At 43.5% G+C, this 63,598-nt stretch overlaps 3 protein-coding genes and 1 long non-coding RNA gene across 6 annotated transcripts in view; all 4 read right to left on the bottom strand.

The window, feature by feature from the left end:
- Positions 1-5,191: 5,191 nt before the first annotated feature.
- Positions 5,192-15,456, bottom strand: LOC310861471 (interleukin-17 receptor E). Its single transcript, XM_083768922.1, has 14 exons — positions 15,392-15,456; positions 14,190-14,295; positions 12,387-12,497; positions 11,658-11,818; positions 10,564-10,632; positions 10,408-10,477; positions 9,724-9,908; positions 9,311-9,358; positions 9,107-9,152; positions 8,623-8,774; positions 8,188-8,259; positions 7,756-7,807; positions 7,019-7,126; positions 5,192-6,599 (listed from the first exon to the last, which is right to left on the bottom strand). The coding sequence occupies exons 1-14, from the start codon at positions 15,452-15,454 to the stop codon at positions 5,710-5,712; spliced, it is 2,133 nt and encodes a 710-aa protein (XP_083625048.1). The 5' UTR covers positions 15,455-15,456; the 3' UTR covers positions 5,192-5,709.
- Positions 15,457-15,552: 96 nt separating this feature from the next.
- Positions 15,553-17,276, bottom strand: LOC310861502. Its single transcript, XR_014569490.1, has 4 exons — positions 17,082-17,276; positions 16,923-16,938; positions 16,638-16,727; positions 15,553-15,651 (listed from the first exon to the last, which is right to left on the bottom strand). It is a non-coding gene; the product is annotated as an uncharacterized lncRNA (long non-coding RNA).
- Positions 17,277-21,097: 3,821 nt separating this feature from the next.
- On the bottom strand, positions 21,098-44,496 carry brpf1 (bromodomain and PHD finger containing, 1). 3 transcript variants are annotated; one of them, XM_083768903.1, is made up of 16 exons: positions 44,265-44,496; positions 42,445-43,229; positions 41,586-41,775; positions 40,780-41,067; positions 39,774-40,291; positions 37,768-38,062; positions 36,524-36,676; positions 35,787-35,915; positions 33,462-33,903; positions 32,538-32,849; positions 32,047-32,325; positions 31,413-31,560; positions 31,155-31,285; positions 30,825-30,940; positions 29,023-29,177; positions 21,098-22,654 (listed from the first exon to the last, which is right to left on the bottom strand). In XM_083768903.1, the coding sequence occupies exons 2-16, from the start codon at positions 43,182-43,184 to the stop codon at positions 22,471-22,473; spliced, it is 4,080 nt and encodes a 1,359-aa protein (XP_083625029.1). In that variant the 5' UTR covers positions 43,185-43,229; positions 44,265-44,496; the 3' UTR covers positions 21,098-22,470. The 3 variants fall into 3 exon arrangements, with proteins under 3 accessions (XP_083625029.1, XP_083625030.1, XP_083625031.1); XM_083768904.1 differs by having other exon boundaries at positions 36,524-36,658; XM_083768905.1 differs by lacking the exons at positions 21,098-22,654; positions 30,825-30,940 and having other exon boundaries at positions 29,040-29,177.
- A 3,132-nt stretch (positions 44,497-47,628) lies between these two features.
- LOC310861501 (serine/threonine-protein kinase WNK2) overlaps positions 47,629-63,598 on the bottom strand; it is a 50,652-nt gene continuing 34,682 nt past the window's right edge. The window contains exons 14-30 of the mRNA XM_083768963.1: positions 63,395-63,598; positions 63,069-63,112; positions 61,767-61,926; positions 61,081-61,197; positions 60,484-60,660; positions 60,151-60,202; positions 59,384-59,482; positions 56,791-57,431; positions 56,305-56,353; positions 56,134-56,228; positions 55,078-55,694; positions 54,551-54,780; positions 53,921-54,148; positions 52,624-52,719; positions 50,168-50,212; positions 49,340-49,650; positions 47,629-48,964 (exon numbers count right to left, since the gene is read on the bottom strand). The exon at positions 63,395-63,598 is cut by the window's right edge and continues 114 nt beyond it. Of these exons, the coding sequence (XP_083625089.1) occupies positions 48,620-48,964; positions 49,340-49,650; positions 50,168-50,212; positions 52,624-52,719; positions 53,921-54,148; positions 54,551-54,780; positions 55,078-55,694; positions 56,134-56,228; positions 56,305-56,353; positions 56,791-57,431; positions 59,384-59,482; positions 60,151-60,202; positions 60,484-60,660; positions 61,081-61,197; positions 61,767-61,926; positions 63,069-63,112; positions 63,395-63,598 (3,510 nt within the window). The 3' untranslated portion in view covers positions 47,629-48,619. The remainder of the gene's footprint in view (positions 48,965-49,339; positions 49,651-50,167; positions 50,213-52,623; positions 52,720-53,920; positions 54,149-54,550; positions 54,781-55,077; positions 55,695-56,133; positions 56,229-56,304; positions 56,354-56,790; positions 57,432-59,383; positions 59,483-60,150; positions 60,203-60,483; positions 60,661-61,080; positions 61,198-61,766; positions 61,927-63,068; positions 63,113-63,394) is intronic.

The following is a 63,598-nucleotide window of genomic DNA, read 5'->3' as shown; positions in this document are numbered from 1 at the left end:
ACCTGTAGAGTTAGTTCAGTCAGACATACTCGAGGGGGTTCATGCCATGGTCAAAGGCGCATACTATACTAAAGGGGTTAACATGCTGCATTACTATGTGGTTGTGTAAGTGTGTGCAAGTCCCACATGTCATTCGCTGATGTGGCAGTCAGCTGACCAATTGGGTGGGCTACTTAAGCTCACCAGTCTGCATACTCTTCCTGCCTTCCTCTGCATATGGTTCTTGCCTAGTTGTTATGTGATGTTTGCTCCCACCATCACCCCAGCACCACCGGTGGGCTCTGTATTTATGTTCCCCATGGGGGTTTATTGTATATCTATCTCCCTTAATATTTCAGAATGGTGTTTAATTGTGCCGAGCAGGGAGAAAATGCAGCAGAGCCGAACGCCAAGTTTAATATCACATGTACATGTATTCTCATGTATTCAATACATAGTAAATCTATTCGTGAGTTGTCTGACTGAAATCATGCAAACCCATTTTTCACTTCCCACAGATTATTCCAGTCTACTGTCTACTATTCTCCTCGGTCTGTTAATTTCTTGTGTATACTTTGCGATGCAATTGTCGATATGCACAGGTGAGTGACTTTATCTCCAGCCTGCAGTGCAGCATGAGAAAATCATCCTGTCTGTGTGGTCCTAATCACTTCATCTTCAACGTCTTGTCAATGTACTAAACCTCACAGTAATTTGTCTTGGACACAAGGACTTACTCCACTACAAAACATAAAACACAATGAAAGAACATGAAAATCAAAACAAATTTGAACACAATATAGACATTTCATGGGCATATCTGAGCCAACAACAAGGCATCAAACATTTAAACACTCTTGTACATGGTTGCGATTGTATTTAACACACAATCAGGAAATTCTGCAGACATTTTAAGCCTTTGGAGATCACACGGATAACACTGAAGCATCCGGTTTTCACTGCCAGAGGTACATGGATCTTTGCTCTGGTCAGTGGTCGAAAGTAACCAAGTACATTTACTGTACTTAAGTCTAATTTTAAGGTATTTCCAATTTTCAGTGCTTTTACTTCTACTCCAAATACATCTCAGAGGTAAATATTATACTTTTACTCTGCTACAATTATTTGAAAACTTTATAGTTATACTTTGTAGATTTTGATCATTAGCCTATAACAAAACATATCACATTTATATACCTTTTGTATTTGTACTCATCTGGAGTACCGCTATGTCGGTAGCACTATATCGCCTCACAGTTAGAAGGCCCTGGGTTCGATTCCCACTGGGGACGCTGTGGGCGCTGGGAGCATGTTCTCTCCTCCGTGTCATCAGTGCCCATACCCGAGGCGGGGTTGGCGAAAGGGCCTTTCTGTGTCCCCCTAGCCTAGTATAGGGTATAGGTACCCTCACAAAAATATGGTCTCTAAACCACCTCCCCCTGGCCAGCCTGATGGAGGGGAAAGGAACTGGGACTACATTAGATAATTGACACATGGGTGAAAAAATGTGTTTCAAAATCGTGGGATAAAAATGTAGGGCAAAAAAACTGTATTATTACAAAACATATACATTTCCCACTTCAGCCCTATATACATTTCGGCCATTCGAAAATATAGCCGATCTACAAGCTCACAATGCGATCTGCTACTCTAAAAATAAAAAAGGGAAAAAGAACGTTTTATACATTTGAAAACTTCTGAAATGAGACATATTCTGACTGTCTCAAGTACATTTTGAATTCCGGGCTTTAACTTGTAACAGAGTATTTCTACATTGCATTATTAATTAATACTTTTACTTAGGTAGGCCTAATTGAGCTGGGACCTGGCAGGGCTGGGTTTGAGTTATGCCCTGGTGTGGCTAGGATGGAGCCATGGCAGTGACATTATTCTCTAACCTTTATGCCTGTAAAATACAGCAAATGTTCTCACCTCACCTAACCTCACAACAGTTTATTTTAGATGATGCCCTCTGGTTTATATAGCCTGTGGGAAAATGCACCCATGTTGACAACTAGCCCTGATCTTCCCTATCATTATATCACAAGAAACCGTTTCCCAGAAAATGCATGCATGCATGTATGCATGTATGTATGCATTTCCAAAAACAGTGCACATCTTCCATCTTTGGTGCTGAGCCAAACTGCAAAATCAGCAAAAGGAAGGGCTTTTTTCAATGATCCAAAACTTTAATAAACAACGTTTTGAACTTAATTTGGCTCAAAGACTAAATTGGGGAGAAAAGGGGTAAAAGAAGAAAATAAAATTATAAATAAATATAATAATGATAGATACCGGTAAACTCACTTGAGCTCACTAGAGTTCAAGCAGAATGTGTCACTCAATGGAGGAGAAGAGGTGAGGAAAAACATTTCTGATATTCTTCTGTGGATATTGTCTAAGGTTAACATTATCTGAGACCACAATACATAACCAGCAACAGAGCACCCCCTGCTTGGAAGCTTAAATCCAAGAGTGAAGGTGTATGTACTGTGCAGTCATCACCTGGCAGGATAAGACAACTATAGCTCCTATGGCAAATCAAGTATGTCAATATCAATTGTATTATATGTAATGTAATACAGATCATGTGTTTTGTTGAGGCAAATCAAATCTGTATTGAAGCTCATTAATATAAAAAGTCTTCATTTCATAGTTCATATACTGTGTAAATCAATTTATATTCCAGTGCACAATAGCATAATATTGCTCAGGATTTAAGAAATGTACAGATTCAGCAAGGTGTTTATTAACAAATGCCTGCGTTAGATATGGTGGTGGCCTGCCATCAAAACCAGACTGACCGGGCCTGGGCCGTGGCTCAGCGGTCCAGGCACCTTGGCCGGTAGTCCGAGTCTGGCAGTGTGCCGCGGGCTCGACTCCTGATCCTGACGGCCTTTACTGCATGTCACTCCCCCATCTCTCTCCCACATTTCCTGTCAGCCTACTGTCTGTCCCTCTATAAAAATATATATAAAATAAACAAACGCAAAAAAAAACAAGAGAGGCCACGAGAAAGGCCCTAGACAGTATGTCCTAAACGGGGTAAAGAGGATTAAGCCAATAAGTGGGTGGGGGGTGGCTGAGGAGTAGAGACTGAGGCTGGATGGTAACCCTGAAAGGTTGCCAGTTCGAATCCGGGCTCCCCCAGAGTTAGTGTCGAAGTGTCCTTGAGCAAGACACTGACTGAACCCCTAATTGCTCCCAATGTGCTGGTTGGTGCCTTGCATGGTTTCCTCTGTCATCGGTGTATGAATGTGTGTGTGTGTGTGTGTTTGTGTGAATGGGTGAATGTAATGCACAATCTATGTAAAGCGCCTTGGATAAAGGTGCTGTATATATGCACCATTTACCATTTTAAGTGATTTAAGTCAAGAGAGGGCACTTGGCTGTGTTAATAGGTATTCTAATTAAATAAACATTGTACATTGTCTGTGTATTAACAACTGCATGCCATGGGCTCTGAATCAGGTTCCACTATGACTATGAAAATTGTTGTGGTGTTGACATGCAGCTAGCTATTTGGTTCTGGCTCAGCCAGTTGCACCGTCACTTGCTCAACTGCTCAACTGTAAGTTCGAAGTGAATGTTGAAAAGCCAGATTTAAGGAATGTATCATAGAAATTATACCTAAAGTACAGAACAAAAAGTTGAACCTGAAGTTGAAGTTTGGCCTCAAAGTTAGCCTAAAATAAGGATCATGTTTTTTATTACTTACTTACGCCTATCGCCCAACCTTGGGCATAGGCCACGAACAAGAGCTCTCCAGGCATCCCGGTCCTGGGCCATTTTCTCCAGCTGTCCCCATGTATGGCCAGATCTCTTCACATCTGCATCTAGGTCATGCCGCCAAGGGTTTCTTGGTCTGGCTTGGTTGGTTGAAAAGCAGCACCTGGCCCTCCAGGTTGGGGGTTGGGCGTGGGGCTAACTACTCCACCCCATAAAAGAAAACATGTTACAGGAATGCGAACATGTTTTTTATGCACAACAGTTAATCATGGGAAGAAGGTGCAGCACTGCAGGTAATATTTGAAAGTACAGTAGATTAAAAGGAGGAAATGTCTGTTAACATTATGAAGACATTTTGAGCACTGTACATATCTTGACGTGGTGGGTGGGTGACAAACCACAATATCTGACTTTTGGGGAACAAACTATCTCTTCAAGTAGAAAAACTCCCAGATCACTATCTGTTATGTGGCTCAAGTAGCAAAGTAAAAGTTGTTCTGACTGTGTAATTACTACTTAAGAATGTGATATTTGAATAATACTGGGTGAGCAGACCAACACTGAGATATGAATAAATCTGAGCACAAAGAAAAAGGGTTAATTCATACATCCATTCATACATCTGTTTCACTTGTTGCACACAGGTGGTGAAAAACAACCATGCTGTTTTTGTGCTCAGACACACCCAGCCACACACATCCGTAAGGGAGTGGTTGCACCACTCAAAAATAAAAGATCTTCATCTGGAAAACATGACGTTGGTCAAGTTGCATCATGTTTTCCAGTAGAAACATCAGTTAATAGTCAAGCAACATGTTCTTGTTTGTACTTTGTTGAATAGTGTTGCTTGACAATGAGTCATTTTTGTTAGGCTTTTTAATAGTTATATTTATTAGTTGTTTTGTTCATTATGGTGCTAATGGCCATAACCATGGCAAGCACAACCAAATATATAAGTCCAATAAAGAGGAAGACTGATAATGTGTTCAAAACCTGCATTTTGTTTTAAAACATATTCATGACTTGTCACAGAGGATTACAATTGAGGCCTTTAGCAGACACTCATCCAGAGTGACGTACAAGTGCAGGGTCATAGTAAAAGGCATGAACCCTAGTCAACAAACGACAGGGTATAATTGGTCACATAAATATAGTGCAAAGAAAAGTAATCCAACAAAGTAACTGGGAGGCAGGTAAACATTAATCCTAGTTGTTCTTTTTATGCACATTTGATAGGTTTTGTTAACTAACAGAACTGTCACAACACTGTACCACACTTCCCCTGAGCTGCATGATGTTGCATACATTACATAGCCTACAATACAAATATACAAATACATTTAGATATGAAAGATTTGGACATTTCTTCAAAACCATCATCATCACCACACCATGACATTTACTTACATTTTACTTGATGATTAATTGTCATACAAATAATGTGAATTATTTTAATGGAAATAATCAATGTCTTGTTTGTTTGTTTTTAGATGCAGCAGCAAAAATATTAGATCTACCAGCATCTTTCTGAGCTTGTAAATCTGCTATTTTCACAATTCTGCATGATAACCTTGTATGGCTAATCAGACTAATCGATTCGATTATAGATTATTATTGTTCTTCACTGATTCATTTATTTATATAAATTAACATGATTATTCGATTTGTTACATTTTGTTTTGGATATCAATAATTGCAGCCATAGTTTCTTTATAGAGGTGAGTGATAAGACAGGTGTTGCAGTGTTGCTTCAGTGGAAAGCACATCACATAAAGAGACTCTGTTGGTGGCCATAAACTACAAGCATCACAGGTAAATATTACATTTACATATACATCAATACGCAAAACAAGTGGATGGACTGGGTGAAGCTCGACTGAGACAGTGTTTCTGAGTTGCTTACGGTGCAACATGACCCTTTCCTCATGTTCCATCCTGGACAAAAGTGTGTCCTGACCAGTTAGGTGAAATCTGAGACTCGAGCTCCACCACTCTGCACGGTTACACGTGAAGAGGTTCCTGCTCTGGTGTTGTCATATCGGCTAACAGTGGCGACTCGAGTCTCTGCCTTTGCACTTTCATTCTTTGAGCCTGTGTCTGACGCAGCAAATTCTGTAGCCTGTGGGCCAGTCGTCGGGCCAACCATAGTGACAATATTTTGGAGAGGAGTTGGGGCCAGCAGTGCCATCCCAATTTTCCACTTTGAGGTTCTCTCACTGTACCACCTAACTCCTGTATCAGACCCCTAAAGTCCTGTGGTAAGCAATATCGAGGGACATGTCTGAGGTCCTTAGGGATGTCCCTACTGTGACCAAGGCCCTGGAAGTACACAAAGGCAACTCCGTGGTCCTTGCCTTGCTCTTGAAGTGCCCCCTGTAGGCTGGCCATGGCGGCTTTGAACACTGGCTCTGTCACTGAAGACGGCTCACTCAGTGGGATCTCCATCCCATCAGAACCTTGCTGCCCATTGCCTTTCTGTTTTCTTCCCTTTCCTATCCTCTTCCCTTTAAGTTTCCAATCCTCCTGCGACTCCTCATTCATATTCTCCCATTCTTTTCCTCTCTCATTTCTATCCACTTTACTACTCTCCCCTCTCCACCTTTCATAGTACTCCTTGGCTTCAGGACTCCAGACAATCAGCACCTTCCCCTCTGATTTGCGTACTGCTTCCCACTGTCCATACAGCCAAGGGAGCGGGCCCAGGTCTGCCACTGCTGCAGCCCCAGCAGCACTCCTAGCTCCTCTGTCGGAGCTGTGGGCCCACTGGGCCATGCGTACCGTGCTGCACACCTCCCCTTGCAGGATGGAGGCTAACACACACACAGCAGACACGTGGGAAGTCTGGTCGGAGGAGGATACCAACAACACTGGCCTGTGGGCAGACAGCCAACCTAGAGGTTGAAAGGCAGGCATGTAGAATAGATGGGAGAATGGTAGGAAAGAAAGAAAGAAAGAAAGAAAGAAAGAAAGACATTTTGCTTAATTTTTTATTTTACTTAAAAGTACTTACTTTTCTCATTCATTACAGCTATTGCAATATATCCCTGTATAACATGTTACTGTATTAAAGTTTTCCCTTTTATTTAGATGGTTGGATGAAGAGTTGTAACCAAGCTGACATGGTAACAGGTTGACAATCAACCAGTAATACGAGACCTCCTCTTAAATGGAAGGTAGTTGATGTTGGAACCAAGGCACCAAGCCAGGGTCAACAAACAACTTGATTTATGTATGTAATAAGAGGCTTAAAGTTGTCAAAGAGTGTTAATGCTACAATGAACTATTTATCAAGGAAGCAACTGGACCTGACCTGAAACTCCTTTCCTCGTCACGTGGCATACAATGATTCCCGACAGTGCCAGAGTAACTGCAAACGCCAAGGCTGCCACTCCAAACATACCACATCTTCTGTGTGTGGCTACAGGTAAACAGAAAGAATGCAATATTACTGTATGCTTTTGGCAGCATGTATATATACACGACTACAGTATTTATGTATTTATGCAGTTTATTTATTTATTGAATATTTTATTATTGCAAACACAATAATAAATGTTAAAAGGATAACACAAAAATCCCTGAGGGCTTGTTTCCAATGTGGCCCTGTATTCAATTCATCAAGACATACAGTATAAGACATAATATTATTATTTTATTATTATTATTATTTTAATACATCTTTCATTGAACTAAATTTCAAAGACAAATATTGTACTTGGAACTCTTAAGCCTTTTTTTTTACTACGGTATATAATACTGAAAATAGATCTACAAGCTCACAACATGTCACAAACGATGCACATTGTGAGCTTGCTGTAGTCGAGTAAGGAAAAAATAAACTCCAATGCAAAGTTGAACCAAAACATTCCCATTTTATTTGCATTTGAAAACAGTGTGCTGGAGTTTCTGTAATATTTTCCCCCCACACCATGCCCATATCCCCACCCAACACTACAGGTTCAGTGGTCCCCAGGTTAATTCTTAGTCAGGGTGGTGGTCTCTGGTTCACCGTCAGTTGAAAACCCCTGATCTAGTAGATAAACTCACTGTCAAGGCACAGTATTCTTCTCCCATGCATAGCCGGATCCGACTGCCACACCTGCAAATTCACAGCATCAAGAAAATGTTAAAACTAGAAAGGGGCAATTCTGGGAAATTGCAAGTGTGGTTGCACTGAAGTAAGCCGCAAATTCTGTCTTGAATTTTTCATGTTTTCGTTTTCATGTATTCGTACTTCTTCAAATGGCTTCTGTGGGAAGCCATTTGCACACTTGTAATTCATTTATGGGTTTATACTAGAAAATTCTGTTCTTGATTAATTACGTCTTGTTGTGATGGGATTACAGAAAAGGTTACAAAAAGCATCCATTGAAGTTCTCAAACCTAGAACAGTAGTGTGTTGCCTACAGCAAACACACTAATGAAAAGAAAAGGCACGAAAAGCCCTGACCTGCACGGCTTTATGACATGACTCTATACCTGCACACACGTCTTCTCAAGAGGCAGTCCTTCAATAGGCACATTGAACTGTGTCTCGGCTGCACCCCCTTCCTGTAAAACACACCAAAGGAGCTGTCACTCATTTGCCTGTTTGGAGAAATATACCGTAATATAACAGGAATTTAGCCTGTCTACTGTATCTGCACATGAATCTTTTCTCACAATGCTCTCTCTCTCTCTCTCTCTCTCTCTGAGAGAGGGAGGGAGGGACTAGAGAGCGTTGTGAGATTGTATTTTTCCTATTATTTAAAAATGTTTGCCAACTTAGCCAGCCCACAGGCATGCATTGCACGCACACGCACACACACACACACACACACACACACACACACACACACACACACACACACACACACACACACACACACACACACACACACACACACACACACACACACACACACACAGATGTACCATTTTCACTGAGTAAACATGTCCTCTTGGATTGCACCCCAGCTCACTCAGGACACAGAGCTGGGCAGAGTACTTGGCTGCCACGGAGGAGGTGAGATACACAAGCACCCTCTGCCTACCAGGTCCAATATGTGTGTCCCACTGAGGCGCATCTATAGGACAGCGAACAGAGAGAGAGAGAGAGTATAGCTCACCGTTTCCCACAGAAATATTTATTTATATAAATACATTTTAAAACAATATATAAATAAATAAATACATAGTACATACATATCCAATTCCAATCTACAAGCATACAACGCGGCGCAAGTTCGATATGCTATTTTCATTAGTCTGGGTCTTGGGCAAACGTCTAATCTCTCTTCTAGGTCCCGACTTGAAAAGTTTGGGAACTTCTGGCATCGCTGGTTGTTTGTTAGGGGATGACTTATAGGGCCAAATGTGAGAGTTAACAAAAACAAAAAGATTGCATCGTTGAACTCACCATACTGGAAAAGGCATTGAGTGTTATAGCTTCCCTGGAGAGAGAACTACAAAAATGGAGGACAGAGTTAAGCGTCATCATGAGTGATAAGAAGAAATAAAATAGCCCATTCATACACATTCACTCCTATACCAAGGTACTACCCCCCCCCCACACACACACACACACACACACACACACACACACACACACAAAGGTCCTCACCTGCACACATATCTGAGGGTGCTTGTCTACAGCAGATATGTTATATTTCTGGAGGAGACAAGGAGATTTAATTTTTTTTAACAATTAACATTTTGGAGTTTTTTTCCCCGACAGCAGAAAAGTATAAAACATTATCTTACCAGATAATACTCGTCTCTCTCCTCCGAATTATGGCTATCACTAGTACACATGTTCGGTTGTATTAAGTGGGTGGGAACCCCTTTTGGTGTTTTAAAGCATTATGTTATACTTTAGCTATTGAAAAATAGCAGATCTACAAGCTCATAGCGCTATGAACTTGTAGGTCTGCTATTTTTGAAAAATCCTTAAAATGTGCCTCAAATCTTTCAGAAAATTGTCATGATTTAGAAAACTTTTGATGTAAATGATGAAACTTGAACCATCTCACTCACCGGGACTTTTTGGTCTTCTTGTATCACATCAAGTGTTGAGTTGAGGATGGGTGTGCAGAGGTGTGTTTCATGGTGCTTCCAGCAGAGGGCGGCAGAGGGCAGGTAGCTGGATGGACACTTGGAGATCCAGCTTACCACTGACTCATAAGGTTTGACTCTACTGGAACGCCACACATCCTTAACATCTGCAAACACAAATGTTAACACATTATCAACACATTGTATCTCCACATTCTATCTTTTCATGTTTTATTCCTATTAATGCCCTGTTTTATAATTTGCAGAATGACAGTGTCATGCAAAAGTAAATCAATGCCGGCTTATTGTATACTTCGACATAATTATGACATTATGGGCCCTATTTTGCGTTATGATTTAACTTAAGAGCTGTTTTGAGGGAGCACAATGAAGAGTGTGTCTGTCTAGCTGATCTACAAGCTCAGCTGTAGCTGTTTTGGGGGAAGATTTTATTTTTTGGGGAAATATTTAGTTTAGAGCAAGAAATACACCCTAAGAAGACCCCTAAGAAGAGCTCCCCCCGAGCTCTCATCATGAACATCTGAACCATAGATATTACATGCCATCAGTTGGACTGTGGGATTAACAAAGCTCTCCACTTCTCCAGAATTATGTGTAGGGTAGTAAACAGTCTCAGACAAAACACAAGGCATGTCTCACACTCACCTAATAGAGTGTCATTTTGAAATGGGCACCGTTGCCGTCGCTTGGCGTCTTGAATTGAAGTGAAATACGCCTGGACGCAAAGACAAGCATGTAAATGCAGGGCTGTCTCTCATTGGCAATAACACAGATATGTGGCTATAGGGGAACGGATCTCACCTCAACGCAGACACAGGGTAGGAGGTAAGTGAAGTTGAGAATGGCAGACAGAGACTTCAACGGGTCAATCTGAAAAAAGAAAGCGCCAGTGTATGTAAAACAGAAAGATCTTCCTTCCAGTAACGTTTTCCACGTGTGTGCGCGCACGCACGCACACACAAGCTACTGTATGCCAGCATACACGGAAGTGTCCTTCAGGTACTTTTATTTGTTGTAAAGGTCACTTCCGTGACAGCCTGGCCCAGCCTGTGTGGTTCCTGGTCTAGAGGGGTGGGTGCCGGTTGAAAACAGGCGGTGGATCCTATTGGTTCACTGGTACCTCAGCACCCGCCCCTGCCAGCCTCCACCCCTCCTCTCCCCGGTAGAAAACAGCGGAGAAAACTGACGTCACCAAATTTGGAGCGGCCGGCGCGCCTCTGCACTGTTGGTTAACAAGGAAGTGGGCTTCCTATGCCAAGTTGGCATAGGGGGTTTCCCCAGTCCTTCAATGCGATGGTTTCAGCAAAACATGAAAAGACTCATTAATTAATGTAGAGATCATTTTGTAAGAAATGCAGTGTCAGTGACACGGATCCCAAGGAGGCCAAAGTCCAATGCAAAAGCAATGAGAAGGAAGACCAATGCAAAAGAATAGTTTCAATGTCTTCTAACTGCCATTATTATAACTTAAAAACAAACAAACAAATAAAAACATAATACACACTACTCAGCAAAGTATTTCAAGTACAAGAACTGCTGCCTGGGGAAGTTATTATTCTCCAAACACGAAGTAGTCTGTAAGATTTTAAACTAATTGTTTGTTCGTTTGTGTACACAAAAATGCTTAAGAATGGCTGTTTGATGGCATCAACGCGATTATTTTTGCATTGTACAGTACAGTGGTCTCAGACAGTCCTCATTGTTTTTGGATAGGACAGGTGATTGTTATGCCCCGGGACTAAAGCAGGGAGTCTATGAAGGTCACACAATGATCGTGAAATTGAATCCATCTGTGCCTTTTGTACACAAACACATGTGCATATCCAAATACATTGCATGTGCTTACAGTACACATACAATTACACACACTTACTCACTTCACAATTGATACTCACTGTAATATCACTAGAAGACGACACAGACTCGCAGGCATTCTTATCCCATGCTTTGTAACACAAACGGGTCTCCACTGAGTCCACTCTGTGTCCCGGTTGAATGGTCACATTGACACATCTAGACCGCCGATCCACAGACAGATGGAATTCTGGCACTGGATCTGAAACCCATTGAGTTGTCACATGTAACTTGTTTGTTTTGCATATCCTTGTGTTGTGGTTTGTGGTTCAACAAGGAAATTATATCATAAAAGAAAAAAGGTGTGCTGAGGTGTGAGATGGATGCATGAACTGTAGCGACCCATTTGGCAAAAATAGCAGATCTGCCATAACGCGATCTGTTGATACTGTACATCGGCTATACTAGTGGACCTATAGTATAGAGCCCTGGGGCACCCCGGACCGGACCACTAAGTATAGGGTTTACGTTTACACTTACAGTAAGTGGTTAAAAATGTACAATTACAATTTAGACATTTAGCAGAAGCTCTTAATCCAGAGCAATTTACATTAAGCAACATTAAGCAAAGTATCATGAATCATACGTAAGCAAAGAATGTAACAGTGGAATATAATGAAACTAAAACTATCCATATACTATATAGTGCTGTTTACATAAAATGCTATAGGTCTACATAAACTGCTATCTAATAGGGGATTCACACTATGGTCCCGGGTGCGCACTCGGGACCACTTGGCAGATGTTGTGGTAGTGTGAATGATGCGTACCGTTCCCGGGAGCGGATCGCCCAACCGTCCCCAGGACCGCATGGGGGGTGGGTCTCTGGACCGTTGAAGTGTATTCAGATACGGATCGTTCCAATGTGAATGCATGCGTACCTAAAGAAGGAAGTGGACTGTTTTTTTTAAGAACGTGACATAATCTCTAGTCGACGAGCCAAGCGTCAACAAAAAAAACAACGCGCGTAACACCAGCTCATTTCTCAACGCCGCCCGTCTCCTGTTTAATCTGCGTACACGCGCAGCACCGCAGTGCGTGCTGATCTTATTCTGCGGACTACACGTGGTTCTTGGACTTTGCTTGGCATAGTTTCCAAAGTAAAACAAAATAATAATAATGCTAAAGTAGAATCCATAGTAGCCCTGGAACATGACTGCCATGATGATTATCATGACAGTCATGCAGAAACTTTGCCCTGTTTTTTGCGCTCGCTGCATTTACAAGATTTCCGTATATATAAACATTCAGATTTCAAATATAAAGTACTCACAAAGTGTCCCACGGGTGTTAGTTAGTAGCAGCGCCAGCGATTAGAATTGCTGCGTCCCGCGTTGTTTAATAAAAAGCATTTTTGTCCGAGCTCCCCGGCTACTTTTTTCAAACGGGGTTCGTTTGGGAAATCCACAGTTGCACACCGGGAGCGCACTCGCCTATTAGTCTGTATTGGCAGGGCGGTCAGCGTACATATATAGAACACACCGAGTGCCACCCTCCTCCCGACCGATAGGGGCGCGTAGTTGAAAGCCAATGGCAAAATAACACCTCGGATAAAAATGCTTTTTATTAAACAACGCGGGATGCAGAAATTCTAATCGCTGGAGCTGCTACTAACTAACACCCGTGGGACAAATTGTGAGTACTTTATATTTGAAATCTGAATGTTTATATATACGGAAATCTTGTAAATGCAGCGAGCGCAAAAAACAGGGTGAAGTTTCTTCATGACTCTCGTATGAATACGAGAGTCATGAACCATGGCTAAATCCATAGCAAACTAATATCAAACACAAACACGACACTGGAGCACAGAACTGACTGACACAGTGAATAGCAGGCAGGCTGACAGTATAGTAGTATAACGGCAAAGAGGCAATGCAATTTAGTGTGTCTGGATTTATTTGAGACAATGTCGCACAGTTGATGGCCAGTGTCCGTACGCGCCAGCCATCAAGCACACCGTCATCAGGAGGATTAAAGTGTGTTATGCAAGTGTACCCGGTGAGCTGTTGAATCTCAGGTAATGTGAATCATGGCCATCGGGGACCAGGCAACCGTATTCGGAAACGGTTCCAATGAAACGGATTCAGTCCGTCTCAGTGTGAATCCCCTATATGTCTACATAAAACGCTATTTAAGTTATTTTAAGTTACATAAGTTGATCCTTTGCATACGCCTGAGGTCAAGGCTAGGGCAAGTACTACTGCAAGTGCTATGGGCTAAGATGGAGTCTGAAGAGGTGCGTTTTCAGACTGCGGCGGAAGATTGGGAGTGTATCTGCAGTTCTGATTGCAATGGGAAGTGCATTCCATAGTTTTGGAGCCAGAAGGGAGAAGCGTTTGGGGCGTGTGAGGAGCGTTGTCCCGGTGTTTTTAGGGAGGCTACTTCCAGCTTCCCTGCGTCGGCAGATCTGAGCACTCGGGGGGGTTTGTAGGGTGCGATCAGACTTGCAAGTAATGGCGGTGCCATACCTTTGGTTGCTTTGAATGCCAGCATCAGAGTTTTGTACAGTGTGAGGGCAGCGACCGGGAGCCAATGGAGGGTTAAGAAGCACACATACAGTAAATCACTACCTGATACTTTGTAACTTCCTTGTTCTTGTCTCCCTGACCCAGTTGTGAACGCCACATCAATTCTGTTCCCAAAATCCACGTCGACACAATTATAAACCAGTTTCCACTGCAATGAGAAAAAAAGAATAGAGTCACATCTTCATCATTATCATCTCCATCAACATGATCAGGGACTAGCCCTGGAACATGACTGCCATGATGATTATCATGACAGTCATGCAGAAACTTTGCCCTGTTTTTTGCGCTCGCTGCATTTACAAGATTTCCGTATATATAAACATTCAGATTTCAAATAAAGTACTCACAAAGTGTCCCACGGGTGTTAGTTAGTAGCAGCGCCAGCGATTAGAATTGCTGCGTCCCGCGTTGTTTAATAAAAAGCATTTTTGTCCGAGCGCCCCGGCTACTTTATTCAAACGGGGTTCGTTTGGGAAATCCACAGTTGCACACCGGGAGCGCACTCGCCTATTAGTCTGTATTGGCAGGGCGGTCAGCGTACCTATATCGAACACACCGAGTGCCACCCTCCTCCCGACCGATAGGGGCGCGTAGTTGAAAGCCAATGGCAAAATAACACCTCGGATAAAAATGCTTTTTATTAAACAACGCGGGATGCAGAAATTCTAATCGCTGGAGCTGCAACTAACTAACACCAGTGGGACAAATTGTGAGTACTTTATATTTGAAATCTGAATGTTTATATATACGGAAATCTTGTAAATGCAGCGAGCGCAAAAAACAGGGTGAAGTTTCTTCATGACTCTCGTATGAATACGAGAGTCATGAACCATGGCTAATCAGGGACCTAGCCTGGGCACCATTCCATTTCGGATTCATGAACCGGTCGGGAGCGGATGATATCGCTACGTCATGTTGTAGTATTGTTTTGTAGTCATCAATCTTTCGGAACTTCCTTTTCCCTCAAACCGATATTTCTCAATAAAAGCGAGAGCTTTTATTGTTATTCTTCCAGTTTGAGGGAAAAGGAAGTTCCATTTGATTGTTCCTGCCTGATGACTACAAAACAATACTACAACATGACGTAACGATATAATGCGTTCCAGACCGGTTCACACGGCACTTTTGGAACAGAGACCATGCAGGCTTTCCTCCAAGGTAGAAAGCCTGGTGAGGCGAGGTTATAAGGGACCTGAGATGGTCATTTAAAAAAAAGGAAAGGAAAAATAAATAATAAATATTACCACAGCCAAGTTGTTTCCACCAGGTTCTTGACAATGGACCTTCTTTCTCCTCGCATTGCCCATAACCATAACCCTAATAACCTAAAACACAAAAGAAAAAGTAGCCTAAGTGAGAGCAACGTGTGTTTCTCCCTATATTGCATTATGATCTAGAGCAGGACAAACCTTCCTATTCTTTGTCCTTTGAATGGTGAATTTTTTCCTGTAGAACTGCATTTCTGCATCGATTTCTACTTCTAGCATCGATTCTTTTTGGAAGTCTATAAGAAAACAATTGCCATTCATATACTGAACAATTACCAGACGTAAAACATGAATGAAACAAAACAGTGCACTTGTTCAGAAATAAAATATTAACAAATTTTCTATTTCACTAATACCAATTGGAAACAACGTTTTTTATTGTTGTTTCGTCACCTTTACAACGAGGTATAACTTGTAAAGATTGTGTATTTGTGGAATGAGTAACACAGCTAAACGTGTGGGTAGCGCCCAAGATTTGCCAAAATCCCCCAATATGCATCTGTTGGTATTCACTCTTGTTTTGAGCGACCTGCCAGGCGTGTAACTGCCTACTGGCACCTGAGCATGGGTCCTGCAAACTTGTTCAGTTTGTTGAGTTTGTGTATGCTCCAGTCCAAGCAGCAAGACCTGCCCCCATCCCACTTTGCCCAGGATAAAGCCTGTGCAATAGGGCAAGTGGATAGTGGAAGCTGGTGTTCCGTTACGCAGAGCGGCAGCATTATTTGGTGTCAGCCCTGGTACCATTTCCAAGCTTAGGACCAAGTTCCATGAGACTGTCCCAGGAAGACAACATCCCAAGAAGATCAGTTTATTCACTGAGGAACTTCCAGAGATTTACAGGCAAGATTGGCACAACGGCACCCCAGACAGCTCTCTGTCAAAGTTGCAAGACCCATGCTCAGGTGCCAGTCACACACATGTGACTGGTCTGGCAGACTGGCACAGTCTTGCCAGCAGGTGCATGCTGGCAGGTCGCTCAAGTCAAAACGAGAGTGAATACCAACAGAAGCATATTGGGGGATTTTGGCAAATGTTTTGGGGGCGCTATCCTCACAAGTTATACCTTGTTCTATGTGACTAATCAACTCTACAAATTATATAAAATACAATACCAATTGGAATTATTGAAACATTGAAAAATAATCGACAGAGAAATTATCTTAGGGTTACATTTGGTACAGTTTCAAAGGTGTATTTAGTATAGTGTGAATTTCCTCCGTACCTTCAGCTGTCATCCAAACATGCACACTGACACATTCTCCGAGTTTATCTCCAGACACCTCAGGCACCAGAAGAGGCTGGTGCTTGTAAACTGGTCACACAGAGGGACATTAATTAATATCCCTTTAATGTGTTGGACTTAGTGATGTGATACTGGCACCACAGAAAGCATTTATTGTAATAAATAAATAATAATAATATATAGGCCTATATATAGCCTAAATAATTCAGTCTCCTCTAACAGTGTGACTGTGAGCCACTAGACATCAGATTAAAATCAATTTACCAGTTTGATTTCCCATCTACAGTGAGGGGAAGAGAAAAAACAATGTAAACATTAATACATTAATACATCACAAACCTGTAAGGGTTATTGAATAATCAAGATTGACGAATTTTGAAGACCTTTAGTTAATAGAAGGATTGTAACTATATAGCTACTCACGTGGCATGTAAAAACATCTGAGGCAAACAAAAATCGCACTGGAGACACGTAAAAGAGGAAAATGAATGACAGTTCCTTGATAGGACACATCTTAGGCTAATACTGAATCTTTATACTTGAGAAAGACTACTATGGCAATTTGGGCACGTTTGTATTCGTCCAGGTATATCAATGTAACATCCACATGACCTCATCTATCCCATGGTAAAAATGTAAATAGAATAGGCTACCTGCGCATATCCCGGTAATAACAAAACGTCCATTTATGTGCAAACTATAGCTACGAACTACGCGTCCACAACGCCACTGGCTTCTGCATGGTGTTGTGCACCCCCGTAGCGTTCCTTTGAATTTCAATTTCGCTTGAGTAAATCCCTGCCTCCATCGGCCCCGCCTCTCAAAGAATTCATGGGTGGAGCTAAGGGTGGAGCGGGTTAGAGAGAGAGAGAGAGAGAGAGAGAGAGAGAGACCCTCACACACAGTGAATCCCTGAAAATGCCCTCACACACAGACAGTGAATATCCCTGGAAAGATGTCCGCTCAGCCAGCTATAGTTATGGGACTAACACAAGCACAACCACCAGACAGAAAACAAACGGGACTACACCAAATCATAAGAAAACAAAAATAAATCTATCTCAAACACTGGAAAAAGATCTAGGCCTACTCAAAACCAGAGCGAAATGGAATATGCTGTTTAGCACTAAACAGAGAATATACATGCAGAATACTTGAGCACAGTAACTGACCCAAAACTAAGGAAAACATTAACTCGATATAGACTCAGTGATCACAGTCTTGCAATTGAGAAAGGCCGCCATAGGCAGACCTGGCCTCCCAAGAGAAGACAGACTATGCACCCACTGCACACAAAACGAGGTAGAAACTGAGCTACATTTCCTAACCGTCTGCCCACTGTACCAAGACATATACTTTCCACGGATTACAATCACCCAAGGAGAGTTTGAAAACATGACTAATGACAAAAAACTCCCATATCTGTTGGGTGAAGTACAACAATGTGCAAACACAGCAGCGAGATTTGTGAGCTGCTGTGGCAGGATCTGCCAAATGGTATACAAGCACCTTAAGGAATACAAACCATTGTGTGTACACTGTTTATCAAAAGTATAAAGCGTCTCCTATATGGACGCATATTGTATAACTATCTCTGACAGAAAATACACAATCTTTTTATATTTTCACAAGATAGTATTACCCAAAGTGTTAAGGTAACAAAGTTTACACCTATATTTAATTCCTATTTATATCCAATATTTATTTGTAAATACATTGTTTTATTTTGATTGTCTTGTTCCAGCTGTACTAGGTTTCCACTCTTATTGACAGTAAATGAGTCTTGATTTAGGTCACGGTTTCGATCAGCCGTGTGCGCACGCGCGCGCGTGTGTGTGTGTGTGTGTGTGCGCTCTTGAACGACAATAATGACCTGCTTTAAGGTCCCTGCTCTCATGTAGCCTACACACCACTGGATCTCAATGATTAGGCGATCTAGTAAAATACATCATCATACAAGAATGTCTATTATTGAGCTGCACCAACCTACAGTAAGACAAAAAGAGTAGGGTCTACTGGACCAAAAATATGGAGGTCTGGCGTCTGTGGCCTAATAGCCTACCTATATAAAAGGTGGAGATAGTGGTCGACAAAACCATGCAGTTTTAGTGTAAAGTCGGTCCCTTATAGTTATAGGTCATCTTCACCCACGTGCATGCATTCAAGTCAGTTTCTTTTGCTTTTTGAATAGCACAGGGTGCCAACACAGAGGGCCCATGTGTGCTGGTTGTTGCTACGTTAAAGTGGTATGAATAAAAGGATAAAAAACTATATGGCTTTGAAAAATAACTTCTGTCTTAACCACTATCTGATACAAATCACTTGTTTCCACTCATTTTCTTGTTGCTCAAGGCAGGAAACCAGACATGAATCTAGTGCAGAAGTGAATGGAGGTGCGGCTGCTCAGCGCTGCTGAGTGGGTGATTTTGGTTAGGTGGGGGAAGTTTATCATTATATGGAAATCCTTACAAAAGAAAGTTTGGCAATGGTTTCATGAGAAAATAATTCTCGAAAAGCCCAATGAACCCACCATTTAGTTGCAGTAGAGGTGCTTATAGTTAAAGCAAAGAGGCACGTTTGATCAGTCGTCTGGATAATCCCCCACATATCAGTCATCTGGACAATCCCCCAAGTGTGGTAGAAGTAATAGTCCTACTAAAATGTTAAATTTGTTATGGTCTGGGGAAAAAGGGTACATTGTGTTTTGAGACCAGCCAGTGGTTGTCATCTCTAATTACGGTTGTCCCGATCCGATCACGTGATCGGAAATCAGTGCCGATCGGGTGATTTTCAAAAGGTCAGAATCGGGGAGAAAAATCGGCTGCCATGTGTCTGAATGGGAAAACCTTATATTATATCTATATATATAATATTCAGTCTCTTGAGCAGGCCTCCAACTGTGTTGGTCTTTATCTCAACGAGACAAAGACTGAATACATAAATGTATGCAAATCCAACAATAACCACGTTATCAAAACACTTAACAGTCCTTTGAAACAGGTTGATGACCTAAAGTATTTGGGTTCATACATATCTTCTTCCCAAAAGGACTTTCAAACTACGAATTAAGGGTATGGCCTGGTCAGCCTGCAATGAAGGACCGGGAAGTCTGGCATGGCATTGTGGTCGTAAAAATGCTCAGGAAACCCGTAGAACCAGTGTAATGAATATGTTTAGCATCATGCTCCTTTTCACTCTTTCTGGGCAAAATAGAAATCCTAAACCAACAGGCCACACCCCCTTTATAACCACACAACAACATATTCAATACCGTTTGTTACACATGAAGGCTTATACAGAGGACACTTACTGTAAGTACACTCCCCCAAGATTAGCCTGTATGGACCTACTTCTCAGGTGAAGCCAGTGTGCCCCCAAGCAGACCTCCCACAACTGTTGAGCGAGCGAGGTCAGAGGCATACAATATATATATATATATATGTATACTCTAAGGGTCAGAGGCAGTCTGAAGTGTTAGACAATGCCACACATACAGTAGATGCAAGTTGGAAATGCATGCCACAGTTGATCATGCAATACCCATTTTACCCATATGGGGATTAGCGGGAGCTCAGAGTAATGTCAGAGTGGAATAAATATTCAGTAATAACTTGTAAGAGCATGTTTTTTGAGTCAGTGTAAGTATTATGTTGACCTTTTACAAGGCTAGTATAGAATCAACCTTGAGATATGGTATCTCCAGCTGGTTTGGCAATCTAACTGTGAAATATAAATCTCAAATAAATAGTCTAGCAAATGTGTCTGGGAAGATCATGGGCATGTCCACCACCCATCACTCCCCAGGCCATTTTTGAACAGGCAGTGATAAGACAAGCTTGGAATATTGTATCTGACCCGTTACATGTATTGAACAGAGTATGAGCTAATGCCATCTGGTAGCGGTAGGAGATATATTACTCCATTGTGTGACTATAATAGATTTAAGCACTCATTTGTTCCTCGTCAATCAAAATGCTCAATCACAGATTGCCGAATGGCAGCAACCGTAACTGACTAGATGCAGTTTATCAAGGGAATGTGTGCATTATCTAATTCTTTTTATGTTTCATGGTGTTTTGCAGCTGTGACTGTCTCCAAGACAGATTTCTCCTTAGGGAGACAAATAAAGACACCCTTGAACTGGTTAGAGAGGGACCCCCCTTACTGCCTTACTGGAGGTCGGTTGCACAACACTAGTTTTGGCTCACCATTAAAAGAGTCATTGAAGATGTTGTATGTACTGTAAATATCTTAGTACACTCGATGACCTATGACTCACTCCTTCCTTAGAAGAACGTCCACTCCTAGTTTATAGGGTAAGCACTAAAGAACAAAGGTTGAGGCACTTACTATAAAAACCAAAAGGTTACATTGTAAATATTCTCAAAACATGCACGTACACACACCAGAAAGAGGAAAAACACTGGGACCAAGAAGTGTACAAAACTCAATTCTTTTTTTTTTATTATTAAACTTCTATCTTTTGTAATCTGTATATAAAAAGTTCTAAAGCCATCGGCCTGAGACTAGAACAGACAGTGAGACTATTGTGTGTCGCTCATGTCAATATTTCAACAAGTCCTCATTTTTCATTCACCAGTAGCCTGCGTCGCACAGGCAGACACAAACAAGACCTTAAAAACAGGAGACAGGATAAAAACACACAGTATAGGGAAGATAAGAGGACTGCACAACGTTAAAGCCTAGTTTTGTATACTTTGTCGTACGGCCGTGTCGCTCGCCACACATATTTTCAAGAAAGAAAAAAAAAGAAAACGTGCCATGCAAAACGGCGCATCATGACGTGTTGTGAACTTGTAGATCGAGTAGTTTCAGAACACGACACCATTGTACGACCAAGTATAGGCTTTAACCGAGAGAAAAAGGGGCGCGGTGAGTGAGGGGTGGTCCTCGAAGGGGGTGGAATTACAACAGAATGCTGGTTCGCTTACGGATGTGTCCAGTCCGAGCCTGTCGTCCTGTCGTGACAATGACCAGACTGTACATGATTCAGCAATGTCAAAGGATTAAAAAGGCAGATGTGGCGACGACATGACGGCATGTGGAACCACACCCATGTGTTCATTTGAATGTACAGTATAGGCATTTCCCCGAATGTGTGTGTGTGCGCGCAAGTGCATGTACGAGTGCTGTGGAGAGACAGATTGCATGTATGCATCATAATGGTGGAAGGAAATATGCTTCTCTTGTCTGCACACCATCATCTTCTATTCATAAACACTCATATCAAATCACTTACAAGCAATATTTTAAATCATGACTCATGATTCTGGGCATAGTATCATTTTTTTCCAATATCATTATTAATACCCTTTTTCTTCAATTCTCTTAAATACAATATTTTACATGTCAGATTAACAGATTAAATACGGCTTCATGATGCAAGGTTTGTGTGTGTTGTCTTGTGGGGTAGGGTGGGTAGGTATGTACACAAGTGTAAATACCCCCCTCCCCCTTTCGGGTCCATTCGTACACTCGTAGAGTTAAATTAGCACTCAGGACTTCACTGTGTATGGGATGTGCTTTCCACTGGGCTGCTAGTGGCACTACTTCTGGGGTGTAATGGCTGACTTATACTGTGTTGTACAACAGGTCGCACGCCGACAACAGCCGATCTACAAAGCTCACAATGCATCACATCTGTGAGGCATCGTGTACTTGCAGATCGGCTATTTTCGGGGGCAAGACTCTGTTGTACGACGAAGTATGAATCAGGCTATAAAGGCTGAGTTTTCCCCGCGCACACACCACTGCAAAACCCGGAAAGGCATGCATTTCTGTGTGCGCTTGTTCAGTCACTATCACTGGTGTCGCTGCTGGGGTCTCCCTGCACCTTGTTGCGGTGCTGCATGGCTCGATGGTACGCCACCTGCACCGACTTCCGGATGTTGGATTTCCGTCCCTCCAGCATCTTCTCTTTGTCCAGCTCCTGGTCCATGCCCAGAGGCACCAGCTTGGAGCGCGGCAGCCACTGCCTGTGCACGCACACGCACACGCACACACACAAATCAGTTAACTCCATATATGGCCCGAACTCTAGGTCTGATCTCACCGAACGAGAACATTTCTGTAGTTTTAGTCTTTGAAAATATTATAGCGGAGGCGCTACAGGCAGAATTTTGATGGAATCGTGCACTTTAAGATAAATGTATGAAATGTGGCACACAGTTAGAGCATGCCATAAGGGACATTTTTGGATATAGGACCATGGCAGTCATTTTCCAAAATGGCCACCACTGGAGACCCACAGGTTGAGAACGACTGGTGGATAGCCTACTAATTGTGCATTACTTGGGGGGCATGAGAAACCGTAAACACTTTATTGGGACACACACACACACACACACACACACACTAAGACCGAGTTTGTTGGTGTGTCAACTCCAACTCCTATAGTTTCTCAGATTGTCGAACGTCAACAGCCCCTACTACGCCAGCTAGCAGAGGGATTGATTGAAGAAAGCTGTATTAACAGATTGGATAATAATTACAGAGAGGTTCCATATGGGACTAGACCGCTAGAGATTAATGTTAACTTCCACATGTTGTTTCATTCACAAGTACACTGGACTGCGGAGGCTTGTTGTGCTGTAGTGATAACAACGTTAGCTAACCAGCTAATGCGAAGCTAACGTTATTCCCCCTCTCCTTGTTGCGCGCACAGCCGCACTTCCATCCGTTCGCCTTTTAAATCTAAATGTCCCATCAACGCACAGGTCCAAGGCGCAACGCGATCTTATCTGGTTCTTGGGGTTTCACACACTGACTGGCTGCACTGCAGTGCTGCCTGCTCCTTACGTCTCCACCTAAGGCCGCGCAGACGGCGCACTGGGCGCAGTATACACAAGAGGAGAGGAGAGCAAAGAGTCAAAAAAGGAGGGGAGGAGACCTGTCTGTCGCCTCGCCTGTATGTGTAATCTAAATAAACTGTAAAGTAAATAGAAATAATAAAGTGTGGGCAAATGTCGACTCGGGATAGGTATTATTACTGTAATGTAGAGGATACTCGGGGGGAACACCTTTTTCTTTTTAAGAAAACTTTTTTTTACACCAGCGTCGGTGTCTGTGCGCGACAGATTTCAGTTGTGCGCGAGAGCATTTGGCCATGTGCGCGCGCGCGCACGGGCGCACGTTAGGGGGAACATTGGCCACCACCTGCTGTTATTTTACAAATTCAGGTTCTAGACCACCTAGGATCTTTATTCTGGTGACTAACTACATTTTCAAGGATGAGGAATACAGTGGTACTATTTACAACATGTTAGATAATAGTCTAGTCAAACCATCAAAATGTGTAACATTGATGTACTACTGTATATATTTTCAAACTGTGACATGTGAGAGTCAAGTGAGCCCAGGACATCAGCTGGCGTACTCCTCATCAGACCCCCATCCAGCTCGCAAACCATCTCTGCTCCTGAGACACCAGTATCCAGTGAGGTCAGAACACCAGTCTGTGTACTCCTACCCAGACCCCCTTCCAGCTCGACTACCAGCTCTGACCCTGAACTGCCAGTATCCGGTATTGCCAGAACACCAGCCCTGGCTTGTACCCCCCACCAGTTAACACAGTGGAGCAAGGGGGGGGGGGGCGCACAACGTACCATCACTGACTTGACCAACAGAGACCTGAGTGAGTTTGCCCGCCTGAAATTATCACTCGAACCTGCTGCCATCCAACGCCACCCAGCGGTTCAAGAATCAAGTCCTAGTTGAACACTTCAAGCTTGAAGAGGCTCGCCTGGTGGCCGACACTTACCTGAACTCCCGCACGGCGTACTCAGACACCATGGTGGCGCTAAGACAAGCCCACCAATTAGCGTTACAGAAAATAGCCAGTGTCCTTGAGGCAGCCGACATCTGTCGAGGCGATGTGGCGGCCTTTGAGAAGTACAGTCGCTGGTAGGCATGCTAACAACCATATGCCGTGTGCAGCTCCCTAGTAATGAGCCACAGAAAATACCTCAGAAAATGGGCAGATATGCCACAGTTCTGCATGGTGCGGAGCTGAGTGCGAGGCTGCAGCCCCACCCTAGGAGACAGGGAAAGCGAATGCCTACTGTCCATTCTGTGAGATTAACGAACACTTCAGTGTACTAGAGACTCACAACAGAACAGATCACAGATTGGATTCGAACCAAGAAGTGGTGCTGGGCTGCTGGCGCTGTGGTAGATCACACCTAGCTGCCCAGTGTAATCTCTGGAAGCCATGTATAGCCTGTGCAAGTCCTGCTTGAGGCGAACAGCGAGATTCAGAGAGAGACACCCAGAGATGAGACCTGTCTGGTGAACACCACTGCCGAGGTGCTCTACCTTGACTAGCCAGTTGACCGGAAAATAGTCAAGGTACTCAAAGCAGGTATAGTTATATTACACCACGGTGACCGTGGTGACACTTATGCCCTTCTCGACGTTGGGTCAGAACGCACAATGCTTCTTCCCGCTGCAGTGGAAAGACTCAACGGAACACCTGAAGATCTGCCCTCAGAACTATCAGGCAGGATGTGCAGACACTGAAGGGGGAATCAGCATGTCAGCCAAAGCGATGTTATACAGACACTTGATTGGGGCAGACCACCCCACCTAATATTCCAAACCGAGCAAGTGAGGTTGGGGCCTCCAGGTGGGCCAGCAGCCATCTGCACAAGACTGAGCTGGACCATGCATGGCCCAGCCAGAGCCCTGGAAAGCAACCTCCAGCCAAGACAATGCATATTGACTATAACAGAGCCCCAGAACACAGAGCTCATGAGAAGTGTGGAGAAACACTGGCAGGAGGCCACCAAGATACAATGCCCCAGAGACCCAGTGTGCCACCGCTCGCAGTAAGGAGATCAACTGCCACTGCAACGATGTCATGAGAGGCAAGTCTCAACCCAAAAACCCTGAACCTAATCGGGGTGTTCTCCCCCACAGTTCCCTACAGTGACCAGTGAGGTCAAAATTAAATTAAATTAAATGGTGCATTTATATAGCGCCTTTATCCAAGGCGCTTTACAGAGATTGTGCATTACATTTACCCATTCACACACACATTCATACACCGATGGCAGCGGAAACCATGCAAGGCACCAACTAGCACATCGGGAGCAATTAGGGGTTCAGTGTCTTGCTCAAGGACACTTCGACAGTAACTCTGGGGAAGCCTGGGTTTGAACTGGCAACCTTACGGTTGCCATCCAGGCACTCTACCCCTGAGCCACCGCCGCCCCGGTCAAACACTGTGCCTGAAAGGAACGAGTCAAAGCCCTTAGAAAAATGGCTGCCATGGTCACAGTACAAATATAAATAGTACCACTGTATTCCCCATCCTTGAAAATGTAGGATTAGTCACCAGAATGAAGATCCTAGGTGGTCTAGAAGCTGAATTTGTAAAATAACAGCAGGTGGTGGCCATTTTGGAAAATGGCTGCCATGGTCACCACGGGACAAATCTGCGATAGCCAAAAATGTTCCTTATGGCATGCTCTAACTCAGGGGTTCTCAACCTTTTTGGTTGGGGACCCCTGGAAATGCTTTGGCCATGTCTCTAACTGTGTGCCGAATTTCATACATTTATCGTTAAGTGCACGATTTATGCCTGTAGCACCACCGCTATTAGTCTTATGTATATTGATGACAGACATTTAAAAAAATGACCCGTCTGAAGTGAGTGGTGCTGTACTATACTGTACTGTACTGTACTGTACTGTACTGTACTGTACTGTACTGTACTGTACTGTACTGTACTGTACTGTACTGTACTGTACTAGCCCTCCTCCCTGGCCTGTGTGTGTATGTGTGTTAGGCTGTGCAACAGTGACACTTGGTGTTGAATATCGGAAGGTCGCTAGTTCGGCACCGGCACGTTAAAAATTACCACCGTTGAAGTGCCCTTGGACAAGGCATTGAACCTCTACCATGAAATGTTCTATGAGCAGGGCCTGGCTGTAAACAAGTTCTTGAGCTTAGTCCAGTTACCCTGGGTAAACATAGTACCTTTCCTTTCCTTTCAGACCCAGGGACACAGCCACACACATAGCTGTCTATAGGAGTGGTTGCACCACTCAAAAATAAATAGTGAAAATAGACAATATACAACAACACAACACACACAATGCAACATATTTGCAGTATAATTCAAAACTATAATAATCTTGAAACACATGCGCGCACACCAGTAGAGTATGTTGGTGGAATTATGTTGTGCACCACCATGATCTGAAATGCACGTTTTCCCCCATCTCTATCCCCTCAAACCACGGCTGGCCTATTTCTGCTAAATTGCGACACAAGTTTTTTGCCTCTGTGCACTTCAGCAGATATTCAGCAGATAATAAGAGGTTCTTTCTATGTTATCACGGTACATTACGAGCATATGCCGCATGCTAAGCACTTCCATGGAGTGATTGTATAGATATAGAGAAGACACTAAGGCCTCAAGTTTGAGGAAGTGTGTTTATCGGCAGCAAAATCGATGCGTTTGCAGGTTTGACACAAAGCAGTGGTAAAAAGGCGTGTCGGATTAAAAGTGAGATAGAACCGGTTCACAAGCAAGAGTACTCTGTATACCTAAATCTGCTCTAGTTCTGGTACTTTATTCCTAATCATGTGCGTTGCTACCCGTTTAAGGGGTATTTCACTTTGAAATATTATGTGGTCATTTAACGTCTACTCAGTCTTTTGTGTTTATTTTATCCCGTTCTGCTTGTATGCCATTTAACAAACGTGGCATCTAAGATCACTCTTTTATTGTCCTGTCCATGTGCAGTCAGCATGTGATGTGCAGTCAGGAGTATCTGGGACGCACACGGATGTCACACATTTTACGCCATGCCCCTAGCATCTAGTACACGGAAAACATCTAGTCATTTCCCACGGTGCCGACTGGGGGAAAAACGTGCGCTTCACTTCCTCTAGACACATTCAGATGTAGTAGTCTGCTCAAACGTTACTCTTTTACCTGCTTTTTTGTAACACTAACTTTACAAAGATAGATATAATATATTATTATGATAGCATGTAAAGTATGAGGTAGAAAGTACAGCAGCCTTGTGTTTATACAGAAAGATTGGGTAAGACAGACGTTTATGCATCAGTCGGGACCTTTCGGTCACTGCTTCGTCTCAGCCACCGCCGTTTATACTGTATGGCTCATCTAATGGCTTTTTGTTTCTCTCCAAAGTTGAACTTTAAAACTGCTGTTGGAGGAGCAGCCATAAACTACAGATTCATCCCGATGTTCTGGGCATCTTTGTAAAGTTACTGTTAGTAAAAAACAGTGTTGCCATGTCCGTTTATTATAAGCGATTTTTGTCCTGTTTTTCTGTAAAGTCGCTGTTGTGTTTATTTTTGGGTCTTGTTTCTAAATTGTAGTTGCTAATTTGGGCTTGTTTCTAAAGTGTAGTTGCTTATTGGGCTTGTTTTAAAGTGTACAGTAGTTGCTTTATTTGGGCTTGCTTCCTAGTGGTTCGGTTCCCACATTCTTTCACGTCAAGGACTCCCAGATTAATATGTAATTGTCCACGGACCTCCGTCTGAAAATATATAATATATGCCTGGTTTCCGCCACCATCGGTGTATGAATGCATGTGTGTGAATGGGTGAATGTAATGCACATGTAAAGCGCCTTGGATAAAGGCGCTATATAAATGCACCATTATATATCTATGAAATGCCTATGAAAGTGACATGTCAGCCTACTCTGAATCATGCCTGAGGAAGGTCGAAAGACCGAAACGCTGCATTATTGACATTAAATAAAAAGCTCTTGAAGCAGCCAGTGGCAGTGTGTGGGTCTCCCTCCTTCTACACGTCTGCTGCTTTGTCGCCCACGCACCTGCTGTTATACTAGTAAGTCGAGTGTGCGGAAGTGTTCTCTTCAAATTGCCAATATATTAAAAATATTCCAATTTATCCTCGATATGTTCTGGAAAATGATAACGTGTCGCTGTGAGCTTGTAGATCTCCTATTTTCAAATAGCCGATGTAAAGTGGTAAAAGACAGACTAGTTGCTTCTTTTGGGCTTGTTTTCATAGACCTGACTGCTTGTTTTTGTTTGCAAAATCTGGCAACGCTGGTCACAGCAGTAACAGCAACCAAGACGGTAATACGGTGTACCTCTAGTGGCTCCAATCAGCATGGACTGTCTTATCTTCCTAAATTAACAATCTTTGGCCAAGAGGAAGAGGAAGTGACGCACACATTTAAACGCAAAGGCTCATGGGACACTGGAAACAGGTGGATAGCTTTTCCGTAAGGGGGAAAAACAGAGGACGGCAAAATAAATATTCAGAGCGGAGTGATGAGCAAAGAATGAGTGGCATGCATGGGAGACACATTAAAGCAAAGACACACACTGACCAGGTTCTCTTGTTATCGAAGAACAGGACCAGAAAGAGGTGCTCCCTGGCCTCCTGGGTCATCTGCTCCCCCAACTTCAGCACATCCAACGGGGGCACGGGGATGGGCACACCCCGGTGGAACACCCCCTCCCTGGGCATCTTGGGGTCAATGATCTACAGGGGTTAGGAGGGCAGCATTGTTAACTTAAGACGACTTATCTGGCAAAAGATATAAGATATTGCCTGATGGCATGTCATCATATGTCCATATTTCGTGTCGTGCAAAAGTAAAACTAAAATAGTCGGTCCAATGTGTGTGTGTGTGTGTGTGTGTGTGTGTGTGTGTGTGTGTGTGTGTGGGTGTGTGGGTGTGTGTGTGTGTGTGTGTGTGTGTGTGTCCAATGTGCAACACATTGTGAGCTTGCAGATGTTCCTTTTTTTTTAAACAACAATTAACAAGAGCTTGTGACTAAATCACTACTAATCACTACATTGGAACATACATTTAAATTTCCTGAAAAGTAACAGTTTCGGACATACGGTACAAGGTACAGTACGACAGTGACAATATATTAAGTAATTAGCCTTCGGAACCAACAGATCATGACCTGAGCCATGTGGCCATACTGTAGGTCAGGAGCCTATCTCCTGTTGATGCAGAAGAATCCCTTCAAAAGGGAAAACTTCAAGCACACTTGAGCAAGGACTCACTTTAACAAGCCTTTAATTACTTAGACGACAGGGCTTCGCATACTAAGAACAATAACATGCCGAAGCCGCTGTCCAGTTTCGACAACATGTCTTCCTCAGGGCGTGACTATAGAGCCAACTATCTTCCGTTACCTTAGGCAGCATGATGTACAAGCACACCACCTGGACATGACTAGTCTAAATATGCACTAATGAGGGCCTCACTGCACCGTTTGATGAGGAAGGCTGCCTATAAATATTAAGTAACGAGGGTCTCACTATACAGTGAACAATCCTGAAATATAATTATGAGAAGCTACTGTGCTGTCCAGCCAGTATGCTAATTGAACATCCAATTTCCTTCACTCTTAATACAACTTCCGACAATCAGCTGTATTCCAGCAAAGCAACATGCAGATCTTGTCCAATAAACATATTTTGGGGGAGGAACATGGCCACAAAACCTCGCTCAAATAGACAAACAGTGAGCAAATATTTCAGGGGTGGACGACATTGCTGTCACTCATGGTACATCAAGACAAAGTCTTTTAATGACTCGCTCGTGTCGCTGGCAGTGTGGACGGACAAAGATCTGCAAAACTTCAGATCTACGTATGTCCTAGGTGTAGTGTAGTCAGCCACTGACGTGGTCCAGAGACAAAGGCTAATTATTTCTTACCGTGGCTTGGATTATGTGTTGACCACTACATTTTATTGCATTCATAATTTGAACTGCACCAAGCCACCAACCCAAAGTGAGTGACCTATTGCGACACACGTGTGCACGTTCATGCGCACTCAAGCATACTGGGGCTGTTCTATCACGTGTGGCTGCTCTCTCTTCTCTCTGCGTTCCACACCCTAGTACAGAACATCTGCACGTCATTCGCCTCATCCGTATTTGAGAGCGGACAAGCCAAACATGTGCAAAGGAAGACAGGACACAAGACTGCTAATATGACATGGTGGGTAGGGGCGGCAGCACGTGAATTGATATTCCCCTAGCTGCGATGGGAGATGGGGGTTGATCTGGGCTAGCAATGCTCCACATATATTTGTTTAGTTTGGAGTTAATTGCTTTGATTGCTCCATGGATCAGGCACCAGTGTGCTGTGTGAGTGAGTGTCTCACCAGAGCAGGATAGGAGGGGTAGCCTCTGCACTTGGCCCACACCAGGTCCAGGGCGTCCAGAGATGAGTAATCATCAGAGGTCATCCAGCATCCGGACCTGGATCGGCCACGCACCACTGACACCATCACAGCCACAGGGACACAGTCATGTCAGCATTTACACAATGTATCACCCTCAAGATGATGGCCAGACATAAAGTGTTCATCACCCCACGAGGAAGGCCATGACTATGGTGTAAATAGATGCTTTGTTGGAGTGAGTGTGTGTGTGAGTGTGTGTGAGTGTGTGTGTGTGTGTGTCTGTGTGTGTGCATCTGAGAGTGTTCTTACAGTGTGAACCGCGGGAGCCTCCGACAGAGTAGGAGTCGTTTTCGGTGCCCGACGTCTCCTCACTGCTGTCCTCCTGGAAGGCAGAGCGAGAAAACGAAGCCTTGCCTCGGCCCTGCTTGGATGGAGTAGTGCTGAGGGGAGAGGAGAGAGAGAGAGAGAGAGAGAGAGGGGTGAGGAGGTTAGACAAGCAGCAATAAGAAAGAAAACGTGTAAAAATGAAGTGTTGAGCACAACGTATTTGGTATATCTGCTAATCACCTGGTCCTGTCTGAGGCTGCACTGCTACTGCTGCTGGTCGTGGACTCTGAGTCGGAGCTCGATCGAGGGAGACTCCGCTCGTTTCTGTACACGCGGAAGCTCTCCGTTACCGGCTGGCTCCCTCCGTCAAAACCGTTGCTGGGCAAAACTGTACCAAGACAGATAGAAAATCAGGAGAAAGGATTATTGAAGCCAACTCTGGTATTGCAAGACGTCCGCATTTAGAACGTTACTTTGCACGCTTCTATCGTCTAAAACGCAAATGCTCTATTGGCTCCAACGTTGGAGCCAAGCCCCGGAAGAAGAGTGTACTTCCGGGTTCTTTATGTGCTGGTGTGAGAGGTCGATGGTCGATGTGGTATGATGGGTGACAACCATAGTTATAACATATTATGTTATAACTATGGTTGTCACCCATCATACCACAAACGTATAAAAGTATTATTACATACAAGTACGAGAAGTTGTCTGGGAAAGAGAAGGTCCTAGGTTCAAATCCCCCCCCCCCCCTGCTCAAGTCTGACCACTGGGGCACGAATCAGCTGGGTGAAGCTGAAATCAGAATTTCGTCCGCAGGATCAAAGATCAAATATGTCTAAATTATTATTATTGAAGGTGATGTGGTCTTCTGTACCCAGTAGGAGGTCGTCGTTGTCACTGTCGCTCTCAGAGCTGGAGGTGCTGTGGGGGCTGCGAGGCCTCTTCCTCGGCCTGGGAGGGGACATCATGGGCAGCTGTGGGGGGCCTATGGGACTGGGACTCACGCCCGACCCCACGTGGGACAGGTCCCGGTTCTTGGGGGGGCGCCCGGGCCGCTTGGGTGGTCCGGCCGTTTTAGGGTTTTTCTTGGAGAAGAGGACAGACGTCCGCCGCCCCACCTCCGGTGCCAACGCCGAAGACGACGTGCTCAGATCTGCAGTGGGAGATGGTGGAGCGACATAGTAGAGAGCACCACAGTAACATCATAGCTTTCCTAACATAAACAGATACACATTGTGTAGTGGTGTCTGGAGAGGTGGATATAGTCTAGAGCCTGAATTACATTTAGCAAGGTAAGCTATGCAAGGTAAACAGTAAACTCATACTTCAAATGCAGAGACATGCTCCAAGACAAGACTGACTGACCTTTGCGATCTCCGATCTCCTGGCTGCTGCTCTCTCCCCCCTCATCATGGCGTCCGGCAGAGGAGGGGTGATGGGGGAGAGCCAAACTACGCTCGCCTCCTCCCACAGAGTCCCTGCCCCCCAAACCGCCACCTCCCTCCCGCTGGTGGGCCAGCTTCCTCTTGATGACCGTCATCTCTTTCCTCAGGGCTTTGAGCCGGCGAGACTGACCGAGGCTGTGCTTCCCCGAGCTGACCTCGTCGAAGCGTGCCTGCACGTACCTCAACTGCTCCTCCAACGGCAGCCGCCTCCGGTTCTCCGGCAATAGTAGGTCTACGACAGGAAGTGAGAGCGTTAAAGAGTGATGAAAACAAGTGACTAAAGACGTGCGTAATTTCTCTAAGCAGTGGTACGATTCATGAAAGGGTGTGTAAATCCCTGTGTCATGATGAATCAGGACAGCTGTCAGCTGTGAAAATCACAAGCGTGTTTCTGAGAAGTTCATTTGCATTCATAAAAGGCAACATGAAATATCCAACTTACTGAAGAATTTTGACTGTCTCTGGTCAAAAAATACAGATTTCGTCGGATTAGAGTCGCCTTGACAACTTGTAGCCTACATCTGTTCTGTCTGTAAGCAAGACCCTCGATTGCACGATGGATCAGCTGAATGTAATGCTCTCATGTGGAATAAGAAGTTTGCTATGGGGGGGATGGGGTATTGTGATTTGAAACATCGGCAGTTCAACATATATTACTTATTTGTGGAGGTGCCCGTTATTATTGTCAAATATTCATTTCTGCTATCACACACGGCTAACTGAGTCAATTTTCGGCGAATGGTATACACGCCACAGAGATGGGGTAAGAAAACAAATGGCGATGTATTAAAACCAACTGGCAGTTGACTGAGGGGTGGATGAGGTAGAAGTATGGAACACTGACCGTCCTCAGTGGAAGACAGTGGCCTGTCTCTGTCTCTGTCTCTGTCCCTCTCTCGTTCCCTTTCTCGCTCTATCTCCCGCTCCCTTTGGCGCTCCCTCTCACGCTCCCTCTCGCGCTCCCTCTCCCTCTCTCGGTCCCTCTCTCGGTCGTGCTGGCTGTCTGGGCTGGGCTCCCGGTGGAGGAGCATTCCCGTCTCGTAGTCAAAGCCTATGCGCTCGGCCTGCCGTCGGGCTGTTCTGATGACCACGCCTCCCATCTCTCGAAGACGCAGGGCGGCCCGGTAAAACACTGTGTCCTTGGCGTTATACTTGAGGCAATTGTTGACGATGAGGCCAAAGTCCGCCTCGAAGGCCTCAAAGGTGAGGTAGCGATGAGACTCCAGCAGATTCCACATGGTCTGGAAGTCCATGGGGGTGTCGATGTGGTCCAGGTAGTCTGGCACCTGGCACAAGCACAGGGGAATTCACAGAAACATTAAAGGTATATTCAGTGATTTCACTCAAAAAACCTTAGGTTTCGTTTTTGGCTGTGGGACCCAGCCTTTCGTCCAATCAGGATAGAGAGTCAAAAACGAAACCTACGGTTTTTTGACCCCCAGGGGTTAACTGGGGACAGGGGGGAACTCCTTATATGGCCAGCACACTCTATAGTAGGGAGGACTATCACAACAAAACAAAAAAATAAGTGATATTTGAATTAAGTGAAATCACTGAATATACCTTTAATGCAAGATACTATTTCCCATTACATAATGCCTCTCTGGGTATAAATGTGTAAAACTAACCCGGGGGATTTAACCTGGACTGAGCATATTTTTTTTTAATTTGCATATAAAAAGACAAATAATAGCTCAGTAGCACTGGGTTATTAATGAGCACAACCCAAAGTTTCCGTCGCTTTTGGAACATTGCCTTGAACCGAGAGACTAATTTCACCCCTCTTGCTAGCAAAACAGGTCAATGTACAGTACACGTGCATCAAATGTTCATGCAAAAACAGTTCCCAAAGTATACATCTAGGTAACTAAACCACTCTGCCTACTAAACCATTGTGCATCAACTAGCATGTGCCATTTTTAATAGACTGCAGATATTTTTGTCTCGGCCATCCGGCCTTCACTTGTGTGTGCCTAGGACAACAAAAAACAGGTACAAATTCTCCTTTGTCCCTGCCTCGATCCGAGCAGCCAATGCTGCCGAAAGAAGGTAAAAACTAAAAAGAAAAAAAAGTGATGATGATGACGATGTTTTGCAACTAGAACTTTTCTCTTGGCACTTTATGATGAAGTCCCTTTATACGGCTTCTCTCCTTTTTTTCTTATCCTTTTATCAATTGCACATATGTGCCCATGCCATGTTGTCCTATGCTATGTTGTCACATGTCTGTTGTTGTGTTGTACGTTTCAAACCTCTATACTTGCTGTAAACCAAATTCCCCCCCGGGGACACTAATAAAGAACTTGAACTTGAACTAGCCCAAAGGTGTGACCGAGATTATGTGTACAGCTAATCTCCGGCTCTGTGTGTTTTCTTCAAACCACTCTTTTTGCTACTACTAAAGAAAATTAATCACATAAATCGGTACACATTATCTCTGGGTGGAGTCATGTGATAAGTATAAGTTAGATTTTTCAGATCATGAAGTGTTCAAGTGACTAAGACCAAAGTTTGCAGGCCCTGGGTATGTTGTCTTAAACTGTATTAAGGGGTAGGATGTATGGAGGTCAGTGGTTCAGGAGTCCTGAGTTGGTGTTGGCCAGTCCATTACCCAGATTCGCTCGTTGCTCTGCTGATACCGACAATAAGCCACTTCAACCCATTTACTTAACATGGGTCAACAATTTTTCTTGCTAGACTGCTAAGGAGCACTTCATGGATCAAGGTGATGTAAATCGCTCTGGTCGGGGTATTTGTTTATATAGTTAAAGTGCTTTAAGCAGGAAACAGGCTTATCATTTCTGGCAATCACATCACTAGGCAAGTATTCTTTATGCTGTAAAGAAATATGAAAGTCTGACAAATTTAGGCACCCGTTCTTTATATCTTTATTGTTATTATTTTAGAGAAGGCACTTCTTTTTAGCTTCTTTTTCTCCCAATTAACCCTCCTTAAGCCTCACCTGGGAGTAAGCATGATGTTCAACAATAAATCAATCAATACATAAATCATGTTTGATGCAGTGAAGGGAAGGTGCCTGAAGGGAAGGTGCCGTTTAGTTGGTGAGACAACAGGACTTTCTCCATTCTTTCATCTGGATGTAGCAGAGGTATGGAGCAACGGTAAAGGGTGAAAAGCAGTGTGTCATGCTGACAAACTAGTTCCTTACCTCTGCCAGGGGAACAGGCTCTGTGAAAAAGTTGCTGGTGTCTCTCTCCTGTAACTGCTCTAGTGTACTCCTCAGCAGCACCAGGAAGGGAGTCAGCTGCATCTCTAGCGCCATCTGCTGCACTTTGATCTGAACAAACAGCAGACAAGACACATTGTGACACAATGCTTGGGAAAATCAAGCATGTTTTGATTGCCACACCAGTCCTCGAATACATACTAGGGCACCCTGAGACCGTTCTAGCTCAAGGATAATTAACGCAGAGATCCAGTCATCAATCGGCATTCAGGCTTAAATCAGGGTAAATGATAAACAAGGTTATGGGAAACATTGGACTGGCATAAGTATGCTATACGAAGAGGTAATCTTAATTACCCTCTATGGCTAAACATTTTTACAATGTACATAACAGCAATCCAGATAGTTTCAAGGTTGAAGGCCTAGAATCAAAAACATTAGACAGACTTAAACTATTATTGCAGAGAGAAACATTCTATATGCCTAATGCAGGCCACTGTATATCCAGGATTGGATGAAATTGATTTCCGTCCTTTTCTGTAGGTGTCCTTTAACATTTTTTAACTTTTTTCACCAGAAGAGTGCCTTGGTTTCTTTTTCCTTAGTTGCTTAGTTTTCAGTCCCCCCAACAAAGAGTACCCAGACATTTTCCTTTTTCTGATGGCACTGGCACTGTTTAGGAGAAGGGGTTTAGCTCGTATTGACTCCATGCGTCTCACCGTCTCTCTCTTGAGTTTCTCCCTCTTGCGGATGAGCTCCACCAACAGCCTGGCTCTCTCCAGGTCATGCCTCAGTCGCTGCCAAGCCTTCAGCTGCTCCTTCAAGGCAGACTGCTGCTGCTCCTCACTGTCCCTCTGAACATGGGGAGGAGACTAAAATAATTTGCTTTTTAGATTAAAAGGTATAGTCAGTGATTTCACTTAATTCAAATATCACATCTTTTTTGTTTTGTTCTGATAAGCCTATGATAATTTATTTATTTTATTTGAATGATAATGAATTTATTTTATATAGCACATTTCTAGACGGAGTCACAAAGTGCTTTACATCAAGAGAACAATAAAAGATCAATCCATGCAATAGCCGGCATAAAAATACAAAACATACATAATAATACAAACTTTAAGATAAGTTTTAAATGTGGATATTGATTAGGTCAGTAGGTAGGGCATTCCAGAGTGTGGGGGCCCTGGTTGCAAAGGCCCTGCCGCCCTTAGTGACAAGCTGAGCTGTAGGGGTCTCCAGGAGGGCCTTGTCTGAGGACCTGAGTGGGCGCACACTATAGAGTGTGCTGACCATATAAGGAGTTCCTCCCTGTCCCCAGTTAACCCCTGGGGGTCTAAAAACTTTAGGTTTCGTTTTTGGCTGGGTGGCCCAGCCTTCAGCCAATCAGGATAGAGAGGGGCATTCTGCCAATCATGATCCAGCGGGGGCGGGCCTTGGTGTGTGTGCTGTTGGCCTGTCGCATGTCTCCCTACTGTAGTGCGTGCATGTGCACATCTTGTTACCGGGGCGGACCGGGATTTTTTTTCCAAATCACTGAATGCTCCTTTAAAAGGATCGTACATACCGGGAGCATGACGAATTGTGAATTCGTAAAATGCCCCTCTAAGCATTGAAAAGCTAAAGCTTCATAATGGCCACAGGTAGGAATGACCTCCTGTGCCTCTTACGGTGCATTTCAACAGCGGGCGACAGCCTGGCGTATTTTCCAGAAGTGCATTATTGTATCTTTTGGACGACATCGTCCGGCAATAAACAATCAAATTCATGTGTTGCTTTGTTTACCCTCCACGTGGAACCACACCACCGAAATTTGGTTCCTAGTTCCACTTCGCAATGTAGTAAGAGCAGACTGCTATGCCATTTACATGCGCTTCAAAGGACATACAGTAATGACAGCAGGAAGGAGATGTTTTTTATCACCCAGACTTGTTGCGGTTTGCCCGCTGTTACAACTTACAATTTGACAAAATGAGTCTCCTCTCACTGAACGTGCTCCTTCAGTCGACCAGCTTCTTCCGTCGACCATCGTGGAGGGGGTGGGAGACGTCGCCACTGACGGCGGCTGCTGTGCAATGGGTTGCTGCTGCGGCGAGATTTGGTCGATGTTGCGTTGCGACTGCAGGTGGGTCTGAAGCCGCCGCAACAGAGGGACTCCGTTGCGGCTCTGCCTCTTTAGAGTCCAGTAACTGTGCAGTCGTTGCATGAACTGACTCTTCCTGGGTACCGTCAGGTTGCTGGTGATTTTACTCAGCCTGGAGATGACAGAAGATTGGTCAGTTTTATATATATCGGCATTCTGGAAAGGATCTCTGAATGGCATGGGATCATTTATTCATACGCTGTTAGTTAACCCATTTTGGGGGAGGAAACCGCCTTTTGGTGTTTTAAGCATTAGGTTACACTTTAGCTATGGAAAAATAGCAGATCTACAAGCTCATATCGCGGCACCGAGTGCCGCGCTACGAGCTTGTAGGTCTGCTATTTTTTTTAATCGTGAAAATGTAGTTTAAATCTTTGAATATATATTCTTTCAGATATTTTTAACTCAAATCTTTGCTTCTGGGGAGGTCCCTGGAACAGCATATTTTCAGATGGGGGTCGGCGGCCAATTAGATATAAATTCTGGGGCTCCTTGACATGAAATAGTTTGAGAACAAGAAACAACAACTATCATGATTTAGAAGAATCTGGTATCAGGTTGAAATGGGTTAAAGAGGGTATAAGTGCATTTGTTTTGATTAAAATAAGAATCAGAGGATAGGAACAGGACAGGAATCACTGCAGCAGACTGTTCAGTAGCAGTGGTCTCCCTGTCTCTGCAGCTCTTTAGTAAAGAGAAACCAACTACTTTTGGTCAGGATACCAACATCATGGGAGAAAATTCCACAAAGAGGCAGTTCTCAGCATCAATATACAGTGCTCCAGTTCCACATTTGCCGGCTTGTTTTTTAGTTTTCGTTTAATCACTTCCAATTGTACTTGGTTATCTGGTATAGGTTCTCTATCCTGATTGGATGCCCCAATCCCAACATGATAACTATTACAAAAGTAATTTCTGTTAGTGTTTACTCAAGAGCTGGAGAGACAGGGAGACCCGTGCTGAACAAACAAACAATTACTATCAAAATAAAGTACACTTAATTCAAGAAATAACATACTGTATCACTTACACTCCCTTTAAAGCCGTACTGTCTTTATTATCACATGCACTAGGCATATTTGACATGGAGATGTTCACCCTTTATGATGTGTGTCTTACAATCTGAATATCATAGAATCATGACGCCATGGCATGCAGGCCTGGTATTTATTGTTTTGAGTACAGCTTTGCTCTGTGACACAAGGTCCCCTAATATCTATGTCCAATCGCCAGAGAACTACTTGACCACTGAGCTTTGTGTTTGATATTGTTCTGCTGTGAGCTCATGTAAATAACTTATTAGAATTGCAAAGTGTCTCTGACTCGGTTTGCCTCAACATTCTGATTGATCCAGAATTCCTTGACAAAGAACTCCATGGAGACGTTATGAGGCAACTTCGCCAGGAGCCAAGTGAATGGTTAGTGTGTTGACATCTCCAGTTGATTCCCACCAGACCCCTATTATCTATGCTCAGCTTCCTGTCTCTCTACAACACACACACACACACACACACACACACACACACACACACACACACACACACACACACACACACACACACACACACACACACACACACACACACACACACACACACACACACACACACACACACACACACACACATTTTTGACCCCATCGTTCTTCTGTCAGGAGGGCATACTGTATGTACATCTGCCTTTAAAACTTCCCATTGCGCTCTGTGTCTTGGGCTTGCTCTGAAGGCACTGGAGCTGTAAACTGAAGGAGGCTTCAGTTTACAGTACATGCCAATAGAATCAATCCTATGCATAAAAAGTGCATGTAGCGTATGAGCGAGTACCTGTGGGGAGGTATGCAGGGTACAGACACCACCGGAGCAGCGGCCCTCTTCTCAGCCAAGATCTTGCGGGCTCGCTTCATTTTAAGCCTGGACTTGGCCTTGGCTCTCTTGGCCCGCTCGGAGCTCCACCCCTTGGAGTCGTCGTCGTGGCCGATGCTGGGCTCGTCGTCCTCCTCCAGCTCGCCCTCGCTGTGGGAGGAGCCCATGCTTCCCCCGCCCAACCCCGCCAGAGGCCGAGCCGAGCCAGGCGGCGTGTGGATGTCGCAGTAGGCCGTCTTGCGAACGCTGAACGAGGTGCCGTTGGCGCCGGTCTCCCGGACGGGTTCCATCTTCATGTAGAGTCCAGCTTGCTGGGCGCAGGTGACGTGGAAGGCGGTGTAACAGTTGGCCTTGTGACACTGGATGCAGGCGCCCGAGCCCCGCTGCTTGCAGATGTAGCAGGTGAGCTTCCAGCGCGCGGGAGGGATGTGTTCGATGCTGTCGATGGGTTCTAGGAAGACGGTGTTGGCGAAACAGACCTGACGTTGGGAGAAGAAATGATTCAGTCCAGTTCAAAGTTAAACCACTACGCCAGAAATTTGGGTCCCATGGCGATTCAGATTTTGAGAGTCCTAGACCACAGATTACCTATGTTGACTGAAAATGTGTAAAAAAAAAGGATAAGCTAAATCTTGAAATGTATGAATGCATAGAAATGTATTCATCTTGTGGCATTTTGGTCACACGTATCGCATCGTGAAATGTATCGTATATTGTGAGTAACCTGCCAATATGTATTAGTGAGTTAGCCAGCTCAGAGTAGCAGAATGAGGAGTTTGTTCTAAATTTGGGGGGTATAAAAATGGGACCCAATTCCTCCCTGCTTGGCACACCAAGATTGGATTGGGGGTAAAGTTCCTGCGACATGCTAGCGTGTCATGTCCAGGGGGTGTACATGTCATGCTACAGAAACAGGAGATAGGCTCCTGCCCTATGGGCCACATGCATTGAGTTGCTGCACACTCACCTCAGGGATCCACAGGGCACACACCACGTGTGCCCAGCGGGCATCATCCGTCTGTTTGAAGGCTCCTCCCTTGTTGGGGCAGAGGGCACAGTCCACAGCTCTGCTGGGAGACTGCAAGCAGCGGCGGCAGAGCCACTGGCCCTCGGGGATGTAGGGCACACCGTAGCACTCCTGGTGGACGGCCAGGTTGCACATGTCACAGAACAGGATCACGTTGCTGTTCTGACACTCGCCGTCGTTGCAGATGCAGCAGACGGCGTCCTCGTCTATCAGCGTGCTGGGGTCCGCCTGGCAGAGCGCGGGGGTGAAACGAGGGTGAGGATTAGTTGGTGTGCCCCCCCCCTCGACTTGAGATAAGTCGAGGTGTGCCTTGGGATTATTATTTTAAACACTTTAAACCTGGCATCTCTATTTTGGGAATGTCATTATTAGGCAAAATAAATGAAATAAAATAGTGAATCTACAAGCTCGCACAAAACGTGTTACATTGTGATGCGCTGTGAGCTTGTAGATGCATTGGCTATTTTCACTATGAATACAGTTGTGCCTTGAGGTTCTGACTTACTCATTGGTGTGCCTTTTGGGCACATTGGGCTGTATTTTGCGTGTACCAGGTCTTATTACTTAACATAAGACCTGGAGGCGTGATCAATGCCATTTGGCTATTCAGAGTGGCCAAAGAGCATTGACCTGGTACTTAAGACACGCAAAATACAGCCCTAATAGTTTGAAAACCACTGCGTTATATACATTGGAAGAGGACATTTCTACTTATCCATGTTCAGTGTGAGTGTAATAGCAGGCACCTTATTGTGACTCTCAAAGTAAGACTCTTTTTCCAGCCGGTCCATGAGGTACTCAAAGACCTCCTGAGGGATGGGTGTCACGCCGTCACTGCGGCGCTTGTCATTCATGATGTCGAGCCAGATGTAGTCCTCTTCGTCTATGTCATACTCCACCTCTTCATCTAGCTCCTCCACTGACTTGTCGATGTACCTGAGGTATAGTGATAAAGGGTGGAGAGAGAGATAAAAGTTGTGATTATTTTGTACCCCTGTGTGCCTGATGGATGGGGAGATGAGTTGTAATTGTTCTGGTAATGGTGAGGAGAAATGGTTAAAACATTGTTTGATTACTTACTTCAATTAAATGTACCGCCCCACATCAAAGCACTTTCACACACAGATCCCATAAAGAGCTGGGCGATAAACTGAATGACTTGAATCTCAAATCTATTATTTAATATTTAGCACTAAGTGGTACCTCACATATCCTCAGAAATACAGTTGTTAGCTAGCCCATGATCCTACCTCAATTAAGCACACTATATAAGCAAAACTCTTAAAGTTATAAAGAAAATACTACTGACCTGACAGCACCAATTACTGTGTTTACATTTATTGATCATGGTCATGTGGTTTGTAGACTTTTAGTGGTCAAATGACTGAATAAATTAATGTATTATTTTTGTGTAGCCACTAGCTAGCCATTCATCATAGCCAACATGTACAGTCTACGGTTTGTGCAAGTTTGGACAATTCGATTGTCTCCCTTAAAGTGAGATCCTGCGTGTCACTGCAGCATGTGTGTCAGCAGCACAGCAGCTTGTTAAAAACACAACACATAGCTGCTATGTATGTCACAGAAAAATAAGCTATGACTGACCTGTAATAAGATAAGGGACGTTCAGGGGCTTCGGGTCTCTCCTGATCCAGTTCCCTGAACACAGCCTCAGGAAGCTTGACCGCCGGTCCGGACGGAGCACTGTGGTGATGGGACGAACCCTCTTTCTTCTTCTCTTTGCTCTTGTGCTTGCCAGACTTTGGCGTAGCTTTGCCGCCATTAGCAGCAGGTGTATCCGGGCGGTCTTTGCCGTTGCCCCCAGCATCACTGCCTCCCGCCCCGCTGTCCCCTCCGTTACACGCCCCTCCCCCTCCGCCACCGGCGCCAGAGGACGGAGGGTCCTCCGCGTCACTGTCCTCCTCTGACACCACATCGATGTTCTCAAAAATGCTGATTCGGTGGATGCGTCCCTGGATCTCCAGCTCGACCATGCGCTGGGCCTGGGCGTACGTCATTGTCTCCCTTCCCGGAGAGTGAGAGTTCTCTGACCGGTTTGGACTGCCAGGAGTGTTACCTCCCTGTCCCGGGCCACCTCCCTTACCTCCGCCTCCGTCTCCATCCCCTGACCCCACCAGTGACATGCGAGGGGGCCGGCCCTTCCTCTTCTTCTGGGGCATACTCTGTGCAGGAGTGGGGTTGTCATGGTCATAGTGGTGGAGGTGGTACTCAATACCACTGTAGCTCTTGTAAACCTTGCGGCAGGTCTCGACAGGGCACTCATAAGGGGGCTTGGTCGCCCGCAGATTGTGACAGAATGTCTTTACATCAAAGTCCAGCCCCATTGTGCCAAGGGCCACTCCTGGGACAGAAACTTCTCAAGGTTACATCTGAAATAACAAACATTTGCAGAGAATCACCCTTTCTTGTGTATTCAATATACATGGATTTCTTCTATTATTATTTTTTTAGCAAACTGCAACCTTAGTCCATCCACATTAGCCTATGCCTGCAATTACTACAGCACCTGTCTTGTTGGAATCACGTGACCACAAATTCATAGACCTTTCCCCATGGCAACCACAGTCTCGTTCTTCAGACAATAGCAGATACATTCATGAGGTATATACATTAATTCATTGCGACTAGTATTGCTCATTTAAGGTTGAAGAACGATTATCTACACAGGCTGAATATATGTTGCTTTTCCCACCTTTTAGAAAACCAATGATAATGAAGACCACTTAATTTTGCCGACAGTTTCTGACCAATTTAAACAATTCCAACCCCCTGGATAAACAAACAACAAAAAAATACACTCAGTTGAACTTGGCGAGGGTTGGCGGTTAAATGCTACATGATCTCCAGGAACAACAAGAAAGATACCATTAGTTAGCTGGCAAGCTAACTGTAGCTAACAAACAACAACAACACCCACAGTCCCACACTGACTTATAGCTGGCTACGATGTTCACGTCCTGGTCGATATACATGCGTGAGTTGCACTAAACTCGAATTTCGGAGTTGAGCTCACATCACGTCTAATAATGATTTCAATACACCCAGACTGAGCTACAAAACAACACTTTGACTTAGTCAAATAACACTGGAAGCTATGAGGGGTAGATTTGCACCATGTATTGATTACACAAACGTCAAATCTCACAAATGTATAGTATCTTCAATAAGTAACATATAAAACAGATATATCACCGTTCTCAGTGATCAAAGGAAACAGCAAGGCTCTGTATTTACTCTGAGTGATGGATGCGGATGCGTTCATACAGTTTGCGTTCTAGGGTTCAGGGGTAAAATATTTCAGGCAGACAGTAATAAGCTCCTGGCAGATCCACATATGGATCAGAATCGGACTTCTATCACTGAATCATGTTGAGTAGAATAATTGTGTGCATGTAAATACTCACTACTCCGCGTTCCGATGAAGACTGCGTGCTGCGAAAACCGAGCCCACAACAGATGCCCCAAACGTCTGTGGATTCGTTTCAATAAATCAAAAATGGTCCCAGGATTGACCGCACGAAGCTTATACATTAAAAAATATGTTTAAAAAACAACACAATATCCCAGGGGTTTCATTGTGATGGGAATAATTCAGGAACTCAAACGAACAAAAGGGGCAACCATTGCTGCTGTACGCCATATTAGGCGCGTTTAACGTTTACACACATTCGCTAAAGCAGGGGCCTGCTTCTTGCCTTTCAGATTAAATGTGAATTAATTACTTTTTTGATAGTGATTCATTGACAGTTTAAAACTAATTCAGTTCTAGTTCTTTACATATCCATTTTAATTTAAGTTATCCGGACCGCGTCTTGCCGTCTCCTCCCTAAAATGACGAATCTGCGGATTCATTTCACATTATGCTATGACCGGAAAAAAAATATCGAAAATACTGCAGTAAATTATATGGCAATGCTCTTTTATACATTAAAGGTTTCGATTAATGCGCACTTTTCTACGAGTCCACCTTACCCGGAGGAGCAGATACTTTTAATCGCTGTTTAAACAAAATATATATATTTGTTTGGCATATAAATGTTTGTTTGGCAGCACCTGTCAAGTTTAATAGTAATGTTGCTGTGCAGTTCAGTTGTAAAAACAAGAATAACCGGTCTTTTTAAGTTCTATTGCATTTTTATTAACAGCCCAACGTACATGGAATTGATGGAAATGCCTAAAACTGCCATGAATATAAAGGTTGTGTTATGCCTGAAAAACTAAGTTTAATAGGCTAGATACAACAAAATTATGAATGAAAAACAAAACAGAGAGACACAATCAAGCACAAAATAATGTTTATTTATCTCTCAACATGTACAGTTTTAGTGATTAGAGTGCGGCTGACAGGTTTTGAGTTTTTGACCGGGCTGAGGTTGGGGTATAAAGCAGTGTGGGAAGTACAGCAGGCAGAAGCAATCCCACACAGATTCAATGCAAATCAGTTATTGACAGAGCATATTCAATAGGGGGCAATGCTGTGCAGAAACAGTGACATGACCAGAGCAAGCACAGCGAGTGCACTCTGTATGGCAAGCCGTTTTAACATTTAATCAAACCACCCTCCGATCTGTAATATATGTTTTAGATATCCAAAACCATGTTTCTCCTAGTCAGAACTGCATTCTTGCTAGTAGAAATTGTAATTCAGGATATCTTGAATTCAGTTCTTCCTAGTCAAAATTAACATTACTCCTATCAACAACTGTCATTCTTCTAGGAGAAACTAAGTTCTTCCTAGGAGAAATTAAGTTATTCCTATCAACAACTGACATTACTCCTAGGAGAAATTAAGTTCTTCCTAGGAGGAATTACAGCACTTTTTCCATTCATGTGTATTGGGCTTTTAGTTTCAGATAGTCATAACTTCATTCCTCCTAGGAGAAATTAAGTTCTTCCTAGGAGTAATTGCATTGTTCCTAGTCATAATACTAATTACATATATCCAAAACTACATTTGTACTAGTCATAATATGAATTGCAGATATCCATAATTTAATTTGTACTAGTCACAATGTATTTTTGGATATACACAATATAATTATGGATGTCTGGAATGTTTTTGGAATTTTAGATATCTGTAATGGTAGTTTCTCCTAGTAGCCTAATAATGGCATTGTAGATATCTGAAATGGTAGTTTATCCTAGTAAGAATTGCATTGTAGATATCTGAAATGGTAGTTTGTCCTAGTAAGAATTTAATTATAGATATCCAGAATGTTGATTTTAGATCAGAATGCAGTTACGGATATCCAAAACTAAAAGCCCAATACACATGAATGGAAAGAGTGACGTCATTTCTCCTAGGAGGAATGACAATATGGATATCTCAAATGGTAATTTTGGATAGGAAAAATGTCCTTGTGGATATCTTAAATTACAGTTTTGGATAGGAGGAATGTCATTGTGGATATCTGAAACGTTAGTTTTGACTAGGAAGAACTGAATTACAGATATCTGGAATACATATCCAGTCTAGCGATTAAATGTTAAAACGGCTTGCCATACACTCTGTGCATTTCAATTTTCTCCAAAACATGTGCATCCAAATGAATATGCCAGCAGACGGTAGTTATTCCCTCATCTGCTCACAATACGAGTCAACAGCCTGCAGGGAGCAGAGGATACCAGATGAAGTAACAGAGAACAGAAATATCTTACTACTTTTACCAGAAGCAGAAGACTCTGCGTAATATCCTATAAAAGTCCAATTCATACTGAATTGATGGAATAATAATATACATCAAAGCAAACCCATCCCTCCCCAGTCAAACAAAATGTACAAATATAAATTACAAGAGAACTGTACAATTCACAGCTTGGCAGGATTGGGGTGCTGCAAACTTTGAGCGGTGTGATGGATTTGTGAACTGAAACCACAGTTGCGTTTATATCTATTGTAAAATATGAACAGCTGGCCATGCTCGTGGGGGTGGAACCTTAGAGTATATCCTTAGAGTATATATACCCTTAGAGTATATATACTCTAAGGGTGGAAGTCTATGTACAGAATTTTGGAAATTAATGAATACAGGTTATAATTGGTTGAGGGAGAACATGTTACGTTGTGCAAATCTCCCCTATCAAGTATTATGTAAATTTTCTATATTTTTAAAATACTGATAATTGATGAGAAAAAAAATGTAATAAAACAAAAGCAAGTCTATCATCAAAAATAACTTTGGGAAAGTAGAAAATATAATTACAACAAGGCAATAACACTGCTTCACGAGCATCTCGCATGTAAAGGATTCAGAAGGTTATTCCTTGGGGTGATTCGAGTGTACAGTATGCCAATACAACATTTTTCAGTGGAATCACTTGACAGAATAGCAGCATCAAAATCAAGCTTTGAAACACTAACGCAATAACACTTAACCAATGATTGCACAAAAAATACTTAAACAGCACTGTATATGCTGGAAAAGAGCAGCGCCCCGTTGGGGCAGCAATGAAAACATTTAGCGGTAGTAAATTCAGTGTTTGCTTGGTGATTTCTTATACATCTGTTCAACTTTGCAGCTACTGTAGCTCCTGGTTGCACGTGTCGGGGATAAGGCTTGTGGCAAAGCCACGATCAAAGCTTTGTAGAGGGGTTGAATTGCACTTTAAAGCCTCGCCAAACTACTTCTCAAAACCACTGCTACATTCTGATCTGGGCACTCACTACCAGAGGCATACAGCGAGAGTACAGTATATACACTCACTACCAGAGGCATACAGCGAGAGTACAGTATATACACTCACTACCAGAGGCATACAGAGAGTATATACAGTATATACACTCACTACCAGAGGCATACAGAGAGTATATACAGTATATGGCTCTGGACACTACCTATACCACAACACTGCCAACGCCTCCGATGTCCATCTCTTATATTATCATTCATATCCAAAAGAGTCTGTGCCCAACTGAACCATTTTGACCTGAAAGAGTGGAATTTGGCTGGTGGCTTGGTTAGGGTTTTGATTTCCCCACTCAAACGTACATCAATCTTTTGTTCCTGCAAGGCAACCGTACGTCTCACCACTATGGCGTTCTCTCTGTCACGGCGTGTAAAGTAAACAGGGTTTAAACAATTTTATTAATTAATAAGAGCATACTGTATAGTGTGTTAATAGTGCAGTACTACAAGGGCATTCATATGTAAACCAACAACAAAAGTGTCTGTAATGCATTAAAAATGGAAGCAGCACTTAAGCCACCGTGATATAAAATCATTTGGGTGCATTGCATGCTTTTCCTTCACAAAAAGAAAAGAAATAAAGAAAAAACGTTATGTTCAAGGCACTACATTCCTTCAGAGATCTTTCAACATAAACACGGCCCTGTCATCTCATGCCACTGTGTTTGGATTCTAATGTAGTGTTGCTGCAAGTGGACATACATTGAGAGAAAGGCTAAACCAATGTTGAAAATGGTATTAAAGTAGAATATGGTGAAACATCTTATTGTGATCATTGACATTGTCTAGTATGGCTGAGTTTAGTCAAGACCAAAGCCAAAAGCATTAGGAACTCAGACACCCCCACACACACCGAACATATATACTATACACAGTATATATATATATATATATATATATACACAATAAACTGTAGGTGTTGTTATAAAGGACGCCAACACTCAATGTATTATTTACAAGCCCACAAATTATGTACATAATGTGGCTCTAGTGAAGCAGAGCAGATTGGTGCCAGACAATCCTGCCCAGGAAGGTTGTAGGGTGCAGCCTTGACGGAAGATGGACACTGTAGTTTAGGTAGTCCTGGTAGTGTTGGGATAGGAGCCATTCTCGGGGTGGTGCAGGACAAGAGGGTAGGGTACCCCTGACTTTGCCATGGTAGCGTAGGGTATTACTCCTGGAGCGCCAAGCAGGCCCACAGGACCCACAGACCCCACAGAGCTGGGCAAGCCTGGCCACTGCTGCCCGTAAACAGGGCCAGGCACTGCCCCACTGTAGGTGCCAGCAGCCGATATATACCCAGGAGGAAGCGTTGCAGAGTTGGCACCTAAGGCTGTGGGCATTGCAGGGGCTAAAGCAGCAGTCATTGGGCAGGAGAGGGGCAGCTGGAACTTGCTGCTGTTGGGGGGGCTTCTCACCTGGAACAAAAACAGAAGTTCGATTAACCACTAAGCCCTATATATTTTGTCTTACGACAAATGGAGAAAATAACCGGTCTACAAGCTCACAACATATGGCTTACAACAAACCTTGAAATTCAGCTTTTTTTTTGCTGTAGAATTCTTTTTAGAAAATTTGCACCCGACATTTTACTCCCAACTCTATACGTCCCAGGCGCCAGAAGACAACTCGACTATGCTAGAGTTTTTCTCAAAACAAAGTATTCCCAAGATTTCCTCAGAGGATTGTCATAGTCTAGATCGACCACTGACGCTTGGAGAGATTATATCAGCTATCCCACTGCACCCAAATCACAGTGCAGTTTCAAGAACAATTCATGTGTTTTCTCTCACCGTTCCCATGGCAGAAACCTCATGTGTGGCTGCGCCCATGGGTGGCGCTTTGCCTTCCAGATCCTGCCAGCGCCTCTGCTGTTTGATCTGGTTCAGGGACGGTCGAGGTTGATTGGATGCCGCCAGAGTTTCCTTTGTCCAGTCATCCACCAGTTTGTGAAGGTCATCTGTGAAGGTGCCCTTCTTGTTGTTGCTGTTGTTCGTCTGGACCTGAGCTAGCCCTGTGATTGGCTGAGGAGATGGTAAAGGTGCAGCCATAGCAGGTGGTGCTTGCGTCTGATTGGGGGCTGTTGTGGTGCTATTGGCAGACCCTGGGAAAGACGGAAAGCAATTCAAACGCTACCCAGTTAGAAAGTCTGCCCAGTTTGAACAATTCCCAGCGAATCAGTTGGCTGCTGTGAGGCCACAGAATGTAAGGCACCATTACAACAATGAACTGGCACAGCCCAACGGCTTTATTGTCAACTATAAAATCCATTCTAGCCAGTTCATTTAGTAAATCAAATTAAATGAAACATATTTTCCTGAGCAGCCAAAGGATTACAGCTTAGTTCACGGTCACAAATGAAAACAGAAAAATGTAAACATTGATACACAGGCAAACACAACATCCAGACATGTATGCATACCGCCATGCATTATAGGATACAAAAGTAAATGAAGGCATAGTGTCACATTGTCATTGCATTTCGCAAAGGCTGGCAGATTTCCCAACAAAACCTGCCACATTTTGAGTGCCAAAAGAACACATCATAACAAATTATGTGCCCATGCAAACATAAAATGGAACAAATATAGACAGAGATAGAAAATGAATGAGATAGTTACTACTACTGCGCTCTTTGCCTAGACATAGTCGTTTCAGAGTGGACCCTATGAAAAGGTAGAACAACACAAGACAGAAACGGTTAGACCAGGACACTGTACACTACTGTACAAACTGGCCTGACGACAAGCTGCCTCAAAGCCACACACAGCTATCAATCAGGGACAGAGAAAGAGAGAGGAAGAGAGTGTGGGGAAAGGAGGTGGGGAGTTTAAAAATTAAAATCACTGAGAAGACAAGAGTCTAAGTGTTCTTTAACATGTGCAGTCATTCCAAAATAGTTGTAAATAGGGAAAGGAAGGCCTGAAACAGAAATATAACCCTGGCCTGAATCCTTGCTGGGTTATTCTTTTTTTTATTTTTTAGAAGAGACTGGTTTGCAATTAACTGAGGCCAGTCATCCAGGAAGACGGCTCAACTATATTCACTTTCAGTATTTCCTAAAGCGTCCTATTGCAGATTTTCACTATAATGTGAAGAAAAGGCCTACAATTACTAATGTGTTAGTTTTCTACAGCAATGTGGATTAATAACTCCTGCATGACCATATAGAGGCCAATTAAGCAGACAGGAGAATAATTTAGCAAGGCAGGTTCATTGCAGCTTTGATCCAGACTGAGATCACAGCATTGGTCAAGAATGCCTGTGAATAACAAAATAGGGAACCAAAAAATTCAAAACAAAAGGACACAGCAGAGTCAGCACTTCTCATGAACATGCAAGTAACAGAGGTGGGGTGGGTTTGGAAGGAGAACAAAGTAGAATATTTAATGATACAGCCCTTTATACGGTGGAGTAAGTCTCCATCAGTGCCCTGCCTGGCGCCTGCAACCATGCACGTCTTCCCCAGTCCAAACATGAGGGACAGAGAGTTCTCCTAGCACATCAAAACGGTCCCTGGCTTAGTGGGAAGGTGGTGGTGGGCGTGGGCAGTCTCTGAGTTAGTATATATATATACTGTACAATACATACACATAAGACCACACACTGGGACAATAAAGATGAAATGAAATGGTATTTTGAGACTATTAAGGATGTATTTCCTAGTGAAACTGTGTCTGGGTCCATTTCAGCCAAACGGGGTTGAACCACTGCAGATTTTAACCTCTATAAGAGTGCTACCTAGCCGGTCAACACTGGCTAGGTGAGGTATGGTTTTGACTAGCATTGGCAAATACCATGAGCCGCCTCGATGAAATAAGGGACTACTGAGTAAAGTCTGTACTGCATATCAAATGTTTGCATAAACATATTTGAGTGTACCGTTTTATTTTAAAGGGGATCATGTGTAACGTCCAGGAGCCATGTTTGTTTGTATTCAACATGGTAGCACTGTGCTCTAGTTAGGGCTTTAAGCAACTAGTCGACTATTCAACTAGTTGAATAATAAATCCACTAGTTGACCTCGTTGGTACTAAAAAAAGAGGAAAAATTAAGTTTCCTCCCCCCCTCCCGTTTTTTGTAGGCGAATGCTAGATTATAGTCACCAATGTACACCGTTTTTAAATGTACAAATATTATTATTTATTTATTTTGTAGTCGACTAGACTAGGCAACTAATCAACTAGTAAAAATCACTAGAAGTGAAATCCCTAGTCTAGTGTCTAGCAGAATGAATAATAGCCATGGCTGGGTGAGAAAGTTGCAATGCAACAAAATGTATACAGTATGTGGCCATGCTTGGACATTATCTCCAATTATTTCATACATCCATGATCATATCTCCATGTGGATGAGTCATTTGACAGGTGTATACCATCGTATTAGTTAATTCGTGCTAATGTAATCACGCATACCATTTTTGTATGACAGGAAGTAAATAAGATTAGACTTTAGATAATAATTAAATTAGTTTCAATGTCTTTGCCATCTATTGCTACTAGAGTCCATAATGACTGCAGATAAGGGTAAAAATAATAAATAAACTGTGGATGAAAACAATGCATGCAAAAAATAAGGGCAATAAGATTTGTTCACGCTCCCTTACACACACACACACACACACACACACACACACACACACACACACACACACACACACACACACACACACACACACACACACACACACACACACACACACACACACACACACACACACACACACACACACACACACACACACACACACACACACACACACACACACACACACACACACACACACACACACACACACACACCTCAGGCATCACCGGTCCATGTTTGGAGAAGACTAGCTTTAACCCCATGAATGATGGGGATCTACTTGCTAAAGCCAGAAAGCAGTGCTCGAAGCATCAGAGCCATGGGGAAGGGGGTCAGAAATCTATGACATTAGGTTTGTTTCCCGGACAGTGGTCGGTGAGGAGGATGGCGAGGAAGAAGATCCATTACGTCAAATAGAGGAGGTGAAATAGAAACGATAAAGAGGGAGAATGAGTGTGGGGAGAGAAAATAGAAAGGAACAAATACAAACAGATGGACAGTGACACGGGTCCACTGAGGAATCTAGTGCGCGGTTTGCTAGATTTATAGGTCACTCTCTCTGATGTTTGGTGGTAAACCGTCCAGCCTGTAAAAAAATGAATATAAGAGGGAAGAAGAGAAGAAAACAAGAGACACTTCTGTAAAAGTGTACAAAGACAAACCTCCATAAACGACTTAAGAACGAAAATGGCAGATCTACAAGATCACGATGCGTTGAGAGCTTGAAGATGTGCCATTTTCCCCATTTCTGAAAATCAAAAACATTTTGAACATTTTTGAAAAGTTTCTGTCTTGTGTTTTATAAGTGCATGACAGCAGTGCAATATCCCTGTTGGGTCCAAAAAGGTCTTACAGTATATCTAAAGCAAAGTGTAAAAGGCCTGTGTTTAAAATGACATTGTTCCAATGGCACAACCTAATGGGACAGTTGCATGTATGTAAGCGGCATTGTTCCCACAACCGGGAGGGATGTGTCAGCTCTTTAGATCCCATAACCCATAGGGACTAGAGCATTGGAATTAACCATTTGGTAAGCAACTGCTAGGACACAAGTAATATAACTTTAGGATACATTTATGCCAAGAGGGAAAATCCCGCTCAGAATACATTAATATTATTCACATTATTGAAGTATCAGTATGAACATATTCATACATGAAAAAGTGGTATGTTGACATGGATTATTAAGGGGCTTAGGAGGCCAGCTGTCATTTAAACGGGCGACCTTTCAACCTCTCTGAAAACTTGATGGGTGTAAAATACAAACGAAAAAATACTATACTATTACAGAAACCTCTGAGTTAGTAACACAAGGCTGTTAATGAAAGTGTTCAGAAGGTATATGAATATTAGATATTTCAATGAAAGTGTGAAGAAAAATCTGCTAAAAAGTGGTCAAGTCTAGAATCCTTTAAGGTGCAAACCTGTTTATGACTCATGCTTACAAACCGCTGTGACATTGCTCCTTAACTTCATCAATGATGAGGCTGTGTAGAGACACCTATCTGAACATCATGCTCCATCTGCATCTCAATCAGTGTGTATATTGTGTGTGTGTGTGTGTGTGTGTGTGTGTGTGTGTGTGTGTGTGTGTGTGTGTGTAAATGCACATTTGAACCACAGCGTGCCTATCCTGGGGGAACTTTTGCCAAAATAGTCGATCTAGCCGATCTCTTGTAGATGGTCCATTTTTGGCGAAGATATTTGGTGGAGAAAAAAAGTGCACTGTACAGTTGCAACTCAGATCAGTTTTTACTAAGAATAGAGAGTTTAAGAGGCTAATATACCTTGGCTAGGGTGTCCATGGGAGGCCATGCTGTCACTGTGCAGCCCTGCATAGATGTTGTCTGAGGAGACGGAGCCCTTGAGAGAGCAGGGCTGCTGCGTGAGGACCATCTCTGGTGCTCTGATGTCTGGCCGGGTGCTGGAGCTACTGCTGCTGCCGCTGGAGCGCGTAGAACTGTCCGACACAACGGAACTTTTGGCCGGAGAACTGGAGTCACTGGCGCCCTCACCTTGGTGGTGACAGACAGGGAGAGGATGCAAGTCAACATGGTTGCCTTAACACCATTCCCCTGTGACACTACCATATTATCAACCGTTTTATTATCAACCAAATTTGTGGGCACTAGGGGTGTGAAAATGCATCGATGCACTATTATCTTAAAATATTCTATTGCATTAGAATAATACAATAGTTTAATATTTGATGAAAATAATATTTAATGAAATATACGGATATTTCGAAAATAATTATGCCCAAGTTTAGTCAAGTCAAGTTGAAACTTGACGCTAATACTAATACTGAGTAAATCAGTTAGTATCTTTATGTAATGAAATGGATTAATCAAATTAAAAAAATCAAATTAAACTGAATTTCTCATGACTCAGTTCCAGAGAGAATCACCCCTACCTACCCATCTTCTCACAATTGGTGCTGTTTTTGTTGTTTTTCAGCTGCTGCACTGTGGGGTTGAGCAGCTTGCCAGTTTTCAGCTTGTTCTTGCTTGCCCTGCGTCTGCGGCCACTGGGGGGTGCAGCGTGCAGCAGACCAACACTGGGGGGCAGAACTTTACCAAGGTCCTTGTACAGGCCCTCGATCTCACTCCGCTGGTACGCCTGCAGCTCTGAGATCTCCTTCATGTGCCTGATGAAAAATTACAGGGGGAAAATAAGTCTCTAATAAAGACTGTACCCCATTCCTATATTAGTTGTCAAAGATATTGCTTTGAAAGGTCCAGAAAGGTCATGCCTATTAAAGCTCTGCACTGTTTTATGATCACATAAACTAGTGCCCTATACTATAGTCTGATTTATAGTTAGCTATGCGTTGTTAAGACAATAGACAAGCTCACAATGTGGGAGCTTTCTTGGGGATTTATACTGACAGAAAGCTTGAAACAACTATGTGCATGCCATTTATGCATTTGCGTGTGTGTGTTACTTTTCTCTCAGCCTCTGCAACTCCTTCTTCATGTCGGTATCCTCAAACTCGGAGTCGTTGTCACTGCTGGCATAGGCGTTGGCTCCCCCGGGAGGTGAGGTGGCGTGGCCATTCATCGCCAAAGCCGGACGACTCGGCGAATCGGATCTCTGCGTGTTGCCACTGCTGCGGCCCGAGCGGCGGAAGAAGGCCACCGCCCTCTTCATGAGGTCACTTCCACTGTGCTCAGAGAGGGCGTGGGCAGGGGGAGGGACGTGGGGGGAAGGTGGGGCAAAGGCGCTGCTGTCTTCGTCCTCTGCCGAGTCGGAGCAGAGGCGGAACAGGCGAGGCCGATGGGTGGGGGCGTCGATGGTGTGAGCGCGGGGGATGCGGGTGGGGGTCATGTCGGGGCTGGAGGCACGGTAGAAATCGGGAGGGGCGGAGTAACGGTTACTGCCATGAGGTCGGGGTGTCTCCGCATCTCCCTCCTCGGCAGCTGTCACAGAGAACCTGCCCATGGCCACGCATCCCTGCTCTCTTCTGCCCGAGCCCTGTGCCTTGTGAGACCCTCCAGAGCCACTGGAGGGCGTCCTGGGTCTCTCCAAGCGAAAAATAACATCTGGAGGAGTTGGGACAATCTGGGGAGACGGAGAAGATTGTTTCATAAGGGGCATGAAACCCTAAGCTGTAACTTGTGTAGTAGTTGAGGTTAAAAACTACAGCACGTGCAGTCTCTTAGGCGTTGTTGTATGATGTTGCACAAATATAGCCAATCTACAACCGTGATGCATTGTGAGCTTGTATTTTTGTTGCTTTAAGAGATTATTTTAATGTTTGAAAATTGTTACAGTTATGAAGATGTTTTTGAAAAATGACATGCCCAAAATAGGGACGGCAGGTTAAATGACATGCCGAAAATAGGGACAGCAGGTTGAAAGTGGTTAATTATATAGCAAATAATTAAATCAGGGACAAAATACAGGATAGACAATGCCAAAGGTCAGGACTTGGTCAAAATATAGTTTCTGGGGAACAGATGTTCCTACAGTATGTGGCGTTATCAGAGTAGAGTCTTACTTGGAAGCGGTTTTTCGAGCTATATGAACCGGTAACCAGATCCCTCCTGTTCAATAACCCATTAGAGGCTTGGGGCAAGGGAGGAGAAAACAAAACTATTAGTATTGTGATACAAACATCCAAATCACTTGTCAAAGTGTGATTAATGCAAGGCCAGCTTTTGTCACTCACCTGCCAGTGCAGAATCGCCCACACTATCTGTGCGTTCAAGAATCTGAGGCTAAAAAAAGAAGAGAGACAAACAAGGTTCAAAATGTTCCCATGTGTAAATCAGATTGTATGCATTGCTAACCCATTATCATTGCCTGGCGTCAGAATCGTCAGTCCCCGATTCTTTTTTTAGGCAAGGCACACATACCAGATAAAGAGGATCAGATAATGATAAAACATCTGGTTGACAGCAGTAATTTAGTTACCCTCCCTGTTCTCCCGAACACAGCATTAGTCTTGATGATTACAGGCGATGGTAAAATCAGTGATTACAGGCGATGGTAAAGTCAATGTTAAACTGCAGTGAATGTGTTCAAAGACGCTGCCAAAAACTTGGGCACTAATCAATGTCAACTCAACTCAGTACCCTACTGAGAGAGCTATATGGGTGCTCCTAAATATCTGCTGGTACAGATGTATCAGACACACAAATAGGTTTATTCGTACCAGAAGTTCCCCCTTGCCCTCTGCATTGGAACCCTGGGGGTCTGGGGCAGCGGCGGAAGGTTGGCTGCATATGTGCTCCTGGTAGAGCAATGTTCTCAACTTCTCGTCCAAGGTCTTAATGGTACAGTCCACAAACTCCAGCCGACGAGGCGCGTCACTATCGGACTCCCCCAGCCCCCCGCTACTAGCCTGCTGCTGGGACTGCGAGGCCTGGTGAGCTGGGCTCTGGGGCTGAGAGGCGACGGCGCCAGGCTGCATGGCCATGGCATAGGGTTGCTGCAGGACCACTGGTTGATGGGAGGCTATCGGTGGGGGCGGCTCGCCGGTAGGACTGACCATTTGATTGGACACAGGTGAGGACGAGCGGCCAATTGCCCCTTTATGTCCCGCGTTCACATCCAGAGATACAGGCGGCACGATCGGGCAGCACGGGATGTCTGTTACCATGGAGATGGCCGATATGCAAGGCTCGTCCGCACGAGGGGAGTCGTAGCGGCTTACAGCGGCGGTGGCCGTGGAGGGTTGAGGCTGCTGGACGTGTGCCCGGCCCACGTTGCTCTGAGCTGCGGGGGCTCTGGGGGGGAGGCGGGCAGACACGTCGCTGCTGGATGTGACCAAGGATGGGGCCGACACGTCACACTCTGCAACAACAAAAACAGAGATAAGACAAAGTTAAAACTTTATTAGAAAAACAAAGTTGTGAGAAGTAGAGGTCTAGGAGCCAAACAGTTAATTGAACTAATTGATTTAATCGATTATAAAAGGTAATAGATTTTAATAAAATAATCCATTTTGGTGGATTTCTTTTAAATGGAGAAAATAGCTGATAAAATGGTAAATGGTGCATTTATATAGCGCCTTTATCCAAGGCGCTATACATAGACCCATTCACACACACATTCATACACCGATTGCGGGCAGAAATCCATGCAAGGTACCAACCAGCACGTCGGGAGCAATTTGGGGTTCAGTGTCTTGCCCAAGGACACTTTGAGATGTAGACGGGAGGAGCCGTGATTCTAACCGCCGACCCATGGTTCATTGGACGACCTGCTCTACATCCTGAGACACAGTCACTGATCTATAAGGTCTCAATGTTCTGTGGGTCCACTATTTCTACTATGACACCGTTGTTTGAGAATGTATAAAATAGGGCTTAATAATCACACCATCAATTAATTTAGTTGATTATATATTTAAAAAAAAACAATTCATATTTTTTCAAGTCGATTTGTTGATGTATATACCATATATGATAATTCAAATAAATATATACTATATATCCGGAGATCCTCAATATTATCGTACGAAAATAATCAAAATATTCAATAGTTGCAGCTCCAAAGAGGACAGGGTCCTGTGGGTGACGGATGGTTGCATTAACCCATTCTGACCGGGCACCCATTTTGGTGTCAGCATCATGTTATGCTTTAGCTATTGAAAAATAGCAGATCTACAAGCTCATATCGCGCCACCGAGTGGCGCGATACGAGCTTGTAGGTCTGCTATTTTTGGAAAAAATCGAAGAACGACTGACATCTCAGGTCAGAATGGGTTAATTCATTGTCTTCTTCCATCCGGCTGGGTTGGAGTGGTCTTGGAGAGTTGGTATAGGCCTAGAGACTCTGCAGCAGCATGCTTATGTAACTGACCGCCACACAGCTCAACACTAATGCACACATCGCTTCCTCAGCAACATCCGCAGGCCAATCATATAGACATCCTATTGTTGCAAGTGTTGCCGTGTTGTGAAGCCCTTGTCACCTTCCTAGGGCTTCCTAGTCGCGTTTTTCCTCGATTATAGCAGATCTACAAGCTCTACAACACTGGCAACATTGTAGATCAGCAATTTTTGCCTTTTGTTTTTAGGGCACCATTGTACAACAAAGTATAGTAAATGGTTAATCAGACTAATAAACACATCCAATGGAAGGGCACGCAAATCTCCATTAGCTAAATTAAGTCCATTAGCCACGTGAGACTGCTGATGTGTAAAACACATTAACATAACCCACCCACGCGCGCACATGTGTGTGTGTGTGTGTGTGTGTGTGTGTGTGTGTGTGTCTCTGCCAGTGGTTCCCAAACAATTTGCTATAAGACAAGACCAGGTGGGGTTTTGCGACAACATCACATTATTATTGCAATATAACTTTACTAAAAAGTTATATTATTATTTATTTAGTTTTACTTTGTGCGCACTAATTTCTCAATAAATAAATTAGATAACCCGATTCCTGAAAACATATATTCTAACCGTTTGTTTATTGATGCGTGCTGAGAGGAAATGAGAGTACTTTGTCCACCTTTGATTAGATTTTTTGCTATCTTTTGGGGGATTTTTTCAATTCTTATTTTGATATATATTCTAACCACTTTCAACCTGGTGTCCCTAGTTTGGGCATGCCTAAAAAGGTAAACATTTTATTTATTTAATACAAGCACCATGTGTCGATGCACATTTTTAAAATTTTATAACACAAGATAGGTGCCGTTTGGCATATATATGGATACAGGTGTGCCTTGAGATTGTGTCTTGGGAAACAAAAAGGTTGCAAACCACTGGTGTATGCATTCAGACTGCCTACTGTACCATTGGCTGCAGAGACATGTGATGAGCTGTTCTCTCTGTCTGGTGTGGTCGTCTCAGCCACGGGGCAGATGATGAACCAGCGCTTGCCAGTGTGGAGGACTGTCAAGGACAAACACATACACACAACACACAGAAACACACAACTATAACATCCTCTGTAGGGCAAAATAACTGAGATAGGAAGGGTGCAAACCCAATCGCTAGGGAACCGATCAGACACGGAGATCACTCCGCCTCCTGACACCTCATTTATCAAATCCTCTTCCATCTTAATACTTTGCCACAACAAAAGACCTCCAAAAGAATGCAAATTCCCATAGCAACAACTGTGCCTGTGGTTAACCACATACATTGAGTTCTTTATTTAAAAATAAATATATATATTTTTATATATATATATAGTATATACACTATTTTTATTCAAAGTCAAGGAGGGTTTGATTTTCAGCTTTTTGTCCTTTTTTCTTCTCGTCATTATTGGCTATCAAAAATGTCTAAATGAGATAAAATAGCCAATCTAGAAGCTATGCATTGTGAGTTTGTAAATTGGCTATTTTCATTACTTTTTGACACCTTTGTACAACAAAGTATAAAAATGAATGGTTCAATCAGACTCATCGATTTAGCCGATTATAACAAATTTAAATCAATATTGTTGATTCTTTGAGATATAAAAATAAATCTGAAAAAGAATAATCAATATGTAAATAAATGTTAAATAGTTGGCAGTTGCAGCCTGAATGCCAAATGCTGAGCTAAAGCCTCACCATTCTGTTGGTACACCAAATGTGGACTGTTGGGCGTGGCAGCCTTTGAACTCTAAAGAGAAAAGTGGTTATTAAACAGCAAACTGCTTATTTAACAAATTCATGTACAACAACCTTTAAATGATTTAATAAACAGCCACAGGACTTGGCTTTCAGATAGCAAATTCAGTTATGTGAAAGTGTCATATCAGCAACAATGCTCGTCTTTGCAGCAAACTGTTGGCAGCTTCTCGTGCAAAATCATCCCGAACAGTGCCACAAGGTAGGACAACGGTCCTCCCGGGCTAAGATGGCCGCATCGCCTCCCTGCCAAGAGTTCCCCATCTCACTCACCTCTGTCACCAGTGTGCCAGATTCTCCTTGGCTCTGCTGGGGACCACCTCCCTGTTGCTCAAAGCACTTCTCCCCCTCCCTGTCCTCACTCAGAATGTCCTCTGCCTTGTCCATGATGTCCCTCAGCAGCTCTATGAAAATCTCCTTCTCCAGAAGCAGGATGAAGTCGTTCTCCACCTGTGACGGGTAGTAGGACGGAGGAGATGTTGACGGTTGAACCCCCAAAATTCTCTAATTTGGCCAGTCGCTGCATATGTTCAATGCCCATGTGCAATTTGATATTGATTGTCCAACACACCGAGGAGAAAATCGATGCAGAAAGTTCTCATTTCTACAGTAGTCTTTCTGTGAGAGATTTTAGTGCGAGAGAGAGAGAGAGAGAGAGAGAGAGAGAGAGAGAGAGAGAGAGGCTGCATTGCAGTGATAAACAGAATCACTGGGACTTTGGCAGTTTAGTGACTTGAAAGAATTACCGGTATTTGAAAGATCATCTCACAGAGAGCTGGGAGGCGGGCAGTTTATACTTTGGAAGGACATTTGAAATGTTATTGAAGTAGTAACTACTCAGATTGCTTCACCAGTTAGTCAAATGCATACCATGTATGTAGCGATCTCCTCTGGTGCGTCTCCATCCAGGTCAAACTTGAAGGTGACCATCTTGTGGTTGTGGGTTTCCAGCTGACATTCTACCATCTTGTCACCCGTGTTACATACCTGTACCGAAGAGCAACACCATTCATCACCCCAATTAATATGCTTTGCTGACTACGGTGCAGTATATGCAGCATACATTTTAGTTACAGTTTTAAAAATCATGTATACTATGCTTGTCATTTGCTGATCATTTTCCAAAGGATAACTCTTAACTCTCAAAGGATAGCTTTTAGATTTAAGTGACTTTATATAGTGACTTTCCTATTTATTTATATTCAAACGTTTCAGGTGATAGTGTAAACCCCCTTGTATCCGCTTCTCCATTCATGTCACCATTCTTTTGTTTTACCATTACCACTGTCATAGCATGTGGGTCTTCAAATGTGTTGTGACTGACAGGGCAACCGTGCCAAGTTCATTGTGAGTGATGATTACCTATTTTAAGCAAGTTACTGGTCTCTGCAATATTATTTTGTAACCAAATCTAAAATGAATAGAAATCAATAGCTCCCTCCAAGGTAGGAAAAACACATAAAAAACTGGTATGCTTTGGGAAATTGTTGGCAGCAATGTAAAGTATATTTGATTTGAAGTCGATGGGTAAAAAAAAACACAACTAAGGTACCCACATTTAGCATGCTGAGTTTCGGCCTACTGATCTTCTCCTGACGGGACCGGGTGCGCGTAGACCTGCGGTGGTGTTTGCGATGTTTCCCTTCACCTTTCAGTCCGTATGTGCCCTCGCAGCCATCACTCAACTCCTTCCCTGAGGTGGCATCAGAGTTGATGCTGGTTTTGTGAAGAAAGGAGCAGACAATTTTACAGATCAGTGCTTTATTCATTTCTTGGATGAGTTACCTTTGCAAATCACAGTGGAAAACCGGGCCTCCAAATGTTTTGTTATAGCCTTCAGTGGTTGTCTGAGACCAAATAATATTATTGTGCTTAATACTTAATACCCATGTTCTGTTCCTCTTGCTAATGTAAAAGGAACACGGTAGTGTTTAGTCTGATATGCCTGGGCAGTGGGCATATCCAAATATAGATGGTTCAAGACAAAGTAAATGGGGCATACGATACGATAGGCCCCAAGAGTCTCCATTCTGCTGCAAAATGTTCATCCCGACGCAGGGAGTGTCATTGATTCAAGGATTTGGACAGAAAGTAATTCAGCTAAGCTAAGTTCATTAGAGCTTATGAACAGAATTAGGAGGATGTTCTAAGAACTTGTTCAAATAACAAACAGAACTAGGACGATGTTCTAGGCACTTGTTCAAATAACAAATAGAATTAGGAGGATGTTCTAAGAACTTGTTCAAATAACATACAAATTAAATTATCATATAAAACAATTAGGTCAACCTTTACACAACCACATGAGAAATTTAAACTTAACTCATAACGCATTCACAATTCATTACAGTGTTATCAAGGAATGTAGTTGAGTAACTGTGGCTGCTGAAGTCAAAATATAACTTTAAGACTGAAACTAGAAAATACAAATCAGAATCTATGTACTGTAATTCATTTAAACAAATCAGAATCTATGTAGTCTAATTATTTTAAACCATAAAGTGAAGGGCGCCTGGTGGCATTCCACAGGCTCTGATGCAGTCTGAGAGCACGTCACAGGTTCGAATCCCGATCCAGACGACCTTTATTGCGTGTCACTCCCCATCTCTCTTTACCCGTTACCCGTCTGTCTAGAATTTATGTAAATAATGTATTATTCAATTAAGTAATTTCAACCCTAAATAGAACCTACTAATCTAAAAACTATTTTTAAATACAGTAGGTTTAGTAAAGGCTAAATTATGAAATCAGAATGTTGTCCAAGGTTCAGAGCTGGTCCAGACTGGCTACATCTAACATGCATCTGTCAAAATCACCACATGATCCAAACACCTCTCTAAGTTGAGAACAGCTGGTACCTGTCATAGCTCTGTCCTGCTGTCTGTTTCTCGGTAGCTTGATCCTACAGACAGAACAAAATGCAGAAAATATGAACAACCAGGGGGAAATAAAGGATTATATCAAGTGTCAAGGCGTTTCATTTTGAGATGCTGGTAACTCCAAATTTGACAAGAGAGAGAAGAGGAAAAGGTGTTAAAGCCCAATTTATACGTCATGGCACGCTGAAAATAGCCGATCTACCAGTTGACATAGATCAGCCATTTTCAGCGTGTGACACCATTGTACGACCAAGTATGAATTAACCATGAGGAGCCTAAAGGAATTAAACCACATCCATCCATACCTCCATGTTGCTCTCTGTTGTGCTCTGACTCACAGCCCCCAAGGGAGCGGCGGCCTGTTTCTGCTGAGTCAGATTGGAGCTGGAAGGCCCTGATGATGCTATCCGAGAGTCACTGGGCAGCGGCGCTGGAACGTGGCTCTGGGCCTGATGCCGGGCCTGCGGAGGCATCTGGCCCAAGTTTTGGGTGGAGTCCAATTGAGCAGC

This window comes from Protomyctophum parallelum, assembly GCF_964188405.1.
Source record: "Protomyctophum parallelum genome assembly, chromosome: 7".
Classification (NCBI taxonomy): domain Eukaryota; kingdom Metazoa; phylum Chordata; class Actinopteri; order Myctophiformes; family Myctophidae; genus Protomyctophum; species Protomyctophum parallelum.
The sequence above is the reverse complement of the archived record's forward strand: the minus strand, read 5'-3'. Positions and strand labels throughout refer to the sequence as shown.

Coding starts and splice junctions, on each gene's coding strand:
- LOC310861471 (XM_083768922.1), bottom strand. CDS start 15,454: ATGGGCAATGCGAGGAGAAAGAAGGTCCATTGTCAAGAACCTGGTGGA. Junction 8,260..8,622: donor ATGTTTACTCAGTGAAAATG/GTACATCTGTGT, acceptor TGTGTTTTACAG/GAAGGGGGTGCAGCCGAGAC. Junction 7,808..8,187: donor TTGAGAAGACGTGTGTGCAG/GTATAGAGTCAT, acceptor GTGAATTTGCAG/GTGTGGCAGTCGGATCCGGC.
- brpf1 (XM_083768903.1), bottom strand. CDS start 43,184: ATGGGGCTGGACTTTGATGTAAAGACATTCTGTCACAATCTGCGGGCG. Junction 36,677..37,767: donor GAGACTCATTTTGTCAAATT/GTAAGTTGTAAC, acceptor AAATTATTTTAG/TCTCCTCCCCATGTTCAGAG. Junction 22,655..29,022: donor TTCGATAACAAGAGAACCTG/GTCAGTGTGTGT, acceptor GTGCGTGCACAG/GCAGTGGCTGCCGCGCTCCA.